This window comes from Strigops habroptila, chromosome Z (assembly GCF_004027225.2).
Source record: "Strigops habroptila isolate Jane chromosome Z, bStrHab1.2.pri, whole genome shotgun sequence".
In the NCBI taxonomy this organism is placed as follows: Eukaryota; Metazoa; Chordata; class Aves; order Psittaciformes; family Psittacidae; genus Strigops; species Strigops habroptila.
The window spans coordinates 82,906,346-82,971,560 of NC_044302.2; the positions used below are offsets into that span (position 1 = coordinate 82,906,346).

The 65,215-nt window shown below is 40.5% G+C and overlaps 1 protein-coding gene across 5 annotated transcripts; it reads left to right on the forward strand.

Annotated features, from left to right (window-relative positions):
* The first annotated feature begins 3,061 nt into the window (after positions 1–3,061).
* On the forward strand, positions 3,062–55,025 carry IL6ST (interleukin 6 signal transducer). 5 transcript variants are annotated; one of them, XM_030512652.1, is made up of 16 exons: positions 3,062–3,069; positions 6,421–6,426; positions 29,760–30,111; positions 31,903–32,035; positions 33,246–33,406; positions 33,742–33,893; positions 35,737–35,896; positions 40,118–40,200; positions 41,443–41,662; positions 42,732–42,908; positions 43,579–43,680; positions 44,236–44,382; positions 45,330–45,470; positions 46,744–46,840; positions 48,225–48,306; positions 49,157–55,025. In XM_030512652.1, exons 3-16 carry the CDS (start codon positions 29,784–29,786, stop codon positions 49,883–49,885), a joined length of 2,712 nt encoding a protein of 903 aa, XP_030368512.1. In that variant the 5' UTR covers positions 3,062–3,069; positions 6,421–6,426; positions 29,760–29,783; the 3' UTR covers positions 49,886–55,025. The 5 variants fall into 5 exon arrangements, with proteins under 5 accessions (XP_030368512.1, XP_030368509.1, XP_030368508.1 ...); XM_030512649.1 differs by lacking the exons at positions 3,062–3,069; positions 6,421–6,426 and adding exons at positions 20,880–21,045; positions 28,652–28,732 and having other exon boundaries at positions 29,800–30,111; XM_030512648.1 differs by lacking the exons at positions 3,062–3,069; positions 6,421–6,426 and adding exons at positions 21,647–21,668; positions 28,652–28,732 and having other exon boundaries at positions 29,800–30,111.
* The last annotated feature ends 10,190 nt before the right edge of the window (positions 55,026–65,215 follow it).

Here is a 65,215-nt window from a genome sequence, read left to right on the forward strand (position 1 = left end):
GCCACCTTGGCCAGCTCAGCTGCAAAGCTCCTGCTGGGGAGTGTCTAGTAGTCACAGTGCTATCACTGACAGTCTCAAAAGCAACATTACCCATGGCTATGGATAGATCACACAGGATGCTGCGGATCTTTGCCAGGAACCACAACCCTGGAACAGTAGTAAAGCACTTTATCTTCACAAAAATTAAGCAACAAACTTCTTCATGGCAGTTACTTTGTGTGATTACTGTCTGGGCTAGGAAAGGTGTAGAGCCGCATCAGACAAATTATCTGCCAGCTGAGATTAGCTCTTCCTTTGTCTCCGTGATCCTCCTTGTCCTCTTGTCTCCTCAACCTCTTTAGCTGATGGAAGAGAACAGACAGATTTTGGAGACAGTGCCACACTGCCATCCTGAAGAACAGAAAAGAGATTAAACAAGCTAATTATACAAAGAGCATGTTCCAACTGCTCTCCCGACAGGTTTGAATTCTAACTGAACTCATTATATAATACGTACGGCAGGTTTTCTCCAACAGTCACTGAACTATGACTGTTACCACATAGGAGAGCTGAAGCCATTCTCACAGAGAACAGCTTTGTTTCACATCCTCTAGCTAATCCAAATCAAAATGCTGCTGCCCTCCAGTACTGCCCATGGAGGGACACCAAATATGGTACATGAGGTCAGCACAACCTTTCTTGGTCAGCATTGCTTGGTAAGGACCTCAACACATCATTTTCATCCAAACAAGACGGTGTGTGACCAGCACTTGAGAATGCAGACCTGCATTTACAGGTTAACCATAGGAAAGTGCTGGGGAGGCAGGGAGTTGTCATGTTCTCTGCTTGTTACAAATGGAAAACTCTTGCAGTAAAACCTAAATCATAAGTTTCTTTGTTCTTTTCTTTGACTTGCCTGCAAGATTTAAAAGGCCAGTACTAACAGTGCTTACAACTCTCTTTTGTGAGACAGCTCACTGTCTTTTGTGAGCTGCACCAAAATCACCAGCTCAAACCACAGAGGCCACTGGAGAGCTATGAGTTCAGTTCTTACTGACACACTCTGTTTCAGCCAGCAGTCTAACTCTGAAAAGTTTCTTGTATTACTGTGTCATCAAGGTACATGCAGAAGCTCCAGAATTCCAGTTTAGTAACCCAAATGTTCAGCTAAGTTCAACAATTGGGCCAGTTCAAACTAACAAGTACGAATTGTTTCAAGTGGTGACTGAAATTATCCCAGTTTAAAGCAGGTATAAAGCCTGTAGACTTCTCCCTCTGTACTAACCTTCACTCGTTTATCGTTTTCTTTGAATAGGCCATGACATGAGTAGATGCTTTACTTATCTCCTGGCTCATCTTCTCAAGTCTGACAGAACATCAAGCTAATTCCCACACTGATGTGGTTTTCTGCTTTTCTACAATCTGCAAGAGCATGACAAACTCTGCATTCCACACAACACAGTTTGGGGGTTTTTTTCTGTTGGTTGCTATGCATAACCACACTGTGTTATTTAAGCATGTAACAGTATTACACTGGCAGTCAAGTTTATTTTTCTATCCCAAACATTCTTCAAGAAAACTTTTAATTCCTCAGATGCTTGAAGCTGAGAGATGCCAGAGATCTGTGTCAAAATGTTCTCTAAATAGAGACCTTCAAAGAAATACCGCCACAGGTGTGAACTACTTCCTTTCACATGTATCTACCAACAATCTCAACCCCAGAGTTAGTCTGAGAAACCAACTCTCAAGCTATTTTTAAATCTAATTTCATAACAGAAATTGCATCTCAGCTCAAGAGAGAATTTTTAGAGAGAAAAACACCCTAGTGAAGAGCCAAAGCCTAAATAGAACTTAATCTGGCTGCTGCCATAAAGGACAATAAAAAATGTTTCTATAAATACATTAGCAACAAAAGGAGGGCTGAGGAGAATCCCCATCCTTTATAGGATGCGGGGGGGAAACATAGTGACAAAGGATGAAGAAAAGGCTGAGGTACTTAATGTCTTCTTTGCCCCAGCCTTTAACAGTCAGACCAGTCGTTCTCCGGGAAGTACCCAGCCCTCTGAGCTGGAAGACAGGGACGGGGAGCACAATGAAGCCCTCATAATCCAAAGGAACATGGTCAGCAACCTGCCACATGACTTAGACACGCAAGTCTATGGGGCAGATGGGATCGACCCAAGAGAACTGAGGGAGCTGGTGGAAGTGCTCACCCAGCCACTTCCCATCGTGTATCAGCAGTCCTGGCTAACCAGGGAGGTCCCAGCTGACTGGGGGTTTACAAATGTGGCTCCCATCTGCAAGAAGGGATCTGGGAGGATCTGGGGAAACTACAGGCCTGCCAGCCTGTCCCCGGTGCCAGAGGAAGGTTATGGAGCAGATGATCTTGAATGCCATCGCATGGCACGTAAAGGACAGCCAGTTGATCAGGGCCAGTCAGCACGGGCTTAGGAGAGGCAGGTCCTGCTTGACCAACCTGATCTTCTATCACAAGGTGACCCACTTAGTGGATGAGGGAACGGCTTGGATGTTGTCTACCCAGGCTTTAGTAAAGCCTTTGGCACCTTCTCGCACAGCATTCTCCTGGACAAACGGGCTGCTCATGGCTTCAACAGGCAAACTCTTTCCTGAGAAAGAAACCTGGCTGAATGGGCAGGCCCAAAGAGTGGTGGTGAATGGAGATAAACACAGGTGGCAGCCAGTCACAAGTGGTCTTCCCCAGGGCTCAGTGCTGGAGCCAGTTCTGTTCAACGTCTTTATCAATGACCTGGAAAAGGGGATCAACTGCACTCACTGTGAGATGACACCATATTGGGTGGGAGCGTTGATCTGCTGGAGGGTACGAAGGCTCTGCAGAGGGATCTGGGTAGGCTGGGTCAATGGGCTGTGGCCAGTTGCATGACGTTCAACAAGGCAAAGTGTCAGGTCCTGCACTTGGATCACAACAAACCCATGCAGCGCTACAGGCTTGAGGCAGAGTGGTTGCAGAAAAAGGACCTGGGGGTGTTGGTCGACAACTGAATGAACATGATCCAGCTTGTGCCCAGGCAGCCAAGGCGGCCAACAGCATCCTGGCCTGTATCAGCAATAGTGTGGCAGCAGGGCCAGGGCAGTGATCATCCCCCTGTACTGGGCACTGCTGAGGGAGGTGTGCACTACCTTGAATCCTGTGTTCAGTTCTGGGCCCCTCACTACAGGAGAGACATTGAGGTGCTGGAGCAGGTCCAGAGAAGGGCAATGGAGCTGGTGAAGGGTCTGGAGCACACGTGTGATGCAGAATGGCTGAGAGAACTGCAGTTGTTTAGCCTGGAGAAGAGAAGGCTCGGGGGGGACCTTATCGCTCTCTACAGCTACCTGAAAGGAGGATGTAGTGAGGTGGGTGTTGGTATCTTCTCCCAAGTAAAAAGTGATAGGACAAGAGTAAACGGTCTCAAACTGTACCAGGGGAGGTTTAGATTGGATATTAGGGAAAATTTCTTCTCTGAAAGGCTCTGTCAAGCAATGGACCAGGCTGCCCAGGGAAGTGCCAAGTCACCATTCCTGGAAGTATCTAAAAGACACGTAGATGTGGCACTTAGTTTAGTGGTGGACTTGGCAGTGGTAGGTTTACGGTTGGACTCAATGATCTTAAAGGTCTTTTCCAAACTAAAAGATTCTATGACTCTATGACATTTTTTATTTGGCAGCCATCTGGATTTCTTCAATAGTCTGAATTATCCTGGGGAGTATTCCTGTCTTCTGTTTACGGCAAATCCCTGAAAGTAGCCATCACTGACCCTCCAGCTGTTGAAATGTTGTCCACATGGTAGGATGAACAGTGTTAGCTACTCAATGCCATCAGTACACAGCAATTTGAAACACTATTGGAGATTATAACACACCACACTATATGAACTCACAAACAGACATGTCACAATACCAAATTACTGTAATTACTTCTAGTACGTCGGAGTATGATGTACCACCTCAGTGTAATTACAGGTATTTGTGCAGGCATTATTTTTTGGACTAAAATTGTTGATCTGTCATTTTTAAGCTGATTACCCAATCTTCCCGGGCAGGTCTCCCAGAGTGTGTAGTCTTGTCTGTACAGTAAGAAAACACTGAATAAGAATACTTGGTGATGTAGGATGGTTGGATGGATTTTTGTTTTGTTTTCAAGGGTAAAGGAGTGTCAGCTGAATGTTGAAATTCTAGGAAAACAAAACCAGCTATCTCTGATCATCAGTTCATTTTTACCATGCACTCTGAAACAAATGTCACTTTGTAAATCTGTTATATAAAAATTACAAAGGAATTCATAAAACCGGTATGTTATCTTCACTTATTTCAGTTGTGTTCTCAATGGATTAGTAATACACATTATTTTTAGGTCAGAACTTGCTTCCTGAGGCTTGCCACCCCAATGCTCTGCGAAGAGAAAACTATAGTGCCTAGTTCAGCATGACAGAGCAGCATAGCAACAAAATGAAAGGACAGATGACGATGTGTTGAGCTCTGAGTCCCATCTGCTCATACAGAGGCACTCTGGGAAGTTGTTGCCAAGGGGCAAGGAAAGAACTGAGGAACAACCACAAAATGCCATGTTTCCAAGGTGAACCTCACAATATGATTTAAGCTAAATCAAGAGCTTCAAGGAGATATATACAGCAGTTATGAAAGCAACTATTCCCACTGGATCCTAAGTGACTAGCAAATAAATCAAAATAAGATATTCAAGAGAGGTAGCAGCATGGTCTCTGATCTGATTATTTTTCAAGAACATCTGCAGTGTTATGCTTCCCACATACAAAAAACACCCAAACAAATGCCAGAATACAGTTTCGGTTTCTGCATTCAAAAATGGGAACCTGTTTTCCAGGCAGAGCAAGACGAGCTTATTCCTCTTCTTCCTATTGATATCCTAACAGTTGACTCTCTCTTTTCGTGTTAATTCCTAGCCACCTTCTGCTGTGAACATACACTGATATTCACGCCACCCGTTCATACTGGGCAGCATTAACACAGCTGGCTTAGGCACCACCTCAGGAATGTCTTCTACATACATGCAAACTGTTTAGCACCATAGAGCTGTGCCATATAGTGCCAGGACTGTGCTAACAGTGTTGACTTTCTGGAAATACTTATCCATTTTAAATTAAGACCTTACTGGCAAGTACTCTTAATAGCCCCTATAGCAAGAGTTTAAGAAAGTAACCAATAAATACGTTTACGAGAGAGCAGAATGTCACTGAGCAGCGGGGCACGTGACGGTAAGCCGTACTAAGATTTATAAAAGAGAAACTACTCAGGGTGTGATTTGTGTGGTTGGCTTTAACAGGCAAAAAAAAAAAAAAAGGCAAATTCCATTATGCAAAATATTCTTTCACTTTGCAGTCAATGTAACTGGAAATACGGCTTGTGGCAGAAACCAGCATTGCCTCAGATTGCATCAGTCTTCTCCCCAAACTGCAGGCAAATCTTTTGCTATTCATTCTTGTTCCATTAGACTCTACTTGCACTCAAGTTCATCTGTTATACATAAGATGTGATTACTTATTTAATTGTTTGTAACAGATTTACTTCTATCAGAGTAGCACCTGGACATTGCAGTAAAGATTTAAATCTCATTGTGCTTCCTACTATGCAAATACATCACAAGAAACAGACCCTGTAATCACAAAATTTTGAACAGAAATAAACAAGCTACACATAGAGTAGCAAGAATAACAGCAGCAGCGAAATGAAACCATCTGGTCAAAGTAATACAGCAAAGATGTCTTGGTTGGTTTCTTGATTCAGCTGTATTGTTAGTAGTCTTCTGAAATTGAAAACAGGATGCCCATTTGCAGTTAATGACTGAAAATTGTTCTTATGTCATTATCCATTAATATCAGTCACTCTGGTTATCAAAATGGCTTAGCAGGCAATGAGCCTGACAGAGTAACAGGGAGTGCTCTCTCCTCAGAGATGTTATTTGGAGGCAGGAAGACTATGTTATTCATTTCTGATACCCACAAATCAGAAAGAAAAATTTGCTGATAGCATGTGGTAAAATTCACCTCTTTCTCCATAGAACCATGGTAAGAAAGTCACAAAAGTCATTAATTTAATCCCCCTTGTGGTTTTCTTTACAGGAGCTCTGTGAAACAACATTCAGGAATGAAATGGTCCTTTAAATGACACTTCGATGAAACCATTCAGTGTGAAAGGTCTGCTTTCTCTTTCTTACACTTCTGCTGGTTGTTTTCCCTGTAGCACTACTCTCTTGGGGCCTTTTAATTCTCAAACAGACTGAAACCCTTCATATTGTCACTGCAATGCAATAGGGTCTTTCCACTAAGACTAATGTCCTTGCCGTTTGGTCTTCATAAGCTTGTACTGTCTTATCCTCATTTATCCAAATGTGGGATTTTTTCAGTGTTTTACAGACATTCCATATGCACTGCCTGTCCTTCCTAGTTATGGGTGGTGCATACAGCTTAACCTTTCTCACTGTCAAATGGCAGGATGGATCTATCAACACAGATACATACAACCCTTGCAGTGCTGATGAAGCCCCTTTTAACAGTCATTGTGTACCACCCTAGAAGGATGCTGCATTTCAGCAGTGGATAAAGTATAAACATTACATAGGCATACTTCCTCACGCTTTTGCTAAGTATTAGCTATTTTTAAATTAATGATAACAGCCTGTGCTCCTCCAAACATGTCAGCAATGTATATAAACTAAGAAATCCACGTTATTTCAACACACAGCTTCAACTCTTTCGAATGATCTTTTACACAGAGTGCTCTTTAATCCTCCTGCAGAGCATCTCTGATCCCTTACCTCATTCCTATTACTATTTTTAGAAGCCAGAGATTTAAACGTATTCTCTAAAATAGAAGATTGTGTTTGGTGTAGGATACAACAAGGCCAGTTGGAAAACACAGCTGCTTAGATTCTTGCAAATGCTAGTGTGAAATCATGGTAGAGGCACATCAGGCCAGTCAGAATCAAGTAAGTGATTTAGCTTCAAATGGTCTAGTCAATTTTATAACAACATTTGTAGAGCTATGGGATGCTATCGGACTGCAAAACATACATACCAGCAGATAAAGTCAGCAGGGCTTTCAGAACTGTTTTCATCTCATGTCACAAAAGCCTCAAGACATATTTAGTATAAAATCTTGATGTTTTCTTAGTATTCTAGAGCATTTTAAGCATTTTTCTAAATATGTGAGATTTTTAGAATTTTAATTTTTTTTTTTTTTTTGCTTATGAGGTGAAAAGAAAAAGGAAATATATGACAGGCCCATTTGCAGCAATGCTTAGATAAGTACTTGTGTAAGAGAAGAGCATTACAAGAAGAGGAAATACTATAGTCAGCACCCACAAGCTCTGAATGATCTAATGTAGAAAGTGAAAATAGAAAGACAAATATCTTTTTCCCCAAATATTTCTCATCCTCTTTAGGACAAACTTCAACTTGCTACTGAACAGTATTTCCAATGTAGTTCAAGTGTTTCTATTAAAAAAAAAAAAAAAACCCACACAAAAAATATATTTTATGTTCCCTCGTGCTTTTAGGAAAAAAAATTTTTCTGTGTCACAGAGTTTGAGGTGTAAGGCCAGCTAGAAAGTGTGTGTGGCAGCTCCTCAGCAACTATTTGAAGTGAACTGTAGACAGAGGTACTTTTACACGTGGAAATTCACCCCTCCCTTTTCAAACCAGAAAAACGGGCAAAATGCCAGGAGCTACAGGCTATGAGCATGTTTGTGAATGGGGAATTCACCTGCCAAATCATGAGCTCCCTGAGGACTGCACAACCTTCCACATCCGCTCTTCCAGAATATACCCTGAAACAGCTTCAGCCTGTGTTGCAGCCTGGAAACATCAGAAACAGTGACCTATTCCCATGGTCCTTCCCTGGACTTTCCCTACTAACGTTATTTGAGCCTATTCTGTGTCCAGCATAATAATTCTCTATGCACATACAGAGAGGCCTATCGTGCAGCTATGCTACCCACAGCTTCTCTTACCATAAACTGAAAAGGTTCAGAAACCCCTAAACTACACTGACTTCAGTGTGTTCAGAACTGACATAAGACATGATCTGGATGAATCAGCTGATGAAAAAAGTTGAAAAATTGGTCCAATAATTATTTAACCACAAAGTTTAGATTAACATTTTTATTTTATTTCTTACCTGTACTTCCTAGGCTTAGAACAGAATCGTTTCACTGCAAATGTAGTAACCTGGCTGCTGAGAATACCTTGAAATAATCTTACCTAGGCACAACGTGCACGTGGGCCAAAAAGTGTACAGTGGAAAGCTGCAGTTTTTCTTCTTTCTGACATTATATTACCAAGGCGAAGTACAGCATCATCTTCATCACCCTTAACAGCAAACCACTTCAATGTCAACACAACTTCAGCATGGCTTCATTGGTTTCACAACACTGCTAAGCGCGTGGAAAGTTTATGCTTTCGCCCTTGCAATGGTATTGATTCATATCCTTAGAATACAAATCCTGTTTGTTGTAGCAGAGGGAGTGGAAGCCAGGTCACTGACACAAGGCACTACCAAAAACATAGTCTTTATAATTTAAAGCTTTGACAAGCCCCCATAACATGCAAATTTGGCACTCTTCCAAACCAGGAGGAAAACTATAGATAACATCATTTTAACAATTCTTATTATCTTGAAATTGAGCACTATTTTGCTCTTCCTGTAAGCTGGAGCAGTTGTTTGTTTTCTAAATTGTAATTGTCAGATATGGTTAGTACGGTTTTTATGAATTCAGAGCTTTAAGAAGTAGAGAAGACTTAACAGCACTCTGTTAGAGCAGACTGGCTCTCCAGACTATGTTTTTGAATTTATGGCATAGTTAAAGCAACACGGGGTAAGATGATAAACAGTGGCACCTAAGAGTTCTCTGGGATCATCAAGCAGTGTAACCATCAAAGAAACCCCTTACGAAACATATTATTCCAGGGGCATATTGTTCCATTATAGCCCAGAAAAAGAAATCTACATTCTTTGGAAATGTGCTGAATGTGAGGAAAATTGAACATTCTTCCCCATCTGCTGGAAATACTCTAAAGTAAATAAGGATGCTAAGTACTGGGCAGAACTGGAAGTAATTTTTTAAAATAACAAAAAAGCAGACGCCAGTGGAGGCCCCTAGTCGTCCTCCTAGGCTTAGCACTGGAAAGAAATTACGGTTTGGGAAACTAAATCTACAGATAGCTGCCAGATGGTTAATCATGGTTAGTGGAGAACACAAAGAGCTTTACTTGATGATCAGGCTTAGGAAAATAACAGACATCCCAAAAAAATGAAGATTTTACAGATTCTGAAAGATCTGGAGTCAGTAAATTTTCACAGACTGGCTCACAAATTCAAACCTTCCATTTAAACGCATGTCAGACCCCTCTTAAATGTTGATTGTTGTCTAGGAAATAAAGGCTGCTAGGATAAGCCTTAACAAGCTTTTATCTGAGAGAAACGGTGCAGGGTTTGACTCTTCTACTAGTATAACACCACAAATATTAAACTAAGATGATAAAACTATCAAATCTCATTACTGTGTTACTAGCTGCTGGGCTAGGAAGCATTTCCCGTATCAACATTGGACAACACAACATTTGATGCACCTACTTACAGTCACCTCAGGTCTTTAGATATGTTACTGAAGTAAGGAAATACTATAATCGGCAAGAATTCAAATAAGTTACCTAGGAAATATAACACATTAATAATAATTAGAGAAGTATGTTTGGGTTTCACAGGAGAGTGAGTTGTATCCCATTTTACAAATGTAATTAAATACTGACAGAAAACCCAGAGGTTTTAGTGCAAGAAATAGAATAGTCTGAAAACTGGTGGGGTCTTAAAACTATTTATTGCTTAAAGCACCTTATTTTAAATAATTTTTAATGTTATTTGTGTAAGGTAAATAATACAAGATATTTTTTTCTTTTTCTTGGAGAAGCTAAAATTTATACACAATGTGCTCTGTATCTCTTCAATAATCTTGTTATTTGCCATTTCCTCCTTTTTACCTTGGCAATTTGTGGCCCTTTTTGAACAACTTATTTTGTTGTTATTATCCCTAGTTCTTTTTTTAGCAGTAGCGTTTGACTTGAATAGGAAGTGGATTTGCTGTGTTTCCTCTCCTTTCAAGCTGTGTGCATGTCAGTCAGTCAAGCAGTAAGCATCCTGTTCTTGTTTTCTTGCTTTTCCATTTCACTTCACCATTACATTGTAGCTTCATTTCACAAAGGAATTGACAGTAGCACAGTTTCAAAAATCAAGATATATTTCAAAAATCAACAGTAACTGAAAAGATACATACTGTAAAAAATGTACTTTTAAAGGCTGAAAATGTGGAAGACCTCTGTCACCACAACTTTTCTTCACATTTTTAGTAATATCTCACCTGGGTAGCCTATTTTTGGAAAACTGAAGTTGAAAGCTGACCTTGAAAAAGACAAGGAAATGGAGGAAAAAAAAAAGCAAAGAAACAAAACAAAAAAACCAAAACACCAACAAACAAGCAAACAAACACCCAACCAAAAAAACCCAGACTTCAGTGAGATCAGAATCCCTCTCTACTATACACCAAGCTTTTCCAAGGAAACTTTGTTTTTCAGTCTCCATTTGTACGTGGGCAACTTTCACAAAACATTATTTGGGCATTACACATTTGTATACACAACAGCTGAAATTCCCTTGCAGAAAATGAATTCTGTCTGCCAAAGGGATGACAATTTTTGTCTGCATTTTAGATTAACCTGCGAAAAATCAGTCCTACAAAACTAGCACATATATATCAACTTATTTAACACAGATACACTGCATTAACAGTATAAAGTCTTTTATAGAATAAGAAGGTTGCTGCTGAAGTAAGGATTTCTCTTACGAGATACAGGCTTCATATATCCAAGAACATTTTTTTCTCCTCAGTTAACTTTAACAACATATGGAAAAAAAAAAAAAATAATACTACTGGACCTTGGAATCACTTCAGTTTTGTATAGCAGTATATTACAAAGTTTATGAATAGTTCAAGATATTTTCACAATGATCCCATATGTCTGTATGTAATCTGAAATGTCTTGCCTGTTATAACCACAAATCAGTATTTTCTTACTATTAATTTCTGAGCAGCAACCTGTCTTAAGAGAATACTGACAGGTTTATTTGCCCTCCTTCATGAGCCTGAGTTTTGTCCTCCCTAAAATAACTTTATAAGGGGATACCAACTTCACTTTAAGTATGGGCTATAGCCTCTAAAATATTTTAACTGGCGTATTAAGTCAAGTTGTAAGTTAAAGAAGAAAAAAGATAATTCTTAGAACAATTCATGTTCTTGAGTATTTTCCTGGAAATTGTTACAAATTCAAGGTACTGATTGCTTAGGTTCCATATAAACGAGGGGTTACTAGAGGGTTTTTCAGCACAACCCTGCAGAACTTGACAGTGGGTATCCAGTCCAACTGTTACTGAACTTAGCAGCAAATTCCTGTTGATTTACATGAAATCAGAACCAGGATTAATATACATTCATACTCATGCTTAAGTTCATAATAGTGACCGAAGTTTTAATTCCTCAGAGAACATCCTCACCCTGTGGGATCAATAATAAAACACTCCTTAGCTCTGCGGGTCTAGAATTTTACTAGTAAGTTTCACTTTGCTGTTTAGGATCTAAATCAGCTAGCACTTAGATTTATTAAAATCTAGCTATGATTCTTCAACCTATTCACACAATCAAGATGACTTTATGTTACTACCAATGAGAACACTGAAAACATAGTGGTCATGCTGACTGTGACTAGTTTTTGAGAAAAAAAAATAATTAAAAAAAAGTTGTAAGGTTATTAACAACAGAAATTTTTCATCTAAGAGCCAGCATCCATGATCTGAAAAGGCATTAAAATCCTAAATGATGAGATGAAAACCTACTTGCATTTTTTTTACAGTGGCTGTTGAAGTACTGCGTTAGGTTACATCCCTTTTCTGAAGAAAAGTGTAATTGATTAATAGGCAGGCAAAAAGTTGTTTCTTGAGCTTGCTGGAAAAGTACCTTCTTACAGCATAGAACATTCTCACAAATGATATAAAAAAAAGTATGTCAGTTACCACTTTAGAGCTATCAAGTTTACAGTGTGTGAGCCAATAAGCCTAACCTTGATCTGGATCCAGCTTTGGATAATTAACTTCTTCCTGCCTGCAAAATCCCCCTACAGAAGCAGCTGGATATAATTTAAGGTTTCACATTATTAAACAATTGTTACATTCACCGCAGACACGGCTGAATTCAGTCATCTGTAAAAGGGACTTCTTACACACAGAAATGAGACTGAACTTTCTGTCTTCAACCCAGACGCCTTTTTTTTTTTTTTTTAAGGCCGTTAACAAAGAATTGCTGCTTATAGAGAGCAGCACTGTGTGAACTCCGAAAATAGTTTCCTCTCTTCCCTCAGACACAAGGGTCAGCAACTTGTCAAGGATTATATGTCAGATTGTATTTTTCTTTTCTAAGTCAGTGGTTGAACTTGCTGGAAGGAAGTCAGCAGGAGCCAGGAACTGCTGCTTCCCAAGGGGCAAGATCCCATCACCATACAGTCAATAGCTCATCTGTATGTGAGGTACTAGTTTCTGGCTGCCACCAAGTCCTAATTCAGGCAGTGGGGGCAGTAGCTTGTTAATCACATCTTCCTTTTCTTCCTTGTCTGTGCCTGCTCCTAGTACTTCTGTCTGTGTCAAGGGTTCCTATATATCACAGGCTGTGACACCAATGCACCTTACCAAATTTGCCTCCTGACACTGGCATGTACCCCAAATGACACTAAATAAAGCCAGATGCAAAAGTCAGGAGAAGAAAATACAGTGGAGTGAGCAAAGGAGGGAGAAAAGAAAAAAAGAAAGGAAAAAAAAAACCAACAAACCATTCTTCTAAAGGAAGACAAAGCAGAAAAAGTAGAGCCTGACACCTAAAACACTGCAGGAGAGCAGAGAGACAGCAACTACCAGGTCATTCCTGAGAACACTGAATGTTCCACAGATTTATACACCAGCAAAACAATGAGCTCCTAGTCCAGGCTAGAAAATTTGAGTGCTGCAACAAAACCAAAAAGAAATCACAAAAACTGCAAAATTCCATTCTTGGAAGTCAAAGCCTGATTACAAATATTCATACCAGAATTTCAAGTAACAATGACAATCTCTAAACTGGGGCCTTAGCTCTAGAAGGAATGCTTCACAGCTGAGTGTAGGACATGCTTTCAGGCTATGATTCATACCTCTATCTAAACTCTTTAAGCAAACTTTTCTGCTTTTCTGCTGGCACTACAGAGGAATTTCAGTACTGAAAAACTGGGCTTGATTTTGCTCTGTCTTATGCATGACCACTATCATTTTTGTTTGCTAAACTCTGCATGCAAAGCACTTGTTACTGCAGGTGGTGAGACAAGAGGAAAAGGAACTCTGTTCAGATTTTTGGCAGAATTTGATTTGTTACATAGCTGAGTGATAGTATAAATATGACACACAAATACTCTTACCCAATTAACCTCCCCCACTAGAAGGAATTATTTTGACAGGCTGATTCTGGACAAATTGTAAATATAACAGTTCTATTTAAAGTAATGTTAAAGGGAGCACAGAAAAGAGGAAAAAATATGAAAATAAGGTTGGCAATGGAAGAGGAGAAAAAGAGCACATGTAGATAAAAGAAAGGAAGAACTCCTCATAAATGGTAAAGAATAATGGCAAAGTAGAGGAAGGAGAAAAGAATATAAATCAGGGAGACCAGAAATGTAAAATGCAAAGTAGATCCTCTAAGCTAGTGATGCATATGGGGCAAAGATCTTTACCTGTATCTTTGTACCACATATAAAGTTGCAGTACAAATTACCTAATACAAATCATTATCACTTCTTCTATTTTCCAGTGAATGCATAAGTTTCCTAGGTACCTAAATATATTGCTCACTCCAGACATAAATTATTTAAGACCTCTAGCTGATGGAAGCTATACCACAGTCTAGTCTGTATTAGCAGTGGGAAATTATTACCAAAAGCATATATTCTCCTTTGCTCTTTTATTCTGTTGCTTACTTCTTTCTATACACAACCCTTTTGTGCTAGTTTCAGGTAGAAATTCCTATACCCCTTCTTGCATCTCTTAGTTACACACTCACACACAAATATACCTAGCATGCTGAATTTTGTTACTGTTTTTTCCATTGCTCCTATTCTCAAGTCCTTAATCCTTCATGGTATGAAGCTGTTACACTTTCTCATAAATACACTCACTTTTGCTGATATTGTCAGTAAAATACTCAGAACTGAATATATTTTAATTTGCATAGCCTTAACTGCCTTGAATAGCATCAGTCAATTTAAGTGTAAGGCCGCCGTGAATGAGGGGTTCTCCAATTCAGAACTTGGCTTCAGGTTTACTGATGAGAATGAACTTGCCCATGAGCCCCAGAGCCTTTATTTGTAGCCACAGGCTCCAGCTTTTTGTGTTTTTTAACAGCTCAAGCAGAAAACTTCCAGCACAAAGCTGTCAAGATCCCTTTTTTAAAACGTGTCACTTCAAGGCAATTAACTATATATCACTGCTGATAGCTCTCTTCCTGGAAATCAAGTGGTATCTCACTGTATTGATTTCTGTCTAACAGTAGGTATAGCATGGAAAAATACAAGAAGGTTTTGCCAGTAGTTTGCCTGCAGCACATTTTCTCTTTGCAGGCTCCATATACACTGTTTCTTCAACAGGTTTCTACCATCCCATACTGAGAAGTCACAAGCTGTAGTATCAGAAAGGCAATGTTTCCATCCATAACAACAGCTTAATTCATACACAGCATGCTACAACAGAAGAGGTCCTCAGGAGCTGGGTGTCACCCTGATGTGCGAATTCACAGGAAGCAAATTTATGGTTGTTAAAGTCAAGCTGAACTCTTTTCTACTGCATGCAGGTTCTTATACCACAACCACCCTCACTAAGTACTTTCCAGTATTAGACAGCATGACTAGCAGTTATGAAACACAGCAACTTAAAGCAAAAAGTCATGGTTAGTTATTACAGCTTCTATTTGTGCACAGGAATGTGCTAGCTGGTACCTCATGGTTTAAGGTATAGCAAATTTTTTAACACTGTATTGTTCTGTGATCCTGTTTCCCCTATATAGATTAAGAAGTACACTTTGCACTTAGAAGAAGAATGAAGAGCTCAGCGATAGCTCTTCATGTTTAGAGTCATGCCACTACCTAGACAAGTTTTAGCCTTAGTATGGCAAGGTCCACCGTGCAATGGAGCAACCACAGTGTGGAGCCTGGAATCAAGCACCCCTATGCTGTCCCTGCTACGCTCTGCAGTTGAGGTCAAGAGCTCCATTTTAAATTCTGTGCCTTGAATGCCAATTATCATACAACCTGAAGAAGCATGTAATGTGATTTTGTTCTGCACTAAGTGGAACATTGTCACAGCCTGTCCAAAACACAAGGAAGGCCCGAATAACCATGGCCCGTCAAAATTTGACTAGGACTGCTCCCTTGCTCACTGGAAAGGACAAGAAATGCCACTTACCTGTGTTTTATAAGAGGTCAACATCAGAAAGGAATTCACAATGACATCTCTATAGCACAGATTTGCTGTGAATACACATCTTGTAACACAGCAGACTGAACCATGGCCCTGAGTTTTCAAAATGCCTTTTTCTAGTGCCAGTATCACTTGTGTCAGCCCATATTCAGGCTCAGCTCAGCTGTTCTTCACACATGACGTTATTTTGCCCAAATACTAGATTAGCAGTGAAGGGCAGAGTAACATTTTCTGGCTGTTATTTGCCATACTGCTCATTACTTTTTGGCCAAGTAGGAAAGACAAACCCATTCATTCTGAGGACATCTTCTTTTTAATTGTCTTCTGCTACTCCCAGTTGGCTCTCCTTGTCCACTGTCTTGAGAGTTCTGCCTTAAGCATTTATTCAAAGATATTCTATACTTTGGGCTGTGCATGTAGCATCAGTCCAAAGGCTTTTCAGCTATAGCAGCTGCGAAAAGCATGCTAAACTCATGGGCAGCTCACACATGTGGCATAAGTGCTCGCAGCATGTTCTAACACCTTCAGCTCATCCTAGCTACCAGTCTGAATCAGTGCTTCTTTGCAGTGAACTGTATTACTCAAACTTAAGCATTTTGTATGTTTGATTAATTTCAGCCTTTCCAGTATTTTTATTTTATCTTCACCGATATTTTGCATCTGCTTTCTTTAATTTAGAAGTCTTTTCTTTTTTCTGGTCTCACTTTTGGCCTTGTTCCTCCAGTGAAGGTCAGATCCCTTTTTTTCTGATTGTCCTGCCCACTATCTTTAGGGAAAAAAAACACCATCTAGCAACATGTTCCATAAGTCAAAGCATCCAGCCTAGGTCTAAGATGACAACAGCTGTACAATTTACACCTCAGAAAAACAAGAAGATTGCTAGGTTCCACACCACTTGCTCAGATATGCCATTATTTTCCAGTGGGCTGTAACCGATCTTCTTTGTATTCCACATGCCCTGCTGCAGCTTTGTAGTGCTGCCATTCCTATTCCTGAGAATCACAATGGACGAATTGGCTGAAGTCTTCTCCGACAACCTAAAGCTTCCCTGTCAAGCCTATCACATGTGGAGGAGCCAAATATCCCCATTTATAATTCCTTCCAATGATGACAAGATTTTCCTGAACTACTGAAGCCTAGTTACAGCTCTATAGACCCTGACTGACTTTTGCAAGAACTTGTCTTGAGTCTCAGATTTTAGCAACCTACTGGATGTACTGATGCTAGATAAAGATAGCCCTGTTGCCATATGCACCATTCATTGCTTGATGCAACAAGTGCCATCAATTATCAAGTGGACTTGCTTTTGCCTAGGTTGTACATATTTGGTTGGTTGCAATAGTGTCTGCTTGCTTTGGGGAACTTTTACCCCTTTGTCACAAGGATCACAAATACCTACTTACTCTAGAAAAAAAAAAAAGGCAATATTCTCCAATCTCGTTCAAACAGAAGTTATGAATTACCAAGCCTGTTTTTTGCTGCCTCTGAGCAGCTCGTATTTGTCAAGTTATAAAGCTGGCTAATGTTGTAACCTTCACTACATCATTTCCAGCAGCTACATCACACATTTTTTCCTTGCTGCTGCCTCCCAGCCTGCCTCCTCCCTTCTTCTTCAGGGGCCTTTACCATGACTTCATGACCTACAAGATTACGGCTTGAACACAAAAGTCTGCTACTGTTCCAGCCAGCCAGGCAAAAGGACTAGAGGACTAGTCCTCTTCCTCTCTTGGGGGAAAAAAAAAAAAGTGAGAAAGTCTTCCTACTGTTAAAGAATCTCAGAAGATGGAGACCCATCTTGAGTGTAACGACACTGAACACCCATATTGACAAGTGTAGGACTTCTGTGATATAAGCTGAGATAACATCATCACTTCGGCAAGAGGTTTGGCTGTGCCACCGAACTTCCCACAGAAACAGTTCCATACAGTGATTCAGCCATCTCATAGAAAGTCTTTGACTCATCATGGGTTAGAACATTGCCATTAAGGGGTCCTGTTGTTCAGCCCCTCCATGACTGAAAATCTTTCGCATAATCCTGTTCTGACAGTAACCCATCTGAAGAAAACCACATGTATCCAGGACTGAGGAATCTTTCCACAGTCTTGATTTATCTATGGGACACTCCATGTCCTTATGCTAAGATAACAATACATTCCAGAAAGATCTTTTCCTCTCTGTGGCACATCTCTCGTAGTACTCAATAGATTCTGCACTGACTGCAGTCTGCCACAACTTGTTACAAAACTGCTGAAACGATCAATAAAGAGTGGTACAAGTTTGTTCCTAGCCAATCTCTAACAGCATCTCTAAAAATACCTCTTCTCCCACAGTCAAACAGCGCCAATCGCTGAATATTTTTTAAGTGTTGCTGTCCATCCCCATACTCCCAGGCCACCCCCTTCTTCTTGGGGCTGAAAAAACAGAGGGTATGAAGGCATGCTTCACCTCCTTACATTCTAGCTGTGGATCATGGGACCTAGGAAATGTCCTATACAGCCCTGATCTGAGCACAGTGTTGGAACACAAAACTGCGGGGTAAATGAGCAGATAGATAACTCATCTCAAGACTTCCCTGACAATTACTTTCGTTTACTCTTGCCTCATATATTTAGTGAATTCAATAGACTAATTTCATATAAACTTAATTCAATGTGCAGATTAAAATGCTGGTTTGTAAGCACGTTTTTAAAATGTGGGAGAATTTTTAATTTCTCAGGGTGTCTGAAACTTTGAATTACTGGTGTTTATATTACCTACGTATCAGTACTATTCTGCATATACAGTGCAGTATACAACAGCATAATGTGTATCAATAGGGAAGAACATAATGCAGTAAATCACACTAAAACTGTCTTTCAGGAAATCATCAATGTGCGGAAAGGCGCTTTCACAACATGCTTGAAGGGCTTGTTTTCTTTACCTGGGATCCCAAATGTCCTGATTCTACCAAATGGCAGTCTTAATGCTGCTATTAACTTGTTTTTACCTGCTTGCACCACAAAACGTCTAATGATGTTGTAAGAACAGTCAGGTTTTCAGCAACTGAATTGTTACTATATCAAAGATATTTTGTGCTGATACAGAAAAATTAAGTACAACTGCAAACAAATTGTTTTGTTCTTCTGTGCAACTTCAACTGTGTGGAAATAGTTTTGCATTGAGTCTATAAATAGCCTGTGAAATACAAGAGCCCTTGCTTATTTGAAGAGTTACAATACATGTCATATGTGAGCGAGGCCTGAGACGGGACTGGTTTTGAAGCAGGGGTTGTTGTTCTACAAGTTCTGGCACTAAACCAAGAATCGCTTCAGGCTATCGGATTTCGGAATGTCACAAGAGGCTTTCTGTTGGCTGGGGGGAGGGAGGAGAGTTGAGCATCTACTCCTGGAATGTTCATTTAGCAGCAGAACTCTAATGATCTTACAGGACACAGAAGGTATAGTAAAACGAGAGGGAAAAAAACCCCCCCACACACACAGAAAAACAAACCAATGAACCAAAAAAACCTCACCACATTATTTTTTCAGTACCTCTAACTGGAGCCTGCTTCCACTTAACCTTTTGCTGCCAAAGAGTGGTATTTTGAGGGTACTGAAGCAGACATATCTTTACAGACTGGAAATCTACTAATTATATGTGATTCTCAAACTGTATTCCTAAATAAACATAAGCACAAACAGAGCAACCATGCAACCATAATCTGAAGAGAAAGCAAAAGTAACAAATTCTAATGCTGAAGTACTTTTTTTATTTACATAACAATCTGTGAAACTTATTCCCCAGATGTCAGCTGTCCTGATACATTAAGAAGGGTTTGAACACCAAAAATCCTGTAAGAGAAGATTAAAAGGACCAATATTAAGTCTATTAAGATGGAATAGACTGGGTCTATTAAGTGTAGAGACTACCAATGGAAGAAACAGCAATGCTACAGACACCTAAATTTGCCAGAAAGAGCACGAGCTGTTAGTATGGACATGAAGTAATGGATTTAATCTGAAGGTTAGATAAACACCTATCAGAAAGTATTTAAGTACAATAAATTTTGTCTTGAGGAAAGCAGAGGAACTAAATGACCTCTAAAGTGGTCATTTACATTCTCGGAGTTAGCCTTACATTCTCAGCCAGCTTTACATTCTCGGAGTTAACAAGAAGAATATTTCTGTTGGGGATATTAATCCATCTCAGAAAGTAAACCAAACACAATCAGAGCCTCGTACTAAACGCATAAGAAACAGGTTATCTTCCATTATCTTTTTCCAAAGTTCTTAATCTTTTCTCATTAGCAGCTCATGCCAGCCAGTGTCTGAAACAGGATATCAGACTAGATGCCCTACTTGTCTAGACAACCTGCCTATTCCTCTAAAGATGTAACTAAAAATACAGCATCACTCATATCCCTCTCGAGCCCAAAGATAACCTAAGAAGTAAACGGGCAAAAGCCTGAAGCGCGTGGCAGGAAACAAACTTGGGCATGCATCGGTGATGTCTGGTACTTTCCTAACTAGAGACAGCATACTTGGACACTCTTAGCACGGTGCAAGTTTGTGCATGTGCCACTGAAATGTGTTCCTTCTCACTCGTGAACTGGAAAGAATTAATCTGGAATGAAGAGAGCATCTTAAAGCACATGACCGTGTCTCATCTACAAAAGTCACTTTTCAGGGTTATGGAATGAAAACATGTACAAGGACAACCATCGAGGGAACCCAGCGGCTTCCCTGGATCCTGATCACATGAACAATCTATATTAAGGAACATATCCCAGCAACCCAGCCTTCCACAAACACCTTTTCTCGGGACTGCTCTCGATAACAGCGCTCTGCTAACACGGCTGCTGTCGATAAGAGCACTCTCTAGCTGCCCGCGCTCCCACGGGACTCTTACGAAACGCTGGGGCGGCTGCCAGCTCCTCAGGCCTGCCCGGGAGGAGCGCACCCCGGCCGGCTGCGGGCCGGCAAGAGCTTCCAGAGGCTTCGCCAGCAGCGGCGCGGTCGGGGACCGGCTCTCCTCAGCTAGGGGTCCCGCGGCTGGCCCCCCCGGGCCGCGGGGCTCTGCAGCCCCTCGCCCGCTCTTGCACGCCCTGACACACACCTGGAGGGGTACCCTGCGGGCAGCGCTTGCTCGGGAGGCGCGGGCACCGCCGGGGCCGGGCACCGCCGGGGCCGGGCCCCGCGGGGCGGACGGCAGAGAGGGCAGGGCACGCCGCTCCCGCCACAGGCCGCCGCCGCCGCCCCTCGCGCCCGGGATCCTGGCACCGGCCGGCGCGTTACGGGAAGCTCCGCCCCCTTTCGGCGACGTCACGGCCCCTCTCGCCAATGGCGGCGCGAGCCGTGGAGGGAAGGACGCGGGGGGGGCGGGTGGAGCGTGACCGGGCGTGGGGGCCGCGCGTGCGGGACGGCGGCGCGATGGCGCGGCGCGGCGGGGCCGTTATCTAGGGTCTGTCGGCGGTGCGGCGGTGCCGTGAGGCGGCGGCAGGTAAGGGTCGGGGGGAGCCTCATGAGGCTCTCGGCCGCGGGCGGTGCACCCTCTTCTGGACCTCCCCCCCCCCAGCTTCCTCGCCGCCTCTGTGCGCATCTCTCCCTGAGGGGCGTCCGCCGGCGCGGGCCGCGCTGGCCCGCTCTGCCCCTGCGGGCTGTAGCCGGGCTCGGCAGGCCGAGCCGTGCACCGAGGGCGGGGATGCCGGGGAGGGCGGAGGGGTGGGCGCTTGGCCAGGGCTGACTGGGGCGACGACGGCAGTCTTGCGCCGCTCGCTTCCCGAGCCGATCCTTCGCCTTCCCATCGGCGGCGGGGGCGGCCCGGTGCAGCCTTCCCCGCCCGCGCCTCGCGGCCCTCCCCTGAGCCGGGGCCGGGGTGCTTCGCTGCGGGGTTTCGGCTGCCCTCGGCGGGCACTGACGGCGCTGGCCCGGCGCTGACGCTTAAAATGCAACATGGCCTCGCTCGCCGCCGAGCCGCCCGGGGCCTCCTCGGTGTGGGGCCTGAGGGGCGGTCGAGGCGTCCTTCTTGCCGGTGTGTGTGGTGCCAGCTGCTGGGGGTGCCCCATCCATTGCCCTTCCCCTGTCTCGGTCTGGTTTTAGTGACCTGCTGGCGTGGCGCGAAGGGTAGGACTGAAGATTAGCTGGGTTTTTCTCTAGTGCGGTGGCTGTTAATGCCGACAGTTTTAATTAATAAAGGTGCTGCGACCCTCGCTGGACTAGTGTCTTTCGGACTTTCTCGACTCTCTAATAAGCTTGGCCGTATTATCGACAGGCGTTTTCTTGTTGAAAAGCCTTGCGTTTTGTTGCCTTCCCCACAAGTGGTCTGTTCCTGTTGCTTGTAGACCAGAAAGTAGAAAACCGCGGGCCTGGAAAGAAAGGCACACTTGGGTTTACACCTGGTCCAATTACCGGAGCGATTCCCTGAGGAATTAGGGAGGAGCGGGTACAGGGAGCAGCGTGGGTCGTCTGCTAACTTCCGATGTGCTCCTGAGCTCCAGTCATCCTTGCAGCGGGTCTCTGACGCTCTTCCTAAAGAAGAACGGAGTCATTATTTTCATCTTGCAGATGATGAAACTGAGGCACAAAGGAAAGCAGTCTGCCAAGTGTGCTGGCAGCACGGAGGAGAATAAATCCCGCTCTCGGTTTTCATCCTTGTTTTAGGCTGACTAGGTGATTGCCAGCTGGTGGCTGCTTACTACTTTTGAGGCGTTTCTGAAGGAGAAATCTGGTAATAGAGTTATGTTGGGTTGTAGTTAAGTCGTTAGTGGCATGTCCTGTCACTGAGAAGGGGGGAAAAAGTTTGGGGAAAAAAAAAAAGGCGTCCACAACCTGAAGAGATTAGGTACTTTTGAGATTTATGGGTTCTTTTATCCTCTTTTCCCTTATAGAACATAAAATTTATACTTCTCTTCCTAAATACTGTTGCTTGCAGAGAAATAATATGTAAAAGGTATCTTGAAAGTATGTAACTTCTAAACTTAAATTTTTAATCTCTATGTTTGTGTATCACATTAAGATAGTAGGAGAGGATGGTGAAAATTTGAGATTTTTTCCTGAAAGTAAAGCGTCAAAAAGAAATATTTGGGTCTTGTTTACATGTCGAGAAATGTAATCTCTTAAGGAGAGCCTATAAATACAATTGGGGGGCGAGGGGAAGTACATATGCACATGTGTAAGTGTGTACACAAAATGGAGATATACTGTCTCCAGTGCTGCTTTCCTGGAGGATTAGCACTTGCACAGTTGTATGAAAATAAATAAACTTCTTGGCCAGTTTCTGTAGAATGATTCTTATATTAGCCGGAACTATCTAAATTAGAGAACCAGCATTGGTGCTTGTCAGTCTTCCAGGTTTGACTTTAAGCTGAGAACATGAAATGGTAAGACATTGTTTTGTATAGGTTCATTTGCTTTCTAGACTAAAGCTACTTGCTAGCTGCAAAAAAATCCAAATTATTTCAGAGAAATCAATCTGCAATTTTAGAAGGCAACAGAAAGAGGAATGTAATTCTTAGAAGCAAATATTTGGTGCTGCTGATGAAGCAATTAAATAATTTTAATCTGCACTGTTTTGTTTGGGTTTTTTATTCTGAGTGCTATGCTAAAACCCCAGGTGTAGGGAGAAGTCTACTTCTAGAGGAAAAGGAATGAGTAATGTGGAGAAATCCCTTATCTATTTCATGAAAGGGACAGAGATATAATTTGCGTGTAGGTATTTTAAATGTGAAAAAGAATTTTGGAGTGTTCTGTGCATATAGTGTTACGTAAGATTTTCAAGTGATTCTCTTAGAGGTGTTAGGAGTTTTTTGAGTCTCAAATATTTTCATGAGGGAAGTAGGTTTGGAGAAAGCAAGGAGGCTTGCAGATGAAATACTTCTAATTAGAAAGTAGTTACAGCCTGAGTAATCAAAATTCCATTAAAATAGTTAGGGCTTTTAGATGAGCTTTCAGTAGTACCTGGCTTGTTATTAAACCTCAAGCAGTGTTACTGCTATGTACAGTATCACTTGCTCTTATCTTTCTGAGCTGTGTGGATTCTTACCAGTCGAAGCTGTAAGCTTAGCTCTTAAATTTTTTTGAGGTGTTTCTGGAAATCCATTTGTCAGCAACCTTTGGGCTTCCATGATTGATGTGATAATGAGCCTTAATAGACTTAACACCTTCCTGTGGTGGTCATGGCGTGTTCTGTAGTTCCTGACTTGCAAGTTGGCTTTGCTGGCAAGAACATGTTATTTTGGCTGTTTCTCTTAAACCTAAATTGTCATTTGTAGGTCACTTGGACAGTAATTGTCACCTCTCTGAAACAGAAAGATGGTAACTCATCATATGACATATACCTGTATTGAGTTTGGGGTAGTTTTCATGATTTATGAAATCAGATTAATTTGTAAAGCTTCTCTCAGTTGCTCAGAATAAGTAGTGATACCTATTTTATGTGAATGCCTAACATTTCTTCAAAAACTATTACACATAGGTTAGCCATAAAACCCAATGCTGTTGCTACTTTATTCATATAAAGCTTGATTTTAGGGTTGTTACTAGCTTTTCACAGGACACTTCCTGAAGCATCAGTTTAAGGTTCAGGCATAAAGGCTAACTGCTTTTCTTTCAAAATAGTAGCAGGATGTGAAGCTTAATAAAAGTCCCATATGATTTTGAGATAAAATGGGGTGATGTCATGGCATATGAGTTTGTCTGTCTTTGTTGAAGTAATCACAGTGTTTTAACAGGGTTTTTTCCTAAGATAATTTATGTTCTGTGAGTTAAGCTCTGTCATCATCAGCAGTTCTAAATTGACCATGTTGGTTTTAACTGTGTAGTATTTTGATGGACTTTGGTCCTTTGCTACTTTGGTAAGCTTAACTATGAAAGTAACATGACAAACTTCTAACATCAGTTTCTGTCTCCCTTCCTTTTTCACTTAGTGGTTCTCGACAACTACATAGTATAGATAAAATGTTGATTTGACTTTTCTTTAAAAAAAAAAAAAAACCAACAACAACAAAAAAAAAACCACCAAACAAAAAAACCCCACCAAACTTCTGAACTGCACCTTCAGTGTTAGTTCAGCATCTGGTTAAACTTTCACCTCAGGTTCCTAATACGCTAAACCAGCCTGTAAAACTTTGGGCTCTGCTGCATAATTGCTGAAACTATCGAGTTTTCTGTGGTCCAGACTTGCAACTTAGTCTGATTTGAAATAGTTATTGTCTAGCAGCATTTCTTTTGAGTGATGGTGATAGCACTATGTTTTAAAGTTTTGGTGTAGATTTTATGCAGGGTTTCTGCACTGTCTGCATCTGAGCATCTTTATATGGGGCTGATTATAAGCCCCACCATTTTTTGTTTGTTTGTTTGGTTTGGTTTTTTGGTGGGGTTTTGTTGGTTTTTTTTTTACGTCTTTCACCTGGGCAGGATGAGTGGAAGTGCTTAGTGTAGAACTAAACTTCAGTTAGGAATCAGTCTTGTAAAAGCCAGAGAGACTAATGTTTTAAAAAGCAGCACACATTACAAGGCAATAGCCCCTTCATGGGTTCAGTGTGTAGGTTCATAGAATCATAGAATAGTAAGGGTTGGAAAGGACCTTAAGATCATCTAGTTCCAACCCCCCTGCCATGGGCAGGGACACCTTGCACTAAACCATGTGGTCCAAGGCTCTGTCCAACCTGGCCTTCAACCACTGCCAGGGATGGAGCATCCACAACCTCCCTGGGCAACCCATTCCAGTGCTTCACCACCCTCACTGTAAAGAACTTCTTCCTTATATCTAATCTAAACTTCCCCTGTTTCAGTTTGAAGCCATTACCCCTTGTCCTACCACTACAGTCCCTAAGGAAGAGTCCCTCCGCAGCATCCTTATAGACCCCCTTCAGATACTGGAAGGCTTCTCTGAGGTCTCCATGCAGCCTTCTCTTTTCCAGGCTGAACAGCCCCAACTCTCTCAGCCTGTCAAACTGATTGACCAGCGATGGGGAAGTAAAATATATCAGAACAGCCTAGAAGCAGATAAATGCTGAACTGTAGTGTGATCTTGACACCATAGTCACAACTGCTTGTTTCCTGTGCTGTAGGTAGGTGGGCTTTCCTCTGAACTTCCCATTGCAAGTGATGGAGCATTAGTCTTGTTTCTCTTGCCTTTCAGGAGCTGAGTGTGGTAGAATAAGTGCTATCAACTTTCAGTGGCTTCTTTGCTCCCTCGAAAGAGACACTAAACTTTCCAAAGGGCAAAGTAGTAGAGATTTGGACTTCATTCTCTTATGTGTAAATTAATCTGCTTAGGACAACTAAAATCTTGTATTCCAGGTCTGAAAGACAGTTATATATAGAAATAACATTTTAAAAGATGAAGTAATCTGATTTGTTACAAAAAACATTATACTTTAGAGCAAAATATGCAATAATTCTATATTATTCTTTACTTCTGTTGAGTCTGTTATTGGCTCGGTGTTGGCTTTGACGTTCCTTCAGGTGCTTCATAGTATTTTGTATTATCCTGAGCCATACTTACTAGGATTTTAAAACCAGCAGTTCCTGAACAGTTTTGTGGAAATACAATTTAACCTGAAATAAATCACTACCGGAAAGAAAACTAATACTTTGTATTGATGAAATACTTACCTTATCTGACGTGCCATTATTATTGTAATGTGGCATCAGTTGTGATACCAAGTGAGAGAGAAGTGCTATAGCAAACATTCTTTTTTAAAACTCTCGGTTTTGCTTTTTTATATCTGCTTCAGTCTTTCCTCTTTCAGTGTGGAAGCAGCTTTTGCTGTTCTGCAGCTTTTAGCAATTAGCAGGGAGGGGAGTTGCTGCTTCTTTCCACCTAGCTTGTAGCTGCCTTAGGGCTCTCATGAGCTTTGGATGTTCTGCAGCTCAAATTGTTCAACTTAAAGAGCTTTAACAGAACCTTGCTTAAAATAAAATTAAAAAAAGAAAAAAAAAAGAAAATCTCAAGTTATATCCTTAATAGAGCACAACAAGCTTTAGGTTCACAACAGGCAAGCAGTATTTCTGATAAATGTTAGAGTAAGTCAAGACACTAAAATAGATTACCATGTGCTAGCTTTATTCAGTGTCTGAAGACCGGAATCAAAAGAGAATAGTCTTCTGAGTTTGGTTGTATTCACCATATGAATCTTTTAAAATTTGTGAAACTACTTGGGACTTTAAAATGCAGAAAGGCATGAGTAGGCAGAAACCTTATTTTTCAGGTGTTAGAAGACTTTACATCCATGATAATAAAAAATCAATTGGTTTAGTTCTCTTAGTGTATGCTTGTAATAAATACCTAAACATGTATTGCACTTGAAACTGCATAATGGTTTTCATATCCAGCCCAGTGAGAGTACTTGAGTGTAACATAGAAAAAATGAATAGCCTTTTGATTCTAAACTTCATACAACTACAGTTCCAAACAGCCTCTAGTGACGAATATAAATGCTTCTTAACATAATTGTCAAGTCTTCTAATCAGCAGTATCTCTAGTATTAAATTTCTATACAGGAACTCTTAGTAGGTTTTGAGTGCTGAACTCGCAAGCACAGATGCAAATATACTGTTGAGTGATTCTGATTGCTATTATTTTAGTTGTAACTGAAACACATGTACATTGGTGAGTCCTATGAAGACTCTGCTATAAAGGTTTGAGATTGGCTTTAGTTGTTTATTTCTGGTTCTTATGAATAAAGATTTTCCTTACATTATAATGTTAATCTTGATTTGTTGGGGGGGGGAAAAATGTTTATATGTGCTGATGCCTAAGGAATGAGATTCTAGCTTATGACTGATACATCAGTGCTTAAATGTCTAGTTTTATTGATCTTTATGAAATGCCTTGTGTCTTTCTGCCATTATTATAAACTGAACTACATGCAATCAAATCAACAGAGTATTTCCTATCATAAACTGCAGTTTCTTCCCCTTCTGATAATAGTAAATGTAGCATTTAAATTTTCTTTTGTAGGGAATACTGTGGAATTCCTAAAAACTTCTTAGTGAGTTGCCTTCTGTAGGGCTAAAGTTCAGAATACCAATTTCCAAAGAAGTTTTGTCAGATCAGTGAAAATAAAACTTCAGAAGCAGGGTTACTACTGGCAATCTCATCTCAAATCTTAGTAAGCGTAAAAATTTGTTTAGTTTCTAGCTATAAGAACAGTATGAAGTCTGCTTCTAGAAATCAGGTTGTGGACTAAATGCCTTGCTTGACTAAGCCAATCTACCTATTCCTGTAAAGATGCCCAAGTGTGACTACCAATAATATGATTAGAGAATGGTAACTTGCTTTTATTAATTTAGGGCTGCTTTATAACTGCAAGTTGAGAAATCCAGAGGATACTTTTGTGGCTTCAAAACAACTGAAGTGGAAGCTACTCTGAATGCTTCAGTTTCTCTGAACTGTTCTATAGAATTGTCAAAATGGAGAACAAGTGAGCTCTGCTACAGTACAGAAATAAAGAACATAAAATGTTAAAAAAAAAAACTTTCAAATTTCTGAGGAATTGCAAACTCCCTTGTAGGATTTTGAAGGTTTGTTATTTCTTTTTCTATAGGAGTCAACACTATATGGTTGTTGATATGGAAGCATTGTATTTCGTAGTTCTTAAATGTATTTTAAGTCACTCTTGTGAATGAGACGCATGGTTTTGGGGTGAGTTGTTCTGAACCTTGAGCAAAGCATTTATATCAGTGCCCTTGAAAGCTACGTAAGTATGGTAACTATAATAAAATTCATAGGGTTCTGTTTCAAAACCTGAGCCACAGTGTTATGCTCTCTATTCTAAGTGAACTTCCCACAGAAGTTCCAGTGAAGTTTGTTCCCATACATGACACAAAAACCTTAAGCTGATGTATTTCTTAAATTTGTAACTGCTTTAAAGGGGCCTTAAACTGCATCAGTTGTCTTAAGTAGACATTGGATTTTGTTACAACAGTAAGCAAAATGGAAACAGTATGCCCACTATTTCTCTAAAGTAAGAATATGCTATTTCAGAAAAGGGAATGTGCATACTTAAGAAATTGTCATAGACTAAATACAAATCTGAATTTGATGGTGATCTGAAGAGTAATATTTTAAATACATATTTATATATTTTTGTCTGTTACAGGAATTCTGTGCAGCATGTTTTCTGGGTGGAACTGGGTGGCCCATAGCTTATATCTGTTCTTGAACATCTGTTCTCTTGAAGGTAAGTCTTTTCTGTCTCACAAGCAAGAGACTTATTTAATCGGATGCTTGAAGCATATACTGCTTTTTGTTTAGATTCTTGTGGGATGAAGGCAGAAAGCAGAAGTATTAGGATAGGGAGACTAGTCTGTGCTCTTAATACAGTGTTAAAATAATGCATGTTAAAGCAATACTTCTGCTTCTATTCATTGGCTCATCTGTGTGCAGAAAGAGTGAAGAGTGACTTTGGTTGCTGGAAGATTGCTTTAGTTCCACTGACATCACTGGAGCTGTCATTGTAGCAAACTGAAGTTTGATTTCACATATGCCAAATGGTATCTAAATGAAAGCATGTATTGGTTAAACTAAGTGCTGTTAAAGCAATGAGCTACTGGTGAACTGGTGTAGTAGGCTCTATGATCAATTCAGAGCTGTGGGTCACTGCTATTATGTTGAAAATGATCATCCTCAAGATATTTAGTATGGTTGTTGATTCAAAGCAGTATTTCAGTTGTCTAGTTCATCCTTAGAACTTGACACTTTTCTCTTTATGTGCCTCTGTAGCAGTAGTCACAATTTTATTGTTGTGTTGAAGTTCCTTAGTAAAAAGAGTACTACAAAACGTGCAGAGTTCACTATAGTTACCAAATATGCTTATAGTATACCACTGAAGATTTTGAAATTGACAACTCAAGTATTTAACTGTTTGCATGCAATTCTTCTAAAACTAGTTCACCGCAACAAAGGTTCACACTTATCCCAGTCACCTCAACTGTATTACCCTTCTCCTTCAAAACACAGTAAACATTCAGTCCTTTGCTCTCCTCTGTCTCTGAAGGTCCCTGTTTATTAATAGAGCTTTTCTTGCTTGGTAAAATGCTTTTGCAAAGTCTAGGGAGCACTACACTGGTTGTGCCCTTTAGATCTGCTTGGTGGTCCACTAATGCATTTCAGTTTTGTAACTGTCAAGTAACTAACTAATTTCCTGCATAGACGCACGTAGTATTTTTAACGTTACGCTGGTGTTGTAGTAGCAATATTGATTACAGAATGCTCTGTATTTTTTAATAAAGATGCAATTCTTTTTAGTTTCAGGTGAACTTGTACAGTCATGTGGTCACATCATCCCAGAGTCTCCTGTATTGGCCCTTGGTTCCAATTTCACAGCATTATGCGTTTTGAATGAGAGTTGTCTGGACTTTGGCAATATCTATGCTAGTCAAATTATCTGGAAAATTAAAAATAGAGTAGTACCTAAAGAACAGTATCGTGAAATAAACAGAACAGTTTCCAGTGTCACATTTAATGATACTTCTTCACTAGCTACTCCTCTGACATGCAACATTTTAGCAGATGGACAGATTGAGCAGAACATTTATGGAATTACAGTTACCGTAGGCTGTAAGTACCATTTTTCTTGCCTCTTATTCTGCTTTAGAAAAAAAATATTTCTGAGAAACAGGGAAGAGAATGCAGACAATAGTAAGTGTGCACATCTTACATTCCTTCAGTTCCTGGATAATTGTATAAAAACATTGTCAAATTACATGACATCAAAGTTGGTAAATGTGCACAGAATAATATTTTCTATTCAAAAAAATAGAAAATATTCTGGAGTGTTTCAGTGTTGAAATAGGAGGAAAACAAAATAATAGAAAACAGCAGAAAAAAATGTCGAAGAAGGAAAATTTAGATTACAGAAAGATGTGAATTTAACTGAAATAGCTCCTAGGAAGTAAACTAACTTCTCCTTACTTCTTGCTTCTGTGTCAGTGTTCAAGGAAATACAATCAGGTGGTATGTCCTGCTTTAATAATACCACTGTGAAATTAATGTTTTCTTCATTAACAGTCTGAGAAATATTTAATCCATCTATATCACTGAAATTAACCTGAACTGCGTTAAGGTTGGAACATATTATTTGGATTACCTTAGTACAAAAGAAAATACTTCCAACTGATTATAAACTTCCCTTGTTCAAGCATGATAGCACTTGCATAGTTCTGAGCATGTGCTCTTTGAGACAAGACTGAGATCTTGAGAAAGTAACATGAATAACTCAATATACTACTTACTTTATAAACTGTCCACCAACTAATTAAGTGTTCAGGTGTCTTTAATAACAGAGTATGAACGGCTGATGAATTATGTTGCCTCCTAGTGTTAGGAAAAGGTAGTGCAGTTGTTGCATCGTCTGTGTACGAAAGTCTGGGTTGAGTTCACAATTTTAAGCTAGTGTGGTTCTAGCATGAGTTACAAAATGCTTTCACATAAAAAAAGCTTTCTTTTTCAACTTCTGACGAGTAAATTTCTTACCATAAAAGATTTGACAGCCAAAATGTATGGAAAGGTGAGGACAGGATACAATATCCTAAGATGATAAACTGTACAGGTAACATTCTACAGTTGTAATTCACCAGTGAATTTTAATACATTTGTATTTAAAGCTACTGTATTTTTCTACTATCAATTAAAGAAAAATTCTGTAAACAATATGAATAACAGGTTTGAGAATAATACAACTCCTCAGGAACAAAACCATAGGTTCATAAGGTAGCTCTGTTGAAAATAGCATTCTGCTGGAAAGGAAATAAAATTCAAGTACTTTATACTGTTGTAAATAAAGTGGTATTCTAAAAGCTAGAAACAAATTTGTATGCCATGATTTGTATTTAAGAAGGAAAAAATAATAGTTCAGCTGCACTCTGAAAAATTTTCTTACACAATACTAAGGTGCATTGATGAAGATCCCCTATCTCTCTTGTACATGTTCACAGCTAAAGCATTATTCTTCCATAGCTCAGGTAGGGGAGAACAGACCTATCCAGAATTGTTTTAGAGCTCAGGTTATTAGCATTTGCTAATCCAGCTGTAGTGCTCACTAGCATTTTTCCTGTGTGAATTAAAATAGATTTAGATGATATCAGGTTTTCTGCCTCAAAGAACGAGAAATATGCTGTTCCTTACTCAGGTGTTCCTCATACAGCCTACTGCTTTTGAGAGCAGCTGGTTAAGCTTCTTGACTTCCTTTGCTGGATGGTATCTAGCACTTTTTGCACCTTCCTTTAGAAATAAAACTGACTATAAGTACTTCTAATGTTCATAGAAATTGCCTTAATGGGACACTTAGCATGATTCTTAGTGGATTGAAATGTGTATATAGATTAATTATTTGTAACTTTTTCTCTTCAGTGCCACCAGAGAAGCCCAAGAACTTAAGCTGCATTGTACATCAGGTGTCAAAACTCACATATCCTATGAATTGTACCTGGAATCCTGGAAGGCATACATTCCTGGACACTCACTTTAGATTGAAATACAGATGGTAAGTAGCCCTCTGTAGAATATCTAAAGAATTTTGAAAAATACTTACATGCTAAACCGAACTTCCATGAAATTCCTTGATACTTTGGAAGAGTTCTTAACTTAAATCCAGTTTTCTGAAGCATAGCTGTCTATTTTGGGGGAAGGGAAGAGCTCATATTTAAACTCATTCTAAGTCAGACTTGAAATTTTGTTGCTATCTCCTTCCATTCTTCAAATAAATTATTAGTGTGGTTTGAGTACAATACACATAATCATCAGGTGGCTGGACCCAAATTATTCTACATTTTTCTGTAGTGACTGTTCTATCCCATTCTAAACAAGTAGAAGATATCCCTGCTTATTGCAGGAGGGATGGACAAGATGACCTTCTGAGATCCGTTCCAACCCAAACCATTCTGTGATTTTAAGTGAATCTGTGATTCTAAGTGACTGAATTTTGTAGAGGTATTATCTACTCTGTACTTCCTAGGAACTCAGAATGGCATCCTAACATGAAAGATTCAGCCAAAGTATTTTTCCTGTGAAAGCAAAATAAGTATTTTTCAAACTCTTCAGATGGTCTCTTGTAGTTTAAAATGGAGTGAACAAAATTGGTGCTCTGCTTTGGAAACTGGAATGACTGCCCACAGCCTTCCATTTACCCCATTCCACTAAAGTGTTTTGGTAACAAGTGTAGGAGAAAGATTGGATAAATGGAAAACCTTAATGCTTTGCAAGTCTGCTGATGCCCCTAGCACTGTCTGCTGTTAGTGTAGCATAAAGTGGTGAGCAGAAATGATGTGTAGCTGCAACACTGTACTCCTGAAGGGTATGCAGATAATACTGACTACGTCTTTTAATGCATGAATATGCTTCTAGTTATTAGCTGTATTGCTTTTTTTTAAATGTATCAGTTCTTGACCTTTATTTCTTTAAGCTAAGTCAGGTTTTTATACAACTTCATAATTACAATAGTGTCTTGTGCTTTTGAAGATATGTGACTTGGAAGTCAAGAGATTTTATTCTAGTTTCTATTCTAATGCAATCATGGCTTAACAAGCCATTCTAAATCTCTTCACTCTTTCATCCGACCTGTCTGCTTACAAAAATAATGGCAGAGGAGAAGCATACAAGCTAAAGTGATTGATCACTCTGATCTACTTAAAAGATTCTCTAAAGGAAACCAAACTTACTGCTTCGTACCTTGTTTTTCCTTCTCTTTTATTTAGGCTACAAGAGAACTTCCCTGACTGTATACCAAAAGATGTAAACAATTCTTGTACGATTACTGAAGTTCAGTTCTTCGTTAACATGAAGGTCTGGGTAGAAGCAGCAAATGCTCTTGGGAAGGCTGAATCTGATCCTCTTATTCTTGATCCCATTGAGATTGGTAACTATATGCCTCTTAATAAAGCTTTACTTGTACATAACTGCTGCTTCTGTGTATATTGCTGAATTGCTGTGTTAATGTTCCTTCACTATAAAAATTAACACTGCTGAAATATTGTTGATTAGAACTGTGGTGGACAAAGGTAGGAAGGTGGGAGATTTGACTACAATTCAGCTATCAAGTTCTTCTTGAGTAGTCTGCTTTAGAATCTGGTGTGAAGTAGCAGCCATTTGAGTTTGTGGAAGGTTTTAATGGCAGTGTTACAGCATAGTGTACCAACTGCTAGAGGCATGGTAAAATACAGCTATAGAGTTGACTCTTATCTCCTCTTCTAGTTAAACCTCTGCCTCCACACAATTTATCAGTCAACTCAGGAGTACTGCCTACTGTTCTGAAGCTTTCTTGGGAGAATCGGATTTCAGCAGCTGTGATGAAGCTGAAATTCAATATTCGCTATAGGATCATGGGTGACACAAACTGGATGCAGGTAATACCACTAATGTTCCTTGTCACCCTCCTGGTGTAAGCCATCCCTTTGTCAAACTGCGGAAGTTGTTCCCTCACTGCTGCACTTCAGAGGATTCACTTTATTATCATTAGGCCTTATGTAGCCTCCCAAGGCAGTTTCTCTGGCCTGTTCATGAGGGCTGTTATCTAGGCTATTTTGGCACAATCTGGAGTACAGTGACCTTGTCTCTTCTTTGTGTACATGTCTGTTGTCCTCTGAATCATATTGCAGTATGTTTATTTTGAAGTTTTATTCTGTACATGCAACATCTGGAACATTCATGAACTTTCATCTTCCTGTATCCATAAAAACTCTTGATGCAAATGTCATTTAAAGCTTGGGAAAACACTGTTAAGTGCTGGAATGCTTTTTTGAATTTACTGTACCTCTACTGCCACAGCAACCCCAGGCAACACTACAGGCTTGGGGAAGAGTGGCTGCAGAAAAAGGGCCGGGGAGGGGTGCTGGTCAACAGCTGAATGAACATGATCCAGCTTGTGCCCAGGCAGTCAAGAAGGCCAACAGCATCCTGGCCTGTATCAGCAATAGTGTGGCAGCAGGGCCAGGGCAGTGATCATCCCCCTGTACTGGGCACTGGTGGGGCTGCACCTCGAATCCTATGTTCAGTTCTGGGCCCCTCACTTACAAGAGTGACATTGAGTGGGTCCAAAGAAAGGCAACAAAGCTGGTGAAGGGTCTGGAGAACAAGTCTGATGAGGAACGGTTGAGGGAAATAGGGATGTTTAGTCTGGAGAAGAGAAGGCTCAAGGGAGGACCTTATCGTTCTGTACAACTACCTGAAAGGAGGTTGTAGTGAGGTGGTTGTTGCTTTCTTCTCCCAAGTAACAAGTGATAGGACAAGAGGAAATAGCCTCAAGTTGCTCCAGAGGAGGTTTAGACTGGATATTAGGATGAATTTCTCATCTGAAAGGGTTGTCAGGCATTGGACCAGGCTGCCCAGGGAGGTTGTCCTGCCCTTTTAATGTGTACACAAGACCATTGAAATAGTAACTCTGAAAACAACTGAGCTTGCTTAGCTGTGGTAAAATTTGACTATTTTGACAATTCTTTGCACTCAGGGTTAACCTCTTGAGTGTTCTGCATGTGTGTTTAATCTGCAGTTGTCCCTTTTGCAGGGTTGCTCACTATACAAACTCCTTAATGGCAAGTAGAATAACATGTGAGGGAGGTGCTTAATGTGTGTGTACCTACATATATCTATTATCCACATCGCACATCTGTTTCTGTACATATGCAGTAAGAATATTTTCTGGTATTCTATTGCTAATTAAGATAAAGGAAAGAGCTTATGAAAATAATTTATTAGCAAAAGTATAAACTACTCTAAAACTCTTTCCCATGTCAGTTAAGAAACATTATTCTCTATCAGTGGAAGCAGTGATCCTCTATTCTCTAGCTTTATAGGAGGCTTCTAGCACAGGTATTTTGCAATTGATACTCCAGCAGATATCCCGTCTTGCCTTTGAGGACTTTGCTCAGTTATTACTGTAAGGTCAGTAAGAAGAGGAATTATATGGGAAGGAGAGGTAAACAAAAACTAATTAAAGAAAACAGAATGAAAAATAAAGCTTACCTATTCTACTGTATGTATTGCATTATACCTGATAAATACACACAACTCTGATCCTTTACCAAACTATGGTTGAGAATTTAAGCTTTTAGAAATAAGAGGGAAGAAAAACTGTTGTTTGTATTGGGTGTGCATGTTGTGGACAGCCTTCTTGGATGAGAGCTGTAGTAGCACAAAACTTAGCTTTACAAATTTTGATCAGTGCCTCTAAAACCTTTCTTTCATTTACAGGTTCCTCCTGAAGATACAGCTTCACCAAGAACTTCATTCAGTGTTCAAGGGCTCAGACCCTACACAGAGTATGTATTTTCAATTCGTTGCATGAAGGAAGATGGAGTGGGCTACTGGAGTGACTGGAGCGAAGAAAAAACTGGGGTCACCACTGAAGATAGTAAGTAATACATGAAAGTAGGTCACCAACTTTCAAAATGTGCAATTTGGCAAGAGTCAGCTGAAAGTGTGTATCCTTGCTTGAGCTGTTTGATTATACATGCAATAAGGCTTTACCAAGTTACTTTCAGTAGTGACCGACTTGACCTGTGGATTCCAAGGAACATGAGAGTAGCATTCCAGAAAGCTAGTCTAGAGGCGCTCCCTGAAAACAGCTAAAACAGGAAGTAGGGAAGAAAAGATTTATTCACAGAAAGTTATCTTCTCGAAGTCTTTTAGAAGAGATGTATACTTTATGCTTCATTTTCTTTGTTCTGAAGGTTGCCCTCTGTAACAGAAGCTGTTTTGCTTGTGTGAAAGGGTTTGGGGTATTTTTGGAAGACGGACTGCCTTAGTTTGTGAAAAACTTGGTGTTTGGTGTTTAGGAGGCTGATAAATGTCATAAGTGAACAAGCATCAAAGTATGAAACGGAAGATTTTAGTCATATAGGATACATATGCGACTTCTTTGCAAACTTTGTGAAAAACAGTGATGTGAAATAATGTACATATGGGAAGTTTAGCCTCTTATGCACCAAAGCATCTAGATTAAACACTCCGGTACACTCTTAACTTTCCCAAGGTATTCTGCATCTACAAACTTTTCTTGCTCATTACAGTCACAGCTGCCTCTGCACTGTCTTGTACCTGCTTGTTTACAACATTCTACAGATAGTGATAAAGAGTCTTATTACTGATATGTTTGTCACGGTGGGAGGCATAAAGAAGAGAATGCCATGTATGAACAGCTGACTTTGAGCAAGATTGAGTTTGTGTAGAAAATGGTTTTATTTTTAATATATTTAATCACAAAAATCACTGTCACAATTTCCCTTCTTGATGCCTTATGTAATCATTGAAGTTGTTATCTGGACTTGTAATATCCTGTCCCTCTGCAGTAGGGGTGAACACGGAATTGCTGCTATCATGATTTAATGTGGAAAGCCTTACTAGCATCAGCTCTTTGGGAGCAGTATTTGGTTCATGTTTAGTCTTGCACAGAAGGACTTTGCCAGCAGGTTATATATGACTTTGAAGTATAAACAGATTACTGCTCAAGATACACAGAAGATAGGAGACCACTAGGTTAAGCTTTAAGTTCACATCCCTGGAAAAAAAAATTGCTAAAGAGAGAGCCTTAGTTAAGTGTCAGGCTTCACTGCTTTGTGGAACAAATCCTCAGCATTGCAAAGTTGCTGCCATGCACCAAATCTATTCATGCTACAACGAGCTCATCAACTTCCCTGGCTTCTTAACTCCTTGTGGTGCTCCAGTCAGCTGTTACGAAATTAGCTGTTACCCCTGAAATTGTCTGTTGTTACTGAACTGTATGATCTGCAGGTATGCTGCATCACCCTGGACTCATTCATATTCCTTCAGGACAGTGGCACTGGAGACTGTTACTGCACTCTGTATCTTCTAAGATCTATGTCCACTGCGTCACACAGCATGTTTTTTAACTTTATTAATGATTTCCAGTTGCTCATCAACACATACATTGCTTGAAATGTACTGTGGCATTAAAGTAACTACAACTCACTGTTATGAATTTAATATATGTCACAATCATGGAATTCATTGCAGTATTTCCCCACTAAAGAACAAACTTATAGGAGAGATTCTCAACTACAAAGAGTGTGCATTCTGCCACTGAGTCGTGCCAGAACCGTTAGTTGAATGTTTAGCTTTTTCTGTTACTGAATTATTTTTTGTCTAATTTTGGCTATTACGTTTTGCAACGCTTTCATGACTTGCCAATTGTTGCATCAACTGTAAACTTATACAAAATAAACTTGCACAACAATAACTGAGCAGTAGTTATTGGAACACTGACATTAAAATCGTACCCATGTATTTGTTACAGTATAAAAGATCCTGTTCTCAAGTAGTGGATTCCTACATTTTCCTTTAACAGAACAAAAATGCATGCAGTGTATAAACAAACACAACCTAGTACTATGCAGTTGGCCATTTCATTTGCTCTCCAGATAAAAGCCCCAGGCTTACCTTTCTGTGGTACATTTTCCTTTTGTAATTCACCTGAATAGTCCACTTAGACTGAACTGGAACTGATTTAATGTCTTTAATAGATGCTTGAGAGGTGCTAACTGGTATCTTATTAAATCTAAACCTCTGTTGGTGTCAGAACACCCAACATTAGTGTTTTGCTTCTTGCTAAAGGTAAAATGAACTGTTGAGGAAGACCTGTGCCATTAGTTTTGATGCATTGCAAATAATAGTCTGTTTTCTAGCAGCTGTTCTAGTAGAACAGCATTTTAAAGAATTGTTGTAGGTACCCTTTCTAACAATAACAGGATAGTCACACTTCTACACTGCTTGCAGTTAGCATTTTTAGCTACTGTACCAGTAAGTTGATAGCAAAACAATTTCCTGGCCTGAGTTTGCTTACACACAGCTGTAAATGCCTAGATACACTTAAAAATTTATAGGATAGTGGGACAACTTAAGTTGGAAAGAAGCTCATAATGCTTGTAGTTGCCTGATCATCTTTCTATCAAATGTCAGTTTTGGACAAGAGACTTTAGGTTGCAGTTTTGGCAAAAACCTGTACCAAAACTTCCTTTTTTTTTTTTTTTTTTTTTTTACTGTACAGTTGCCTATTGCAAAGATTAAATGAAACGAGCAGACAATGGACACTTAAGTACTTACGCCACTTTTATTTCCCTCAGTCAGATTATAAAATTCACTTTCAGATGATCTACTTTGTCTAAGACTGTTAGATCCATATCCCAGAAAATTCCACTGGGAATGCTGCTTGCCTTCTGCTTTCAAAAGGTTTGGGTTTTGTCTCCATAGGAAGCTACATCGATATAGGTGTATTATCACTGTTATATTCAGGAAGGTATACTTCTGCATTTCCATATGGTTGTTTCCAAGTGTTAAGTACTGTAACTATTAAGTGAAGTTTCAATGGAATCCTTAAATGCGAAGGTACAAATGTACAGTCAGGATGCTGAAGAGTAATGCAAGCATTCCAGCAATTTTGAAATCTTTTGACAATTATTTTACTACTTGATCCTTACCAGAAAACATATACTTTGTATCTCCAAATAGTGACTGTAACCAAGGGTCTTTATAGCCAGCAGAGCAGGTTTGCTTCGTAACTGTTATATTACAATAATATGCACTCATATTTCTGGGTTTTCTAGATTCAGTAAATCACCCTCAAAGGGATTTGATTTTAAAAGCTTGTTTGGTTTCCTCCTGAATTATCAGTAGCAGCAGCATTGGGAATCACTTGGTGATACCTGACTTCAGAGAGGTTTAAAAGGTGTGGGGATTTTGTCTTATTTTTCCAGGAACTTGGTGGTTATCAGTTACAAACTCTTCTAATTCTAGAGTTTTGAGGAGTGAAACTACTTTAGCTTGGTCCCATTTTCATTTCATTTCTACTGTGATAGCCTTCAAGATTAATTTTGTTTCTGGCCGATACTGATCCTGCCGCATATGGAACCAACTAGTGGACATTCCGGTTGTGATCTTGATATCCAGTAGGGAATCTATTCTTCCCTCCAACTATTACAAATACTTCATATCTGCTCAGCTTCTGTCAGCCTGATTTCCACACTGCCTCCCAGCCCCTCCCGTATGCTTTAGCCTTTCCTGATCACACTCTTCCTATTCTCCTTTCTATAATACCCTATTTGTTCCTTAGTGCTCCTTTTTGTATTGTACAAAAGGATAACAGTGCTGTTATCCTTTTTAGCATAAAGGATATAAGAAACTTGGGGAATTCTCACAGGAGAAATTTGTCTCTTTGTTAACTTTTCTGCACTTTCCCTTTTTAGGTGACTTGAGGTCTAGGGAGAGTGTTTGAACTACAGACCATAGCAAGGTTTGCAGTATACAGATGTGCAGGGCTGTGGTTCTGGACATAGGCTGCATGGTGCAGGTTTGGCTTCACTCAGCACTGTCATCTTAAGCCCATTCCCACGGTTGCTCAGCGTGGTGACTCTTAGTTTGATACATTATACTTAAAGCACAGCTGGTGTTTTGCTCATCCTCTCAGGAAATCTTTCCATGCAGGTGTTCCACTTAATAAACCAAGTATTATTTTCTTTGAGGAATTAAGGATACTCTTTTTGAATATGCTTTTATTAAAAAAGAAAAAGGTAAGCATCTAGTGATAGTCAAAGGCTGAATTAATTGTTTCTTTCATCAGAACCGTCTAAAGGACCACCCATATGGAGGATCATTGATGTATCTCATTCACCACCTTCCTGGTCTGTGCATCTGATGTGGAAGGTAAAGCAACATGACAAACTGCAGGAATGGAGTATTCTTTTGAAAACATGAGTTTTTAAGTGTCAAAATTTACTTCAGCAAGCTTGGGTAGAAAGCTGGGATAGTATGAGTTTTATCAGCATAAGAAGTGTTTTTAGTATTCTTACTATGATATTTAGTTGTGGAAAAATTAGAAGTACAGCTGTAAAGGCCATCAGTTAACTGATACATATCTGTGATCCAGAGTATACAGAATCCACTTTCAGAGTCCTGTCTTGCTGTGCTTAAGCAGTCGATGGAATTGGAAACTTTCTCTTGAACAAAGTAAACCTTCATGTTATGCCTTCTGCTGTATCCTAAAACTTTTGTAACACTGTCTGGACAGGGATACTTCACCTCCAAAATCCATTAAGCCTAGGCACATTCCAGAGGCCCAACTTATTAAATACAGCACTGCACATTTGCATGCAGAGGGCTGCTGTGTCTAGTTGGCTGATTAATTCAGCTGAGAAAGCAAATGCAATTATGGTTGGTCCCCATCTAAAGCTTTCTTTTGGTCTCTGAACTTCATTACATTTGATCAGCTGTCTATTATTACTAGGTGGTTTGCATGACATATATATTACACGTATGTATTGATACATATATATGTGTATACATACATTACATATGTATACACATATATTGATATGGCATCATTTTCTGATGGAACTCACATGCCGCTTGCCACTTCTGACATTATTCAGCTTAAAATTGGAAAACTGGGGCTACTTTACGGTTTCAACAATTTTCTCTTAAGTTGTCTGAAAACTAATACTGTTACACAGAAACTATTATTAGCACAAAACAAGTATTTTTCTACATTAATAGAAGATGACTACTCAGGCTGTTCTGCATTCGGATTTAACACAGGTTAAGATGTAAGATTTCCTTATTGTCATGTGTGTGGTAAGGTCACATAAAATGAAGGTTTTATCAACACATGTTCTGCAGTCTTTACAGAATAGCTTTTATTAAACTACAGGGTAGTTTACAGGTAGTTTTACAGGTAAGCCAAGAAAAGTAGGATTTAAACCTGAAATAATTCCAGAAGTTAATGCGTTATGGAAATGAATGCAGGTTATTTGTGCTTTCCTTCAGCACGCAGCTATTTGATCTATGTAACTTGTCTTGCTCTTAGATTTTTAAATTATGCATTAAAGACAGTAAAGGTTAAGTCACATTTGTACACTATCATTATAATCAAAGATGTGTTTCTAACAGGCACTGGAGCCATTTGAAGCCAATGGAGTAATCTTGCAGTATGAAGTGACTGTCAGAGCCAAGTCATCTCTCTCCAGTCCACCAGAGAAATACAGTGTTAATACCACCAACCTTACATTAAAGATGCCAAATGGAACTTATGAAGTGACTGTGGTTGCCCGTAACAAAGTCGGGGCATCCCCTCCATCAGTTTTACTTATCCCAGCAAATAATTCAAAAGGTTAGTGCCTAGTAATGTCTCTTTCAAATGCATCTGCATGGCTTCTGATTTAAGAAATCTTCAGTGTTGTAAAATGATACCTTTAATATGGACGCATAATTAAAGTATTACAGAATGTATCTACTGTCATATGCCTTATAATTATGCTACCATTTATATACCAGGCAATGTGTGGATTTATATCCTTACAGGTTCATTTGAAGCTGTGTGTGCTAGTTTGCTGTTGGTTTTGATCTGTAGAGCTACCATGTGCTATGTATTGTTTTTCTTAGCATAGCAGGCATTTTTGTCTTCTTTTTTTAAAAAAGGGTTGGGGAAGCAAGCATCCAATAGTTCCTGTATATACCATCTCACGATTGTTCTGCTTTCTGATGTCCCCTCACTCCTTTCTTCTCTTGTCTCAGTCTCACTCTCCCACGCTTTCAGTATCTTGCCTGGTTGCTTTGTCATCTGCTTCCACTGTTTCCCTACTGCTCATGTTTCTTTTTATTCTGTTCCTTTCATCATGCAGTAGTAGTAACTACAGGCTGGTTTCTCCTTACTTCCAGCCTCGTCTTAGGCAATCTGAACACTACCAGGATAGGAAGCAAAGAAACAAGTATAGAGACAGATGATGCTTTTAGCCTAAACACCAAAGGAGAGCCACAGTATGTTTCAAACAGTAGTATTGCAGTTAGAAGTACTTTGTAAGGTACATGTGTGTCGGTATTAGAATTTTGCTGCAAGATAGGAATATATTCCAGCAAATATATTATAAGGAATTCAGAAGTCTCAAAGTTTGATATCTCTCTGAAATAAACCCCTTAGTTTGGAAGAAACATAGTATGTTTACTGTGCAGTAAGGCAACCTACTGTGTTTGAGAGCAGAGGAGCTGAGTAATTAACAGTTCCTAAATAGCCTAATACTGCTTGTATTTCAGAAAATGGCTTTTACATTTACTTAGGTTCTGTCAAATTGTCACCATTGCAATAACCCAAAAGAATCCACATTTGACAAAATAGCTATTATTATAATATGTAGCAGAAGAACTGTCAGTACATGTAACCTTTCTGTTTTCTTTCATCACAGCTCCTGTGAAGAATGTTAGAACACTACCTAAAGATGGCAAATTGTGGGTAGGGTGGACTGCTCCTAACAGTTATGTTCTTAAATACGTGATTGAATGGTGTCTGGTGTCCAACAGCTCAGACTGCATCATAGAATGGCAGAATGAACCAGGAAATGTTCAAGGAACATACTTAAAAGGTATTTAGCTTATAAGTCTACAAATGCATTGTAGACACTCTCTAAGCCTAGTAAATATTCTCAAGGAAAATTCTTATACTTACTAGAATTTTATTGTGAGACAGGAATCTGCGATAATGCTGAGGGCTTCTGTTAGTTTGTGATGAGTATGGAAGTATCTGTGGTTTTGTCAAATACAGAATTTTACCTAATCTTTCATTTTAAAATTTATGTTATGTAACAGCAAGGGGTTTATCTGCATTTTTGTTTTAGTCTTCTCATTCTTGGAAACCATTAAAGAAGTGAAAAGGTTGAGTTCCTTCAAAATCAAATTCTCTGATCCCTCTTGCAGTTCAAACAATGAAACTTCGTCAGCTTCACAGTTCTTCTCAGATCGTGATTGTGATCAGTAGCTCAAATCAATAATTTTGTGGTTCAGTGCTGCAGACAGATAAAGGCTTTTTATTTAAAATAAATGAAAAAAAAAAAAAAAACCCGAACCTAAAACTTCTATGAAGTCTGTTTATTAAATTTAGCATTTCTGTGTGAATCATTGTATTAATCCTTCAGTTAATATTTTGGAGTTAATAATACAGCCAAAACCCAGAACCCTGTATCTGAAGTAAACAAGAAGAATGGTGAGGAATTTGACTATTTGTGGAACAACACGTTTTTCAATATCTTTTTTTAGGTGATATAAAGCCTTTCAAGTGTTACTTGATAACTGTGTACCCTCTATATGCTGATGGTCAGGGAAGTGGACAGTCCGTGAAAGCCTATCTTCAGCAGGATCGTAAGTACAAAATAGTCATCTTGGAGCATGTAAACTGACTTTTTTGATTAAAAAAATAATGAGACCTTTTCTTTAATATGGGCTACATAACAAAAAGTAGTCCTACACTTCAGAGTCATCTGATATACTAGATCTTATCCCTTTGATTAATGTCCATTCTGCTTATTTACAATATTTAGGAGTTAAACAGATGTCTGTGGCTGACTCTTTTTCCAAGCTTTATCAGATAATTTGTCTTGTGTGTTATTTTATTGTTGTAGTAATATTTTTATCTGTGGTATTTTCAAATTCAAGTATAAAGCCAAGACTAATTACGTTCAATTGAAGATTTCATGTGATCTGCTGATTATTGTTTTTCACATCTTTTTCTCCCTGGAGGTTTCTCTTCCAAAACATCTTCGGAGTTTCTGTGTTGTCTGAAAATAATGCTTTGCAGATGAGTTAGTCCAGCTATTCCATTGAAGTTTCTACACAGTAGCAATTCAGTGCTCACTAATACTGTTTCTGTGGATGCAAGGGTGCACAACAGAAACTAATCTTCATCTCCTGTTACAGGTCCTTCAAAAGGACCAACAGTTCAGACTAAAAAAGTAGGAAAAGCTGAAGCTGTTTTGACATGGAACCATCTCACAGTGGATGAACAAAATGGATTTATCAGAAGTTATACCATATTTTACAAAACTATTGATGGAAATGAAACAGGTAACAAAAAGCAGATAAGTACTTTGTGGCATTGAAGTATTCCGTTGGTCTTCTTCCTAATTCATGCTCCTGAAAAAAGAGATACAGAATCAACTGTGGCTGACAGTCAGTTCTGATAACATAAAGCTAGTGTCTGAGGCATCTATACCAAACAGAAAAGTCCCTATTAAAGGATTCAGAACATTCAGTCTGTGTATAACAGGGTAGTGAGTTTAGTTGCTGAAAGCTGATTGGCGAGTACTTTGCTTCCATTTTTCTATCTAAATACAGGATGAGATGTTGGTGTAGCAAGGTAAAGCTGGACCATTCAAGATGTAAAGAAGTTGACTGCATTCAAATAGGATAAAGCCTTAAAAAAAAGGGAGGTATTTTTAATCCTCCTGGAGCTCTAGATCAATACAATATTACTGATGTAAAACATCTTGTTTGAAGTGCATTTTCATTCTCAGTAGTGTGTATGAGCAGCAGGCATAAGACAGGGGGTAGCACTATCAAAATCTTTTAATTTTTAGATTTGCTTAAATTGGAAGGGCCAATTACTTATGCCTACTCTACTGCTTCTTAACAGTTTTTTCTGATTAGCAGCTGGCTATTTCTAGTTAGCCATGTATTCTGCTTATTAGAGACCTTTAAGCCTCAACGTTACTACTGGTTTTGTTTGTAGCTACACTGGGGGGGGCGTGAAGGAGGAACAAAAAAAAACAAAACACACAAACCCACAGGAAATTAACACATAAAATAACATCAAGAAAGAGACTAAATTCAAACACTTGAACAGAAACAAATGAATCTCAGCATTTCTTGTACAAGCCTGTCGTCTTTGTGTTGTATTTTCCATACAGCCATTCATTCTACTAAAACTAGGACATGGTGTCCTAATGTTACTGTGTTTGTGGAGATCTAATCAATTGTACAGAAAACTAGTATAATTTTTTTCCTTTCTTTAGCTGTGACAGTGGATCCTTCCAAGACAGAGTATACCCTTTCTTCTCTAGCCAGTGACACACTGTATACTGTGCGGATGATGGCATACACAGATGAAGGAGGCAGGAGTGGTCCTGATTTTACATTTACTACACAAAAATTTGGTAAGGAAGAGTGGCACAATTAAAGTAGGAAGTAATGTTGCAACACTATAGCAAGGCTCTGTGCAAGATATGATGGGAGGGGAAGGTGACTTCATTAAAGAAAATGTTGCAGTGAAAGTCAGACTCACTAGGTGCATGGTATTCAGGTAACCTATCTAGTACTCAGTCAGAAAGAGGCAGTTTAGTCACAGCTTATTCCAATTGTACAGAGGACAAGCTATCCTCTGCATATATCCTGGATTGCTCTTTTATGTTGGTAAACACTGTTTTGGGATTGTTTTGTGTATACTTTGGGTTATAGTATTCTTTTGTCCCCACTCTGTGTGAGCCATCAGGATTTACTCAGTGCCCTTGTTTTCTCTTCTGATGTCTGATGGCTTCTACCCTGGTCCTAGAGTCCAGAATTTTTGTTTTAATCTCAAAGTAGGTTGGCCCTTATTATCCTGACATGGGTGTCCTGAGAAGCTGCAGAGACTTACTGGGATCTTGATTTGCTAATCTAGGTGCCAGTCAGCACATGCCATTCTTGCAACCCTTTGTCAGGTTCCACATTCTTATTTATATCACTATTAAAGTTTGTTACAGTTCTCTACAGAGACTCATTTTGAAGAGTGACATTTATTGTATGTTCAGCTCTAGAGAGTGCTTCATATTTGTAATGGTAAGAGCAACAGTGTTAATTGAACTTAGTTGTGAAAAGCACTTCTTTAAATTTAGCAGGTTTTAATGTTCTTTTTCTGTATAGTGTTGTTTTTCCCTAAGCATTCTGCAAGTTTTACTTAATGTCTGTAACATTGGAAGGAATACATAACAATAATGCAACTTACATGTTTGCAGGCAGAGGATATTTTCATGTACGGAATAGACTTATGGATGACTAGTGACTTTGCTTAAATTGCTTGCTTGCCCATGATGATGTTATGGCAGCAATAAGGCCACTGAAACACCTGGACCAGAGATGAATTCATATAGATGTTCCTGTCATATCTGCCCAAACTGTAAATTTACTTGCTTCGTCAGTATTATAACTCCTAGAGCAACCTGGGGGTTTTTGTTGATGCAAGCCATTAGATTACTGGGACAGAGCTTTTTGTGTTTTCACTTACAGGCTCTTTTCATATGGTGGAAAGGTTTTTCTGAAGGTGAATCTTAAGACTGAGTGCTGCTGGTGTATTCAGTTTCAAATTCTCCCTGTCCCTTTGGGAATGTATGCCGCTGCTGAGTTCCTTAAATGTCAAAGTGAGCTATAACTGCTTCTCTTCATTTCCTTCAGGGAAAGGAGAGATTGAAGCCATAGTTGTACCTGTGTGTCTAGCGTTCCTGTTGATTGTGCTCCTTGGAGTTTTGTTTTGCTTCAACAAACGTGATTTGTAAGTATAACAAAGTCTTTTTCATACATTTCTGGTATTTCTGGGAATAATAGATGGCAATAATTCAACACAAGTAAATATTCTGCAGCTAGATCAGAAAAGGAAGGTAAAACACACATATTCACTAGTGATAAACACTTTTTTCCTTGAGAAAGTTGCCTCTTCTGAAACTAATTTCTTACTGTTAAGGATTTGCACACAACCTAAATGTTCCATGACTCAATCGTGCAAGGAAATTCCTGCTTCCTAGCTTCATTTGCTAGAGTTGGTGAGGATTATGTTTGTTAAGTTGTGATCGTGACATCTTCTGTGTTGTTTTCTTAGTCATCATGTCAGAGTGGAATGATGGTCCTTAGTTTGTGAAGCACAGATGATCTGTTTGCTGGCTGTATTTTAGCTGTTTAATTACAGTGTTAGCAAACCTTAAGCTTAACAACCAAAAAAGTCATGCATGCATCTTACTTAACTACCTTGCATAACCTCAGTCAAACTCTGTGCCAATTTATTACCTGCTGGGAAACATCTTCTTTCCTTCTGCTCCCTCTACCTACCACAGAGCTCTTGTCTGTGGCTTTAGCTGAGTGCTTATTGCTGAAGTCTTTTCCCTGCCAAGGAGTAGCACATATCCCATGTACCCAGTCAACTATCTTTTCTTTCTAATTAAAGACAGCATTTTGTGCCCTTTTCTTTCTGACCTCCCTGCTGTTACTAAAATCTGTTCTTAATCGATGTCAGTTTGCAAAGCCCATCTTATAGTTTTCTTCAGAGTTCTTCTACAGAGCATCTGTTGTTGCACCTTGTCTAAAGAGTGCGATAGATGCATCAGTTTCAAAGTTAGTTTGGTTGGGAGTGAATGATCTACAGAAACATCTATTTTTACTACATCTATTTTTTTACTACATTCTTAAACTTGGGAGTTGAGAGTTACAAACAACCAAGCAAGTTTTTCTTCAAATAGTTTCGCTTTATTTTTAGCTGTGAAGATGGCTTAGATTGACAGCTGTGATATCGATATCTTAAAGGAGCAACAGTGTATTTTTATACTGACATGCATCATAGACTTTAATGAAATAAGTGCTCTGTAGATTCTAGAGAGCTATAAATTTTAAAATCCCTAACTCATTACCGTTTGTTAGTTTGCCTTGCCTTGGATAGCTACATCTAATGTGTGAAGCAGTTACAAGTGCAGTGCTGTGTTCTGCTAAGTAGTACAGCTTCCTACAAAGATGTAAAGTAGCCCAGGAAGCATTCCTAGTTGGAAATAAATACTCTTGCAAAATTCCTGTGTAAAGGAGTAGTGTCCTGGATTATGCAGTACTTGCTACTAACATAGGAATTTGGGGAGTGCATCTTGTAATTCTATTCTGGTTTTAATCCTTTACAGAATTAAAAAGCATATCTGGCCTATTGTCCCTGATCCATCCAAGAGTAACATTGCTCAGTGGTCTCCTCAAGTTCCAGCTAAGGTAATACTCATCTTTCTGCATCCTCTACTTTCCTGGTCCACAAGGTTTCAAACAAACTAACCAGTGGAAGTCTTCTGTCTTCTAGCACACAGGGATTTCAAGGAAAAAAACTTGGATGTTAAGTTTCATGACATTGTGGTACAACATGGTTATTAGACTTCTTTTCATTAATAGATTCAGCATTAGAAATACATGGCCCTTAGCACAAGTTCACAGTATAGAGCAGGCTTTAACATTGTGAGTTATATTCAGTCTAGTAGTTGGAAGGGTCAAGTCCTAATTATTTTACTCATTCATGGAAAATCAGGGTTAAGTAACAGAACTCATGATTCCCGTTCTTAAAACCCTAAACTATGACTTGTTTGCACAGTTAAATCGTGAATGAGAGAGAAAGCTTTAAGTTACTCGTGCATGAGAAGGTGATAGCAAAATTTATGCCCCATGGGGGGTGAATGACATAGCAAATTCTGTTCAATAAACTGTGACTAACTTCTGTGAAGAATAGCCATCACATTGAATGCATTATTGGAAACAAGGTAAGTATGGCTCTCAATACAGAATGTTCCTGTGCTGCAGAGCAAATGGTTCTATGTTTATGGCTCTTAAGAATAATTAAAATTAGAGCAAAGCTTGCACCAACTGTGCTTCTAGAACACTTGCGTAAGCAAGGCTTTATATTGGAAACAAAGCTACATCCTTCATAACATAATTTGGAGGTATTGCCAAACTTAGGAAAAAAATTAAATGAAGAAACTTCAAAAAATTACAGAATAAAAATTCAGGTATTTAATGGGGTTTTTTATTTTGAACATAACCTTCCTCTTAGGCAACATCCATCTCTTTCTTTCAGCATAACTTTAGTTCCAAAGATCAGATGTATCCAGAAGGCAGCTTCACAGACGTAAGCGTCGTAGAAATAGAAGCTGATGACAAGAAGTCTTTCTCAGAACAAGATCTAAAACCCTTTGACTTACTTAAAAAGGAAAAAAGTACTTCAGAAGGGCACAGCAGTGGTATTGGAGGGTCCTCATGCATGTCTTCTCCTAGGCAAAGTGTCTCTGACAGTGATGAAGGTGAAACTACACAAAACACTTCAAGCACTGTACAGTATTCAACTGTAGTACTTAACGGCTACAGAGACCAAACACCTGTGCAAGTCTTTTCAAGATCTGAGTCGACTCAGCCACTGCTAGATTCAGAAGAGAGATCAGAGGATCATCACGCTGGAGGAGGTGACAGTACAACACAGAGGCAGCAGTATTTCAAGCAAAATGGTGTTCAGGGTGAAACCAACACAGACAGACCATGCTTTGAAAGAATGAAGCAAATCACTTCTGCTAATGAGGGGGATACTATTGGATTTGCACAACTGCAGATCTCAGGTCAGTGTTCACAGCTATTGGGCCTTGGGCTGGAAAAAAATAGCCAGGAAGCTGCTGTATCAGATGTTGTACAGGCAAGTACTGAAGGACAAACTGTGGGACCTGAAATAGTGGAAGGAAATACACCATCAGTTGATGAAATGCCAAAAAGTTACCTCCCACAGACTGTGAGACAAGGAGGCTATATGCCACAGTGAGAGAAGAGACTGGCTCTGGTTTAGGCCTTCATTAGTGCCTGTTCACACTTTCTCCTGTGTTTCTGATAAATTAAGCTAGGTATTTTTATCTGAATGAAGATAGAAATATTGAAATTAAGTGAAGAGTAATATGACAAAGTACAGTAAGGACTGTTTTTGTGGAAGATTTTCAGTCCAGACCTACTGGAGACTGAACTTTTATGCACTACATAAAATCTTCTGTCTGGATAGCTGAATAAGCCTTTGTGCTACCTTGGGGATTTTGCATCTTGTCATATCAGATTTACGCGTGATTGAAAATGGCAAGTTTCAATTAATGACATCAGCCAATAGACCTTCTAGAAGAAATACTTTGATTCATGACAGTGTACAAGCCTAAAAAGCCAGCTTTAGTTGCTTGGAGCATCTTTGTGCAAAAGTAAGACTGAAGCTTATTATTCTAATGTGGAAGAATACTTGTCATACACTTTCAGTAGCTTGATTGACTTTCTGAATTTTTACTTGGCCCAGTGTCTGATTCCGATTTACCAGACACGCAAATCATGTTCATCCCCACTTAAAAATTAGAACAATTAAATATAACTTGCTATGGTGTGCAAATAGGAAACCACCATGATTGTTTGACTCCGAATGCTACTATAGTAATTGGTATTCTGCCTACATTTAGATATGCGTGCAGATGAACTGTATACTAATTTGGCCTAAAAATGTGCCTTGCAACTTGACGCACAGTAATTCAGTCTTGTATTCAGAAGTTTAAAAATCCAGATGAAAACACTAATTAACAGTTACTTGGAGGTTTTCTACCCAAATCACTGTCAGATTATACCATACCCCTCTTGTCATATAAATTGCCTCTGTTTATTAAGTGCACCTTTGTTGATTACAGCTTGAGAGGAAAGTAACAAGCTGTAAGTTTTTACCATTTTTCTAATTGCTCTGTATTAGCAATCATGAGCCACAACACTTATGTGGTTGTTAGAATTCTTTATTCTTAATCTCACTTTTACCCTGTTTCATACAGTTTGCATTTTATTGAAGAAGATGCATTTCTTGGAGACTGTCTCTACCAGGGGTTAAGGAAAAATGAAATGACATTAAAATAAACCCCTTATCCAGTGATAACTAGAAATTTTATGGCACTCTTCTATTTTTTTTTTTTTATTTTTTTTTTTAACCTTAACTTAGTCTAGTCAGCTTTATAATCTGACACTAATAAAACCTTAATTCAAAACACTAAATGCTGTGTTGTGAGAATAAAAGATTTTGGTTCTCCTTTAGCAAAAGAACTATGTGTTTAAGACCACCTTTTCTGCTGTGACCTCTGGTGCTGCTGTTCTGCAAAGCACTTGCTAAAGGCCCTGGAAAGGCAGGTGTCAGTATCATTTCAACTTGCCTTGTCCTCGTCTGCCTGCTTGCGTGGAAGGACAGGTGTACATATAAATGTTCACATATGTCTTCTGCTTTTGTAACAGAAATTCAATGCTAAATTCCTAAGATTACCTCTGGAGGTCTGGACTATTTAAAACAGATAAAGAATGCAGGATCTTTAATAACATTTCAATTATTCCACAGTTCCTGTCTCCTAGTGGTATTTTTTGTATCTGGGCACTTTTTTAAACTAAAAGGCTATGTTGCAGCTTACTGTAACTACACCTTTCTTCAGACCAGTCCCCTTCATTCTCTCTCCACTCCACTGCATCACCTTCAAACTCCCTCCCGCAGAGCAAGGGCATAATGAAAACAGTGCTGTCATGAGACAGCACAAGACCATCTGTAGGGGTTTTTCAGAGACTGAAGGTGCATTCTTTTGTCAGCGCACATTCCTCTTTGAAAATAATAGCAGTTACTTTACTGGGGGATGGATTGTCTTCTCTATGCAAATTTCATAGTGACTGTAGAAACCACAAGTAAAAGGGAAAGTCTCTGTTGAGCAGTGTGCGTGCTTATTAGAACTGCCCTGCAGCCATATGCATCTAATCCACCTCCTCATCGCTGAGATACTGTGGGCCACAACCTGGCTGCTTAGTCTGAACATTGCTTCAAAGGCATGGATGTCTTCAAAAATACACTGGCTTTTTTTTTTTGCCCTTTTTTTTTTTTTTTTTTTGTGATCCAGTGATACTAACTTTTGATAACATATGTTATATTTGAGGGATAACTTCAGTTATTCCTGAAATTCCTGTTTGCCTTTCCGTTGTATAAAGGGAAGGCATTTTGTTCTCAGTTGCTGTTAAATGGACCATTTCCAAAATGAAACAACTAGCGTCAAGAGATTCTCATTTTTAAAGGTCTGTGTTTAAAAGAGTTCTGGCCTGTCACTTCTGGCATCCTTCTTTGTTGTTTATGGGCCAGTGGTGATAAACTCACAGAATCATATAGGAGTGTATCCTAGAGAGAATTCCGTCTGTCTGACAGAGTTACATCTTTAAGGCTTGTGCATTTATCTAGGGATAAAATGCTAAAGACTAAGCAGGAGATACTGGTGGGTGAATAGCTTGTTGAAGCCACAGTACAGGTTTACACAAATTAACAGGTTTACGGCTTGTTTACATTGTAAACCTATGTGCCAAATATTGTATCATGCAGTGTTCAGGGTTTAATTTGATTTTGTACTTTGGATTGTAACAATTTAATTGTATCAAACAGTTGGATACAGATTTTTAGAGAGTCTGTAACGTAATGATAGCAATCCACTTAAATTCTCTGAACTTGGCTCTAACATAGTGACTAAAGAAAAAGATTTCTCCCCTCCCAGTAACTAGGGTGCACTTTACAAAATAAAGGCATTGTTAAAATGAAATCACACTTCAGTATTGCCATTTCCATGTCCATCTTGATTTCCTGGGCTGGAATTTTTCAAGTGGGGGTGAGAGAAGACCTTTTTACTTTGGTGGCAGGGAAGGGAGGCTACTAGAAATATAAAGTATTATTCCTGTATTAGCATGCACTGAAAAGTGCAGGCTGGCTAACTGCTCCTCAGCTTATAAGAAAAGTGAATATATTTATCTCCATAGTTCTGTTGCAGTGTTTCTGTTAGAACAGGAGGTTGTTTCTGGGGTGTGTTGGCTTGCTTTCAGGGCAGTTAACCTGGGAATATCCCCTTCCAATGTAGTAAAAGTCTTGGGACTGTTTCATATGCCTGACCATAGCAAACTAAACTGCCTGCTAAGCCTTAACCTGGCAGCGCAAAGCACAGCAGAGCAAAAATTGTTTTGAACTTCTTAAAAAAAAAAAAAAAAAAAGAAAATCAAAATTATTTATTTCTTTAAAGCTTTATTCTAGAGCATTTGTGACAAGCATGTGCCGATCTGTGCTACAGCAGCCTAGCAAAATGCTGGTCACCAGGATTGGGAAAAACCTTTGGCCCTGGGAGGAGGAGGGAGTTTGCGTGTGAGTCCTGCTCTTGGGCAGTGGAGAAGCCCCATTGCCTGGGGTGGGGTTTGCAGCTTCAGCTTTGATTGTAAATCATGAGCAGTGCTGGATGGTTAAAACTTAAATGAGTGTGCCCAATATGTGGGAATATCCGTACTGATTTAACCTCAGTAATTGAACTTGGTTAATTAGTGCCAGGTCTTGAACATCCAAGACCCACCTAAATATATGCTGCTATGGTATAGACTTCTCAGAGGGATCTGAAACTCCAAAGACTGACAAAGTGGTAATGGTCAGCCCTGTTCGAGGACGTACACAGTTTAAATTGTAATTTATGTGCATTAAATGGGACTAAATATGCTAGCTTATTTTCCCAGGGACATTTGTTTGTTATTTGGATACATTCCTTTAACTATGTTAAAAAGTTCTCCTGACTGATGGATTGCAAATTTTCATTAATCCCTTGTAACCTCTTGTCTGTTTGCTAGGATGGGTACATGTAGCCATTTTAAATTCCAAGAGTTGCTTTTAATGTTATTTGGAAGCGGTTTATAACAAAAATGTTGAGTCTTTTTTCGTGCAGCCATTTGGGAATTACAGCCAACCCCACAGTCTACAGCTTGGCTGTTGACCCAGAAAACTGCAGTGAAGTGGAAGTGCAGAAGTCTGGAGAAGGATAACATTAAGTATCTTGCATTGGACTCACAAATTCCATTTCTTTTCCTTAGAATTGAAAGGATCAGCTAAGAAAGAAAAAAAAAAAAATCTAAAATGCATTCATGTTTTTGCTTTCACTTGTTTCCTTTGTAGTACTTGTGCAATCTGAGCCATTCGTAAAAAACAAAAGCAGTGCTGACTTAATGCACAAGGGCGCATTTGTAAAATGTAAAATTGACTGACGGCCAGATGTCAACTATCATGCACTTCCCCCCCCCTCTTAATTTTAGTGCAGAGAGAGGGTGGGCAGTGAGTGCTGCCCAGAATGCAGCCTTAGTCAGTACTTGCGTCTATTTGCAAAGCCAACTTTGAAGGGGATATTCGCAGCAGAGTCAGCGATACTCTGCAGAAGCACACTTCTGTAACAATAGATGAAAAACACCTATGGCACAACTGTCAACATACGGCTGGAAAGCTCCACGTCCTCCTGCTCAGACTGAAGCGTCTTCTGCACCCCGCACCGGCTGCTCTTCTCCAGCGGCTGCAGGCAAGGTAGACGAGCATTCTCTGCAGTGTTGCAACTGGTAACACCTATTGCTTTTCTTCACATCAGAGCACATTCGCTATGGATCCAGTCAACTTGCCATGTTTTTTTAACACGCCAGTCTTGTTTACAGTGTCACATACAGCCAGGCACTTTGATACAGCGAGGGATTGTCTAGGACCCAGCTGCTTTTATTTGGGCTTAAGGAGACTGTCAAGGCTACTGGTCAAGAATATTGCTGTGCTGATATGTGCATCTAAGTGAGTGGAGGCATGGGACAGAGACAGACTGACAAGGAAAGTGCCTTGATGCTGGATTGAATGGCTAGTGAATGTAAACAGTAAGTCAAATGTTAGTATGTAGTTTAAGTATGGCTGATTAAGCTACTGGTAGTTTGAATGCCAGCTTTAAAAGGCTTGCATACTCCGGCCAGAAGTTAAACTTGTAAACTGCTGCATAAGCTGTCTCTGTATGGAAATGCGTTTTAATACCAGTACACTATGTTAATTCTTTTGCAAGCTGCATGTTTATTGTCATATAAAGTCTGCTTTCTACAATTTACCTCATAGTTAGTTTTGAATGTCTTCCTCTGTTACCCAGCTGTGCCTGAATGCTGCATTTGTCTAGTACATCATATACAAAAAGAAACCAAAACAAAATTTCCTACATCCCTTGTGTGCTGGATTCAACATTGTGTAAGGCTGACATAAGTAGTAACCACAGAAGGCAGCGAGACAGGGCACTATCTAAATGTGTCCAAAAATCCCATTCTAAGGAACACTATAGGAATGAGGAGCAGGGTATAATTCTGGCTGCGCTCTTGACTCATTTCCAAGAAAGAAGTGACTGGGCTTTGTCTGGTATTGCCTCAGCCTCACCTAGGTTTGGTTCTTTTGTATCTAAGGGTTGGGGAACTCTCACAGGCCCATCATGAACCCACATCTCAGTACTGAAAAGGCGCAGTTTGAGCTTCAAAGCATGGTCACACCTGCAGAAGGCGTCAGGGGTGGCACCTGAGGGAAGACAGCTTGCCCTTCCTGACTGAAGTCCTGATCTGTGTAGGCAGACTGACCCATAGAGTGGAGGGGGGGAGATGTGTTAGATTAAGTGTCACCTCCAGCACCAAAAATCGTTTCTGTCACTGCCAGAGAAGAACCATCCCTGGCATGTCATGCCTGTTAACACTGGTGTTAAGTGAAAATGCAACACTGGACACCTTTTCCAAAATGTTAGTTCACTGTGCAGTAGTTCACTTGTCACTGCTTTACATAAGGCCCTTGAAGTTTTTACAGGGACATGGGGGTTTTGTGTGTTCTCCCCACCTGAGCTCAGCACAGTTGTGCTTCACAACTGCAGGGCCAAGCACATGCAGAAGATGCATCGTTATCACTGCTCACTGCTGCCTCACTGCTGGCAGAGCGAGATTGCTTCCTGTAACTGTTCTAATAAACAAAGGCAGTAAGGCGGGACAGTGACTTACAGGAATGCCCTGCTTTCCACAGGAAACACATAGTCATGCAGTGTATACATCAGCACGCAGAAGCTGCCAGGTTCCCGGGCACAGCCCTCCATCCCCGTGGCTGGGGGCCAGCGGAGCTGGGGACATGCCTAGACATGTGCTAGCCCAGGGGCACCTGGTTTGTCTGCAGCTGTGCTGGGTCGGGGGCCAGCAGCCGGCTTCGGTGGGGGGACAGCTCTGGAGGAGCCATCCACCCGTGAGCACTGAGCCAGTCTCTGCAGCTGCAGATACAGCCTCTTATCCTCGGAAAACACTCTTCAGGGTTGTGCCTGGGACACCCGTTACCTCCAGGATGCCGCTGAGCAGCAGACCTGTGCCGGCAAAGCCTGCAGGGACTGTTGAGGCAGCGCCCTGGTGCTGGGGCTGTGTGCAGGAGCCTGGGCACCATGTTGGAGCCATCATGCTGCAGCTGTGCGACTCTCAGAGGCACAGCATGTCCTCATGCCTGTCCCTCCAGGTGCGTTAGGGGGAGGTTCTGGGCAGTCCAGCGTGGGCTCAGCGCCCAGGCACACTCAGCCCACCACAGCCATACTAGGAGATGGCGGCAGCATGAAGCCTTCAGCAGCCGGACAGGCTGACTGCTCCAGCCCCAGCTCTGACCCGCTACCAAGTTACTCATGTATTGTTTTAATGTTTCTTTTATGGCGGTTTAGCAAGTCCCCTCGGCTTCTCCCCTGCCTCACCCTTTGCCAGTAAAAGCTCTGATCTTCATCCCATGCTTCCACCACCCCTGATCCTGATGGGTCATTGAATCCAGACCCGTGGCCAGGCTCAGCACCCATGCTGCCACGCAAGTCAGCCTCCCAGTGCCCTCGGGCACACATTTCTGCTGGTCAGGGCCACACAATAGCCCGTCCACACAAAAGAGGCCAGATGACTGGCTCCTTGTCGCGGCTGGCTGACTAACATGCTGGGATTTGCTAATCAGAAGCCTGTTCTCGTGCATTGCTACAGCCTGAATCACTCCACTGCACCATCCAGACAAGTAACCACTACTGACCCTCGGTTGTTACCAATATACATTCCCATGCACTTCGGGAACAAATACAGAGCTATTGAAGATCATTTCTGGACCAGACATGTGGCAGCAAAACTCTTTCTGCTTGAACAGATGCAGCTTTTCCCCGTTTAGAGGAGATTCAGCACTGGAGAAGAAACATGTGCGGCAACATGCACCAAAGAGCCATGATGACCGTAGCATCACACACACTGCCTCTCTCCACCACCACTGCAGGACTTGGTCAAGGACGAGGTGAGGGTGCTGTTTTGGCACTAAGACAAATTTTCTTTGACCAGGTTAACCTTTAAAACATATCCTGACTGCCATTTATTACGAATAAAGTGTCTCAGCCAGAGACATCTAAAGAGGCTCCATCCTTCCCTCCCCATCTTCCTCCCAGACATTTGTCTACAGGAGCACCTGCTGATAGCCCCAGGACAGCAGCAGGTAGGGTACAGCTCTTTCAGCAAGTCCTGATTGTGCTCCATTTACTCCACGCATTTTTACTCATTTGCTGGAGATCTTCCATCTTTAAGTGAAACTAGTAACACTCCTGTGTGTCTGTGTCAGAAAGCCTTTTCATTCTACTTATTAATATAAATCAATGACATTTAGACAGATAGAAACACATGTGTAAATGAAAGCAAAGTGAATCATCACTTAAGTATGAAAAATAGAGGAACTCGTATCAGCCTTTAAAATTAGCCCGAATGCAATGCAGGCAGATCAGGCTCCGTGAGAGTGCAACATGTGGAGTAATTTAAATAAAAACATCAACATAGAAACACTTGAAACCAAACAAACACTGCCAGAGCACAAACTCCTTTAAAGGCAGAGAAACTGAGACTAGCCACAGAAGCTGGAGTGAATAGAGGTAACTCACGCAATGTGTGTTTCTGTCCAGAGACAAACTCAAGTTAGCCAGCGCTATCACTAAAGAAAAAAAATCAGTCCTTACAAGAGTAAACCTCAGCAGTGGCAGCAGAACAACCACAGGAGACAACGCATCCAAGAACTTACCTGAGGACACGGCAACAAAAACCGCTCACAAAGCAAGCAGGGGTGCATGGAGGGGTTCCCTGCATGCCTATGCTCCCACCACATATTAGATTCAGCACTGCCAGCTCACTTTCACTGGGAAGTGAGCTACCTCACTCCTGCCTCAAACTGAGATCAGAAACATGGGCCACATCTACAGACTAGCAGACCTGCTAGACCTGCTAGTAAAGCCAGGGCTTAGGTAATTTCACAGCAACTTTTTTGACAGTTTTGCACTGAGACAATCACACAATGGCACAAGGAAATTGTATGTCCCTCAGGACATGGGGTTGGGGAGTGGGAATGCACAGGGAGGGTGAAGAGGGATGGGGGGAACGGATGGGGTCATGTCTGTTCAAGGCCAAGCATCTTCTCTCCCTTGCACACCCAGTATATCAGGAGATATAGTGCACAGGTTACATCCAGGATCATCCTTTACTTCGTAAGGGCAGTACTTATAGACAGAGACCCAGGCCTGCGTGCTGGAAGAAAGGTGAAAATTAACAAAAACTAAACTCTTGTGTGTCCATTTTCACTCAAAATGATTCAATGCCCCCCTGCTTCCTTCTTCTCACAGCTCAGACAGCATGAAATGTTGTTAGGTTCATAAACTGCAGATACGCTTCATCAGAAGTGTAAAACAAATTAAACCCTTCTGAAAATAAAAGCAAAAGCAGAAGAGAGATGCAAAACTCAGGGCCTATTCACAAGCCAAGCTATAAAACTGCAAAAATCACTGGAGATGAAAGTAAATGCAGGAAGCGTGTTTGAAGGAGCTGGAAGCTCATGGGAGAGAGAAGCAGCAAAGGCGGCAAGCCATGAAAGCAGCTGGACATAAGTGTTTCTGCTAATTACGAAAGAGCTTTACATTAAAAGCAAAGACACTCTCCCCTGCTCTGTAATTCTTCCTGTGTCCAGAAGCTTTTCAAACACGTTTTGTAAATAAAAGCATCTGTAGCCCATAAGCTATTTACTCCAGGAAAAATTCCTGCCCCTAAAAGAAGAAAAAAACAAACAGGAAAAGAAAACAAAACCCAAAACCTCTCCCAGCTCAGCATGCCGTGCTCATTTGGCAGAATTAAGGGTAAGAAGAGATTTCTTGCATTCTCTTAGGAGAAGGACATTAGGATATAATTTACCACAGTACCATTCTAGAAAGCCTTCCAAGCTGCTTTTTATTGTCAGAGTAAAGTTCTGGATTTAGTTCAGCCATGTTCTAAGAGGGCATCCCTGAGCATTTACCCTGATGATAATCTCATGCCCATTGTTTCTGACATCCCTGAATACTATTGCATAACCTTTCCATGATTATGAAACATGGAAATTCTTCACCAAATTCCATCAGACACACAGTTGCTCAAGTAATGGTGAAAATTCTGCAGAAGTTACCCTTGGGTAGGTCAGCACTGCACTCTACGGATAGCGGTGACAGACCAGGAAATATAAATCAGGCTGCTTTTCCGAGAAATAAGTACTCACATAAAAATGTCAGTTTTATCGAGTTAGAACAATGAAATCAAGATAATATACAAGCTGGCTCAGCAGGCTTTTAGCAGTGATTAGCTTTTGTAGATCGTCAGTGTGGTCCTTAACAATGCCTGAAAATCAAGGCAATATAAGAGGTTGAGAAAAATGCTGCTGGCAGACATTCAAACTTGAAAGTGTTGACCTCATGGCTCAGTAGGGCTAGTCAGTGTTAAAACAGCACTTTTGGAATATTGCACACTGTGTTACAACATAGTTTCTTTGACTGCTTGAACTGGGAAACACAAGCCCACTGCAGGCTCAGATGGACCATTCTGTTACTGAGCACCTGCTGGGCTGCAGAGACTCTCCCAGCAACCACATCCTGCGGCACATGAGCAGCAGGGGAACCCTCCACACTCCCTATGCTCACCCGAATAACCCGGATAACTCAGAGCCCTGGAACAGACATTATTTACCTGTAGTTAGGGCAGCTCAGTGCAGCTAGCGCGCTGGTGCACTGATCTCTCACATAAACTTAGATACTTGACTGGTCTCCTTTCTGTATGGGGACAGCATTTTCTAAATATGTTGGGTTTTGAGAGCTGAAGCCAGTAAGCATAGGAGCAGGCAGCATGAAACAACCACTCCTTTTACTTTTCAAGTATCCTGTTACAAACAGAGTTAGGAGAACAAACCTACGCCATACATAAAGCCGTCTGTTTCTGTTCATGTTTTGATATTCTATTAAAAAGAAAAAAAAAAATCTCACTTCACAGAAGAATATTTTAGTCAAACATCTGTTCCAGCTTTTTGATTGTCTCTGTTCACATTCCTGTTCTGATTTCAAGAGGCCCAGATAAAACAGCAGTTTGAACTAAACAGCGAAGTGGCAATGAAATGATTATTTACCCCTGGAAAAAAGGGTCAAACAGAATAATCATAGAAAAGCCCTGGAAAAGAGCAGGTAAATTAATCCCAGTTCACTAGAATAACTACATTTTTGTCAAATACTGAAAAAATAATTTCTGGTAAGTAGGAACACTGAAGAAAACTGAAAGATTAAAAGGATTAAAAAGATAGTATTCTGCTGAGAGCCTCCCTCCTACAGTTATGTGACGGGGAAGCACACCATACACACAAAAAGTGCATATTTTGTGATGAATATGCCTAATAAACATTATGACTAAGAACAGTTCGTACTACAAAAAGAGCGCTTAATGTTCTTCTGTCGGCCTCATTTACAAATGTCACCCTTTGTATACAGGACAAAACGATTACTTAAGGTATGCTCTGTGTTCTAGCCAGGAGTAGCACATTTTCTGATAAATAGCACTCCTACAAACACGTCATAAGACCACTGTAAATTCTATTTCTGACTTGCCGGGAGGCAGAAGAGGTTGCCAGTAAGAACTACCTCAACTTGCAGTAAATCCATGTACTTACAAGCTCAAGACTTAGCTACATTGCTTCCTACAATCAATATGGCAAACATTAACACAGAACAGCAGAACAAGTCTTCCACTATCTTTGCAGTACATCTGAAACCAGAGCAAACCCACTCAGAAAGCTAGCTCAAATTAGTACGCATTTCATCTGTTTACAAGCAAGTAGTTTATAGTTTCAAATCATGTATGATAGATTAGGGTCTATGTGTTACTTACAAGTGATGTTTGACACAGTATCCTACCTGAATATTTCAGAATAGCTGCAAGTAAAATATAAAGCTATTGAATAAATATTCACAGGTTACCTCTTATAATCCTAAGAGGCGTGACATCTGTTTGACATGTGTATCATGGGAGCACTGGAAGATACACCTGCACCATCACTGTAGTTCTGCATTTGAGCCTGCCTGTGTCTCCAGCGTCTTGATCATAGAGACTGCTTAAGTGCTGGTTTGCACTGAGATGCAAATGGAGGGAGCTAGCTACCACCTCACATTGGACACTTGGATGTGAAAGCAATGCATACACTGCCACCAGGAGTGTCAGTGTAAAAGCACAGGAACAAATACAGTAAAAATATAGCTCAGGATTTCTGGTCAAGGGCCGGGATTCTGTGGGCTCTTAGGATAGATTCTAAGCATAGCATAAAACAGAAGATCCCAGCAGTGAAGCAGCTTGCAATCTTGTCTGTGCTGACAAATGAGGCTGAGCAGCAATATAAATTACATAAACAACTTCCTTCTCTGCGGGTACTAATGCACAAACTAGATTAATTATGATATCACACTGTGTCTGGGCCCAGGTACACAAACACACAGACGTATTCAGATGTACACAAACACTCAACAGGCAGTTTCTCAGAGGAATCAAAGTGTTTACATAGATGATACGTATGTGCATAACTGCATCACTTCTGCTGACGCTACACCAACTTGAAAGTCTACTTGCTGAAGATGCTCTGCTTGCACAAGCTCTAAAGGAAGCAAACAGTGAATATAGCGTTTGAACTATCCTTACCTGTGAATCTCCAATACACTGGAAAAATCATACTGTGGACAGAAACAGCACAATATGCTTCTCATTTTGCATGTGAATTTGTTGCTCTCACAAAAAGGATGCTTAAGTTTTCTCATACAGACCAATCTGATGAAGACAGGCAAATATACATAATGTGTGGTAACTGAACACATCTTCATGTGAAGTCTAGCAACCACTAGAGAGACAACAAAGGGGTTGGGGGCAGAAATAGAAATGCCCATGTAAGTCACATAAGACTAGCTTGGAAGAAGCTTGGAACAAGCAAGAAATGCAATCTGTTTCCCAGGGCAGACAGGAGCCGAGAACTTAATGAGATCTGAAATTTCATCCACTCAGCAGAGTGGAGTATGTCTGCAATGCACCCTATGGACTCACAGAATCATTTATGTTTGAAAAGACCCTTAAGATCATTGAGTCCAACCACAAAACTAACACTGCCAAGTTTACCGCTAAACCATGCCCCCAGATGTCACATTTACATGTCTTTTAAATCCCTCCAGGAAGGGTGACTCAAAAGTATCCCTGGGCAGCCTGTTCCAATGCTTGACAAACTTTTTGGTGAAGATATTTTTCCCATTATACAACCCATTTCCTCTCATCCTATCATTTGTTACCTGGGAGAAGAGACCACCCCCCACCTCACTACAAGCTCCTTTCAGGCAGTTGCAGAGAGCAATAAGGTCCCCCCTGAGCCTTCTCTTCTCCAGACTAAACACCCCCAGGTCCCTCAGCCGTTCCCCATCACACTTGTGCTCCAGACCCTTCACCAGCTCCGACGCCCTTCTCTGGCCCCGCTCCAGCACCTCAATGTCTCTCTTGTAGTGAGGGGCCCAGAACTGAACACAGGACTCGAGGTGCAGCCTCACCAGTGCCCGGTACAGGGGGATGATCACTGCCCTGGCCCTGCTGCCACACTATTGCTGATACAGGCCAGGATGCTGTTGGCCTTCTTGGCTGCCTGGGCACAAGCTGGATCATGTTCAGCTCCGTCAGTCAGCACCTCCAGGTCCTTTTCCATGAGCAGCTTTCCAGCCACTCTGCCCCAAGCCTGTAGCGCTGCATGGGGTTGTTGTGGCCCAAGTGCAGAACCCAGAGCTGAGCCTTGCTGAACTTCATGCCATTTGCCTTGGCCAATCGATCGTTCCAAATTGATCGACCCTCTGCAGAACCTTTCTGTCCTCTAGCAGATCAATGCTCCCACCCAATATAGTGTCATCTGCAAACTCACAGTTGGTGCAGTTGATCTCCTTGACCAGGTCACTGATAAACAGAACTGGCTCCAGCACTGAGTCCTGAGGAACACCACTTGTGACCGGCTGACACCTGGATTTAGCTCCATTCACCACCACTCTTTGGGCCTGCCCATTCAGCCAGGTTTCTTTCTCAGGAAAGAGTTTGCCTGTTGAAGCCATGAGCAGCCCGTTTGTCCAGGAGAATGCTGTGCGAGAAGGTGCCAAAGGCTTTACTAAATCCTGGGTAGACAACATCCAAGCCTTTCCCTCATCCACTAAGTGGGTCACCTTGTGATAGAAGATCAGGTTGGTCAAGCAGGACCTGCCTCTCCTAAGCCCGTGCTGACTGGCCCTGATCAACTGGCTGTCCTTTATGTGCCGTGTGATGGCATTCAAGATGATCTGCTCCATAACCTTCCTCTGGCACCGGGGCCAGGCTGACAGGCCTGTAGTTCCTCATGTCCTCCTCTGGCCCTTCTTGTAGATGGGAGCCACATTTGTAAACCCTCAGTCAGCTGGGACCTCCCTGGTTAGCCAGGACTGCTGATACACAATGGGAAGTGGCTGGGTGAGCACTTCCACCAGCTCCCTCAGTTCCCTTGGGTCGATCCCATCTGCCCCATAGACTTGCGTGCCTAAGTCATGTGGCAGGTTGCTGACCATGTTCCTTTGGATTATGAGGGCTTCATTGTGCTCCCCGTCCCTGTCTTCCAGCTCAGAGGGCTGGGTACTTCCCGGAGAACGACTGATCTGGCTATTAAGGACTGAGGCAAAGAAGACAGTAAGTACTTCAGCCTTTTCCTCATTCTTTGTCACTGTTTTCCCCTGCATCTGGTAAAGGACAGAGATTCTCCTCAGCCCTCCTTTTGTTGCTAATGTATCTATAGAAACAATTTTTAGTGCCTTTTTCAGCAGCTGCCAGGTTCAGTTTTAGTTTGTCTTTGGCCTTTCTAGTTTTCTCCCTGCATAACCTCACAACATCCTTGTAGTCCTTCGGAGCTGCCTGTTCCTTCTTCCCAAGGTTATAATCTCTCTTTCTGTACCAATTCCCAGCCAAAGCTCTCTGTTCAGCCAGGCTGGTATTCCCCACCACCTTGTCTTTCAGCACATGTTAATGGGCTGCTGCTGCATCTTGAAGATTTACTTCTTGTAGAACGTTCAGCCTTCCAAGACTCCTTTGCCCATGTTGCAATGTCATATCTCAAAGCAACACACAAACACAAAGCCTGTGGCATCAATATGAAAAAGGAATTGTAGCAGGTGTATTGAAATGACGGCAAAGGTGACATGAACCCATCTGCTAAGGAATAATACAAGATGAGTCACACACACACAATGTGTGGCCAGATTAAGGCTCTGCTGCATGCAAACATTTGCCTCTGCTACACAAGATACCAAACTCAGGCTAGCGATACAACTCTTCTGAGTAAGTTCTCGCTCGCGAACAGAAGTTGAAACACCTATTTGAGAAGTCATCATCTCAAAAAGAAAGATCTATTTATAATAAATCACTCTTTCAGGAATGGGAGAGGACAACATGCTATCTGTTGTGTTAAGATAAAGACTAAATAGCACGACCTGCGCCAGACCCCTGCCAGTCCATCTGCAGCTGCTGTTCAGCAGCAGTCACATCATCTCTGGAGGAGCATGCACTGGCCAAGCAAGCGCTAACTGGAGGAAGAAAGCTTCCTTCTCTTCACTGCATTAACAATTACTATATCTTTTTCTCCCTATTTGGGCAATTGTAAAAGGCATGAGGAAAACAGAAATATCATAGGTTATGTAGTTTGGAAAATCTGCCTATAATAGGTTACTCTGTTATATCAAAGAATTGTGGGATTCCTGTTCAAAGAATTCAAAATTCTGGGGAGTTAAAGGTAAGCTCAGGAAACAAAGACTGAATATTTAATTTAGCTAAAAATATAAAAAACATGATCCATGAATACCTTGGAAGGCATAAGCCTTAACATCAGAAATGAGTAATTTGTATCATACATAGAGAATGACAACTGCGA

Bases quoted from the DNA above. Each gene is read 5' to 3' on its own strand.
- IL6ST (XM_030512649.1), top strand. From the start codon at position 28,666: ATGTTTTCTGGGTGGAACTGGGTGGCCCATAGCTTATATCTGTTCTTG. The intron at 32,036-33,245 runs GTAAGTAGCCCT...TCTTTTATTTAG, and splicing joins TTTAGATTGAAATACAGATG to GCTACAAGAGAACTTCCCTG. The intron at 43,681-44,235 runs GTAAGTACAAAA...CTCCTGTTACAG, and splicing joins AGCCTATCTTCAGCAGGATC to GTCCTTCAAAAGGACCAACA.